General features: G+C 50.7%; 4 protein-coding genes across 10 annotated transcripts; 2 read left to right on the top strand and 2 right to left on the bottom strand.

The window, feature by feature from the left end:
* The first annotated feature begins 13,226 nt into the window (after positions 1-13,226).
* On the top strand, positions 13,227-32,273 carry LOC104328240 (derlin-2). Of its 5 annotated transcripts, none has more exons than XM_075434366.1 (8): positions 13,227-13,344; positions 13,485-13,550; positions 14,185-14,258; positions 14,764-14,857; positions 16,340-16,535; positions 17,029-17,119; positions 19,055-19,140; positions 32,147-32,273. In XM_075434366.1, exons 1-7 carry the CDS (start codon positions 13,252-13,254, stop codon positions 19,119-19,121), a joined length of 681 nt encoding a protein of 226 aa, XP_075290481.1. In that variant the 5' UTR covers positions 13,227-13,251; the 3' UTR covers positions 19,122-19,140; positions 32,147-32,273. The 5 variants fall into 5 exon arrangements, with proteins under 5 accessions (XP_075290481.1, XP_075290480.1, XP_075290479.1 ...); XM_075434365.1 differs by having other exon boundaries at positions 31,893-32,161; XM_075434364.1 differs by having other exon boundaries at positions 31,518-32,161.
* SMARCB1 (SWI/SNF related BAF chromatin remodeling complex subunit B1) lies at positions 20,870-33,017 on the bottom strand. The gene is made up of 10 exons (XM_075434361.1): positions 32,819-33,017; positions 31,053-31,164; positions 30,340-30,369; positions 28,176-28,305; positions 27,437-27,574; positions 26,667-26,794; positions 25,930-26,096; positions 25,299-25,489; positions 22,205-22,336; positions 20,870-21,250 (listed from the first exon to the last, which is right to left on the bottom strand). The coding sequence occupies exons 1-10, from the start codon at positions 32,909-32,911 to the stop codon at positions 21,211-21,213; spliced, it is 1,161 nt and encodes a 386-aa protein (XP_075290476.1). The 5' UTR covers positions 32,912-33,017; the 3' UTR covers positions 20,870-21,210.
* A 52-nt stretch (positions 33,018-33,069) lies between these two features.
* On the bottom strand, positions 33,070-52,945 carry MMP11 (matrix metallopeptidase 11). 3 transcript variants are annotated; one of them, XM_075434930.1, is made up of 8 exons: positions 52,646-52,945; positions 43,162-43,412; positions 41,772-41,915; positions 40,618-40,751; positions 37,309-37,556; positions 36,776-36,989; positions 35,150-35,407; positions 33,070-34,232 (listed from the first exon to the last, which is right to left on the bottom strand). In XM_075434930.1, the coding sequence occupies exons 1-8, from the start codon at positions 52,916-52,918 to the stop codon at positions 34,099-34,101; spliced, it is 1,656 nt and encodes a 551-aa protein (XP_075291045.1). In that variant the 5' UTR covers positions 52,919-52,945; the 3' UTR covers positions 33,070-34,098. The 3 variants fall into 3 exon arrangements, with proteins under 3 accessions (XP_075291045.1, XP_075291047.1, XP_075291046.1); XM_075434932.1 differs by lacking the exon at positions 36,776-36,989 and having other exon boundaries at positions 34,132-34,232; XM_075434931.1 differs by lacking the exons at positions 33,070-34,232; positions 36,776-36,989 and having other exon boundaries at positions 34,379-35,407.
* A 12,071-nt stretch (positions 52,946-65,016) lies between these two features.
* LOC104328242 (coiled-coil-helix-coiled-coil-helix domain-containing protein 2) lies at positions 65,017-66,478 on the top strand. The gene is made up of 3 exons (XM_075435003.1): positions 65,017-65,454; positions 65,644-65,794; positions 66,226-66,478. Exons 1-3 carry the CDS (start codon positions 65,017-65,019, stop codon positions 66,243-66,245), a joined length of 609 nt encoding a protein of 202 aa, XP_075291118.1. The 3' UTR covers positions 66,246-66,478.
* Positions 66,479-68,495: the final 2,017 nt, after the last annotated feature.

Below are 68,495 nucleotides of genomic sequence, written 5' to 3'. Positions count from 1 at the left end.
CAGTTAGTAGTCCTCGCTCCTTCCAAATTGTCCCATGAGCGTGGACAACTCCAAAGGCATATTTGGAATCTGTCCACATATTTATCTTTTTTCCTTTTGCTAACTCCAGAGCCCTAGTTAGGGCAATAGTTTCAGCCTTTTGAGCTGATGTTCCAGCAGGTAGTGACTGAGACTAAACTACTTTGTCTGCTGTTGTCACCACATACCTGGCCTTTCGAACACCTTGTCCGACAATCACAGAATCACAGAATCACAGAATGGTAGGGGTTGGACGGGACCTCTGTGGGTCATCTAGTCCAACCCTCCTGCTGAAGCAGGGTCACCTAGAGCAGGCTGCACAGGACCTTGTCCAGGTGAGTCTTGAATATCTCCAGAGAAGAAGACTCCACAACCTCCCTGGGCAGCCTGTTCCATCCATGAACCAGGAGTCCTGTGCATCTTCCAGGGGTTTCTCTTTCAAATCTGGTCTGCTGGAGTACACAGTCTCTATGGTTTCTAAGCAATCATGTACCGATGGTTCAGAGATTGATCCGCTGAGAAAAGAAGCTGGGTTCATAATATTAGCTACTACAATATTAATATACGCTGATTCAATTAGAATAGCCTGGCATCATGGACATCAGGATGGAGAAAGCCAGTAGTTCCCTTTTTGTTCCAGTACAGCTGATACTGTGTGTGAGATCAGTACTGTGATCTTTTGGCCCAAGGTGAATTTTTGGGCTTCCTGAATAGTCAAGACCACCGCCGCCACAGCTCCCAGACATCCTGGCCATCCTTTGCCTACTTCATCCAGTTGTTTAGAAAAGTAGGCTACAGCTCTTTTGTAGGGTCCCAGCCGTTGAGCTAGGATCCCCAGAGCTATGCCTTGTCTCTCATAAGAAAACAGCCAAAAGAGTTTAGTAACATCAGACAGGCCCAGAGCTGGGGCGTTGATCAGTTCTTTAAATCCATAACCGGCACCAATCTGTCAGTCCCAGAAAGGTCCTGAGCCCTTTTACCATCTGACAGAGCGGAGTCCTGCAGATGGCTGCTTTCCGTTCTGTTCCTAGTTCTCTCTGTCCTCCAGACAGCTTATATCCAAGGTAAGTTACCTGTTGCCGCACCATCTGAGTTTTCTGTTGAAAGACTTGATACCCACTTAGTCTCAAAAAGTTTAACAAACTGATGGTCCACTGTATGCAGTCAGGTTTTATTTCAGTTGCTATTAATAAATCATTGATGTACTGTAAAAGGGTTCCATCTCTGGAGGGAGGGTTCCATGCTTCAAGTTCTCATGCTAGTTGATTTCTAAAGATTGTTGGGCTATTCTTAAAACCTTGGGGTAACACTGTCCAGGCAAGCTGGGTTTTTCTACCCGTGGTAGCATTTTCCCACTCAAATGAAAATAAATTCAGACTTTCCTTGGCTAAAGGCAGGCAGAAGAATGCATCCTTTAAATCCAATATCGTAAACCATACTTGCTACCACAGGGTGTATGTCCCTAACAATCTTATTCACTTCGCTTAAATCCTGTACTACCCAGTAAGTTCCATCTGTTTTTGTTTTGGTGGTTTTTTTGTTTTGTTTTGTTTTTTATTTTACTGATATAACATGAGTATTGTATTCTGATTCACACTCCACTAGTAGTCCATACTGTAAAAAGTTACCTTGTTTCCCCTCTTTTTGATTTTGTTTTTCTGTTGCTTAACTTCTTAGAACTTTTTTGCTTTTTTTTTTCCTTTTTTTTTCCTTCATTTAGAGCAGCAGCTAGCAAAGCAGCTTGTAACTTGATACCTTTCTGTTCTAATCACTTTACATAACCCTTCATAAAATGTCTGGATTTCCTTTTTTTTTTTTATTTTCAGTACCGTGTTAAACTTTTCATCTGCTATACTTTTTACTTGTCTACAAAACCGCATCAATTCTAACAGCATATCATAATTCAATTAATTGTTTGTGAGGGCATCACCTCCCTCCGAAGATCATGTTACAATAAAATAACTTCTCCACCGATGGGTTAACACAACACACACACACACACATCCTAGCAGGGATCTTTTAAAATCCTTCTGTTTACAAACCGTATCACCTAAGTACAACAATATATACAGGCAAACGACTTCAGTTAACATGTTTTTATATATATACATAGAGCTCTTTCAAAACAATATATACAGTATATTTAATACGTACCCCAAAACCAGAGTCCCGAAATGATCTATCAATGCCAAATAACTAGAGAACTTGTAACCCCACAATATCTACCAACTTGTAAGTATTTTAAAACCAATCCCCAAATTCCCAAGTGAATTCCTAAATCATGCCGATTTTCTTTAAGCAAACCAAACCCCATACATTATTAAGATGTTGTTGAGTGAGGGGTCTCCCCCTGCTTTTCCCAGTGTTTCCATATAGATCCTGGGAGAGACTCTCAAAATCCTCCCCCCCCCGTGGGAAGACCCTGCACTGATACTTAAGAAATCATAAACCACGGCCCCGATGAATCAGAGTTCAAATACAACAGTCCCAAGTCAAAAAACGGAAATCAGCAGAACGTACAAAACGTACGTGGTGGTGGTTTTTTTTCTTTTTTTCAATTTTTCCTCTTTTGACTTATTTGTCATTCACACAGAGGCTTCATACACAGTCACACAATCTTTCCAATGTGCTAGAATACATCCTAAGGGGCTTTTCTTTAAAATGCCACTGCTTTGCTGTCCCCCATTTTACTGTGTTGATTCTATACTTCTGCAACAGAGACACAGTTACTAGGTATTTATGCTATGTTAACATACATATTAATTACATTTCCAATAAATGCTTATCATAGTAATGTTTTTTCCGAGAACTCATTGATAGGTGTTAGTCTTGAGATCATCTTGCAGCCTCCTTATCTCTGTAGTTTGCATACCTGTTCTCCCAAGGCCCAGCCGCCTAAAGGTATCCCTTATCTTGTAAGCATCCCAATTATTCACAAAGAACCAAGACCTATTTTGGTTGTGCAATGATTCTGACCACCTAACCTGATAACATCCCCTACATGTTACATTTGTTACATTCACAGTTATCAGTAGTGTTTGTCTGATTGAGTGTGATCAAAGCAGAAGTAAACTACAGCGCTTTTTTCTGACTGTATTTGTCCTGAAACCCAACCTAAGATCTGAGAGACAAACCAGACTATTTCCCTTGGTCCTGTCCCTTGGACAGGAATGAACAAATCCCCAGTCTTTCAAATCCCTTGTTATGCCAAGCCCTTTCGCCGTACTCCTGTCTGTGTCCTGGTGATATACAGGCAATCCAGCTGTTGCTGACAAGGGACTGTATGCTGATACACCAAAGGCTGCAGTCCTGTTCTCTCTCCATAGCCTGGCATAGAGCAAACAGCAACACTTAGAGCACTCGGTTTTGTCATGGAACAATCATCTCTTTGACTTTCATTTCAGAGGAGGCAGAGGGCTTTGCTTTTACATATGCTGTGTGACTTCTGCTTCTACAGTGCATAATACATAATACATATTGCATTATATATTAAAGTGTATATGCATAATATGTAATATATCTACATAATATGTAGTGTTGCAGGTAAACCTAGTCCTGAGGTGGGCATGGGAGAGTAGGCTGCTGGGGGAAGAACGAGTATCTGATCAAAACGTTCTCAGTTTGTTTTGAGTTGTCACACCCTCTTGCACAGCATTATCCTCCTGTTCTTTAAGCCTTGTTCTCCCTACGACCTCGGAGGGCAGACAGCAGAGCCCTTTGGAGGGCAACCTGGGCTGATTGTACTAAGGACTGTAACTGGTTTTGTGCTTAGGAGGTATTGATCAAGGAATTAACTGAGCTTTAACCATAGTTGTTCATAGAGGCATGGTGGAGGAGCCTTCGAACGATGGATTTATGTCACACCCTGGCAGTACAAAATTGAAACTCTAGGTTTTTTTAATATCTTGGTTAAAAATTAAATAACTTTATGCAGCACTACCCCTAGCCCTGAGAGGCTCCAACTAAATTCCATTGAGTCAAAAAGGGTTCATCCCACTGTAATAGTGGCTTCTTCAGTGAACTTTCATCTTTGTCTTTTGGCTTATCTTTCACTAGCGTGTGAGTTTTATACTCTTCCCTTGCTAACATCCATCACTTAATCAGAACAGAGTAGCTGACAGGCCTTGTGTAACGGGTTTGGCTCATGTGGTAGTTGCTTGTTGTTCCAGAAATAGTTCCCTTTGCCGTGTAAGCTACAGAAGACAGCAAGGTAGTAGTAACAGCAATGACAGTCTCTCTTCTTCCTGTAAAATAGAAAGGCACTCCCTGGCAACGAGAAATGGTGTATCCTTATGAATCCTAGAGGTGGGGCCCAGTGGAGATGGAGGCATATTACATTGCCAGCAATAATAGCAAAGCTGCTGTTTCACATAGTATCTGGCCTTTAAGAATAATCATGGTATTTTAACATACTTTCATCCTGCAGAGTGCAATTTGTGAGCGGCCTGACAAATTTCAAAGCACTCAAGTGAAACTTTTTTTTTTAAATGCCTCTTTCTCCTTAGTCAGGTTTGACTACACCCAGACAGAAACATAAACCTGTTCCACATGGCAGAACGATTCTCTTACGGATGTGTAAGCAAGGATGTGGTGCTGCATCAGCTGCAGCCACTAAGTGGCAGGAGAAGTAACAGGATTGCCTGTATTAGGCTCTGAATCCAACAGGCCGCAAGTTTGCTGCCTGTGGCGTGTGGCAGCGATCAGAACACTACTTCTTACAGCTTCCAAAACGGTAACTTGTTCACTGGGGAAACTGACACAACTGTGTGTAACTCTACAAGTTAGCAGCCACTGGTGTATAGTTTAGGTAGCATGTATCACGAACAGCAATGCATTCAAAAAGTAAACTCTAGTCTCTTCCTGCTGTCTATTCTGAATGAGACCAGGTTTGGGTAGATCTCTTCCAGGGAGAAAAACACATATTCCAAATTAGGCAAGAACTTTCTCCTTTTTCCTAGCATCTTATAAGCAGGGACCAACTAGTGCAGGTCTTTTTGCCCTCAGGTGATGGCGTACAGGAGCTTCAGCCTGTGGCTACCAGGTGGAGTGTCCCAGGTTGTTCTAGTCACTGAGATGTGTCATGGGAGCCTTTGAGGTAGATGGGGATTATTCCATTTCTAGATCCTTAGACAGAGGCCAACATGTCAAAGCGTATCTGTAGTTGGATAAGAGGCAAAACAATGCATCTCACCCAGGCAGTCTGGTCTCTATCCATTCCCTGGGCCTGATTACCATGCATCTGATGCACCTGTCTCATTTCTGTTGCAGTCAAACATAGAATATATCTTTCTGTAATGACCTGGCCAATGACTGCCTGATAAGACCATTGCATTGTCTTATTTATCCAAGGCAAATATGTGCACATTCTTCTGTTTAACAGAAGACAAAGGCAGTATGCATTACAGTCCAAAGAAAATCCTACAGGCACTGTACACCACTGCACATGTGCAGAACAAGAGAAAACTCATTCCTGGTTCTTTTATGTGGTGGTTAAACCAGAGAGCTTGCAAGCTGTACAATGAAGTGAAGCAACTGCCTATGGCAGTCTCTGGTCAGAGAAGGGAAATACTAGGTGAACTGATGGCAGCTCCAAGAGGTGGGTGAAGTTCTGCGGGTAAGCAGTGAAATGCTGTGGATAGCACAGGCTGTTCACAAGCCTCCCTGTTCCAGAAGGGGCATAAATTGGCTGTTGCTGTGGCTAGATCTGCGTGTGCAGCTGGCTAGCTGGAAGTGGGAGTTCCTAAAGCTTGTCCTCTGTCTTTTCTAGTAACAATCACCTCTTTGAGGAGAGGATGGATAGATTTTTTTTCTGCTACATAGCATCTATATGACTTGTGCTGTGGTGCTGACGGGTGTTCACATTGGTTGTTTCTAACAGGCTTCCTGCTGCACCTTAAAAAACCCAGCATTCCCAATGTTTGGTCCTTAGGATAAGTTCTCACAATTTCAGAGTTGCAGTTAGTGTAGATGAGAAATCTTCAGTCTCCAGCTCTGTCACCAGGGTACAACCACTGCACTGCAGTTACTCAAACTCCTGGCTTTGGGAGCCTTCACAGAAACCCGGCAGGCTTCCAGCACCCCCACGGGGACCTACCACTCTCCTCCCTCAAATACTTTTCCACTGAACCCAAACCTGTCATAATCAAGGTGAAATATGATGCCATGAGCATGGGAGAGTAGTTATTTGGAGTATGTGATGCCAGTCTTTGCCTGTAATTATCTGACTGCAGGAATAAGTAGTAATCCTGTCATTACGAAAGACCATCAACGCATGCTCTTTGATCTGCCAAGCACTAAGCAGTTCCTATGTTTTAGAGTGTTTTCACCCCAGGATCCTCTGGACCAACTGCAATTACACTGCAAGAGGAGAAAAGGGGCTCCATTTTCATCTACAAGGCTTGGATCTACAGGATGAAGTCTGCCTACAAACACTACACCGTAAATCATAGGAGAGGTCTGGAGCTGTACCCTGGCTGGTTGTTAGCTGTTTCCCAGGCTCTAGCCTGGTTATTTCTATAAACCCTTCTCTCTTGCCTGTAAGGACCATCACAGTAAAATACCAAATGCCTTGGTCTGCTTGTCCTGACTCTTGCAGGACTTGCTCAGAATACGTAACACAAATAACATAATCTACAAACAAGCAGCTTTCTCAAGAAACAGCCAGCAGTTCTGCTGTTTTTATGGTGAAAGCAATGTTTATGGAACTTAGATGCTAAAACAGATTTTCTTTGTAGGAAATCAGTGCCCTGTTGTGACACCATTATTCTATTCACTAATGTTCCTTAGAAAAAACCCACAATTTATGTAAGTTCAAAACACTGTATAAGATCTTCAGGAAATGAACTTCATTGCAGAGGTTTCTCAGGGCAGTGACCCAATGCTGACAGAGCTTCTGCTACCACACAGAGTCACTGGGATGCTTTCCAGACCAGTGGAGATACATGGGAGCTGAGGACACGAGCTCCGAGGACACAAGGGCTGATACTGTGAAGGGAACTAGCTGCTTTTCCTTGCCAACTAGAATTTTTGGATGTCAGAAGAATGGCTGTATGTTCTGTGCGTTGGATCAGCAGTCTGCATTTTCATCCTCCTGATAAGCAATAGAGTTTCTCTGGGAAAACTGAGAGCGCCTAAAATACTAAAAACAATTGAAACATCCTTTCCTTAGTCCATTGTGAGCTGTAGGTCATACTGTGGCTGAACCATTCCCTTCCCTTCCTTCTTTGTATCAGACGCTGATGCAGGCAGTTAGTTGAAACTGGGTGACCTGAAGGCCAGAGGGAATGAACTGCTTGGCTGAACAAAATCTCTGTTGCTGCGTGCAAGAGAAGAGCGTTTAGACTCTGCCAGACAGCAGTAAGTGTCGCTAAACGTTCCCGTCAGAGGACAGGAAAATACGTGCAGCCATGTTGGAATGTCAGACTCCTCCTGATTTCTTGTTTAACACTCCCTTCAGACAGAGCTTTTCATTGGAGCTGTCCCCTGGCTTATTGAGAAGCACCTGGACTAGGACACATATTCCTGCATCTGGTGAAAACCGAACTACAAATAACATTTCTGACTCCTTGTAGGGGTCTTCAACAGCTGATGGCATGCTCAGTTGTACGTGCTGAGCTATTGTGAGCTGAGCATAGACATCTTTTTATAAGAAACAAGCATTGTTTTTCATTTCTCTTGTTGATTTGGCCACAGTGCTTATGAAATGAACATTACAAAATAAAGGCCCTTGAAGGATATTCCCCACTGACAGCTGTGGGAGGTGACCTATGGTGTAGAGGACAGATCACAAGGCAGAAGAATTTAACAAGAATGATTAAGCACTGGAAAAAAATAACTGTGCAAAGAGACAGACATTTTCTCGCTTGATGTCTTCAACTCATGATCAGAAGCTGTTTTGGAAGAAATGCTTTATTTGGATATGTGATCAGGCTCTGCTCAAGGCGATTTAGGTGAGATGATCCTTCTCATGACATGCCACAGGCAAAGCTATATTTTTGAACTAAAATAATAGGAAATAAAAATAACATCAACTTGGATTTACAGCAAACCCTGTGCAAACCACATGTCCTTGGAGGGCTGAGCTCTAAGTGCTATCTTTAGTTTCTTCCTAACAAATAAATTCAAAAATCCATCCAATCCTGTATGATTTACTTTCTCCAGACTTTAGCCATCACACTGTAGAGTTAGCTGATTTGGGACAGTGTGGAGTCCTGGCTGGACGAGAGGGGACATAGTTTGGTGCGCTGAGCAACCCAGGTTCTGATCCGGAGGTGAGCCTTGGGAGCGGCTGACACGGAACCCTGCTGGGAAGGCAGAGCGACGAGCTCGGGACACTGGAGCAGGGGGAACATCACCGTTTCCTGCCACACTGTCACTTCCTTCCTGCCACATTGCTGTTTCCTGCCACAGTACTGTTTTCACTTCGAGATGCAGCTCTGCACCAATCACAACGAGTTGCAGTAGTTTTGCCTATATATGGGTTGGGGTTTTAACCATTCAGATGCTGTAATAGTTTTGCTATATAAACCTTGTTTTGCTGACTAATAAAGCTGTACGATCATACTCATATTGGGGTCACATCGTTACAACGGTCCGTTACCCACACCTACAGGACAGGAAATCCTTCAATGAGGAGAAAGAATTTATATATGGCCATAAAACATTGAAAAGCAAACATTTCAAATGCCTCTGGCAATTATGATTACACAGCTTATATATGCACAGTGAGTTCATGGAGTCTTGCTTCCAAAACCGGAGCAGAAACTCTTAGCGACTACTCTGTGGTGGATCTGGAGCTCTTGGCATCTGTTGTCCATGCCACCGAGGACAGAGTCTGAGAGACAAAATAACCTTCCAGTAAGGTCCCTCTGGCTGTTGTTGCTCACCTGTAGGGGAGCTCAGTGCTGCTCTTTCTGAATCTGCTCCTAGTGCCAGCGCATCATTCATGCAGCAATCTCTTCCGCACCGGGGCTAACAGGGACCTCAGCCATGGCATGTCCTGGGGAGCATGAGAGTGGGTGAGACCTTGTATAGAACCTGCATAGTCTCATACCCTGGTGAGGGAAGTCTCTCAGAGTGGGGGGGGGGGCGGTGGGTATCTTTGTTTTCAAATGAAGAACTGAGACCCTACTGCAGGGGGATGGAGCATTACTCCAGCCAAGGGGCCTGGGGTTAGGTGGCCAGGGAATGAACTTTCTCTGTTGTGTGCCCTACAGCCCAGCTGGAGGAGGTGCCTATGTATTGTCAGGACAGGTATGACTTGTCACAGTAGGACACATTGCAAAAACTCATCAGCTGAATTTACAAATAAAAAGCCAATGGCATTAAAGAGCAGAGGGCACTTGTCACCCGCTGGGCGCTCATCAAGTGCGTGACTGGGGCCTGGTTTCCTGCCCCACCAACTGCTCACAGGGGTGAGCACCCCCCCCTTCCCCCCCCCTCCCCCCCGGCAAAGGCGCCGATACTCATTAGGGCCCGTGCTGACATGACACACAGCTGCCTTCATCCCGCAACCCGGGAGGGGGCTGTGCTGGGCAAAATGGGAGCTGCTGCCTTTAAACAAAGCATCTGTTTATTCTTGAAACAATTAGTGAGGGCAGTTAGACCTTGAACTCGTTACTGAGCCCAAAACAATTGCAATAAAAACAACTTCCAGATGGGCTCAAAAGGAGCTGTTTTTGTCTTTACTAAATTAGAATGGATTCCATGTCTTCAAGTTCCTCTGGCATTTATGGACAGGAAACATGAATTACACACAATAATTTACTACAAATACTACAACAGCCCATTTATCTTTGCTTATGTGCATTCTTGAGGTTTATGTGGTGTTTAACTCATGGGGAGAGTTAATAGCTTTTTTTTGTTGTTTTCTAACTCTTTGCTATTTTGGTTTGCAGAAACTGAGACACGAAGCTGTTGAGTTTCTGTTGCAGGGTTAAGCTTACCTGCAACCCCAGGCAAATGCTTGCATGCTCCCTAAAATCACCCCAGAAATGTGGAAAACGAAACCAGAGGTAACAGGAGGGTCCAGGAGCGGCCTGTCACTGTGCATGTGCAAAACTATACCCCTTCAGGAAATGTGCTTTTAAATCAAAGGCCAAATGAATCCACAGTGGCAAGTGTGCAATACACACTAGTTCTTCTTTTCCAGGAATCTTTTCTTGTGAGTAACTTTGTGGATTGTAATCGTTTACAGTACAACAGGTTACTATCACTAAGCCTGCAGATGCAGAATGGGTAAATACTGTCTGGAAAAGAGTGCTGCCTCTGGTACCATTGTGTCTCAGTTCTTCCTCTGAGTGACTTGAGCAAAGGTTACAGATGGGAGTTCTTCCAGTTAGTTCCTCGGGCAGCTACAAGAGCCCCCCGACAGCCTTTATTCAAAGCTCATCCAGAATGGACCGAAATCTGGGCATCAGACATGTTTTTATGGAAACTCTGAGTTCCTGATATCTAGGGTTTTGAAACAGATGCTGCTCATTAACATGGATTCAGCTGCTTCCAAAAGGAAGGAGAACCCAGAAGATGGCAGGCAGCAACAGTACGTCATTGCTGCTCAGACGTGTGCTTACATCTGCTTTGGGTCCCTGGACAGGGGGACGACAATAGGATAAGGCATGAGGAAATAAGCAAAGAAACTCCTGAGCAGTGTTTCTGTTCTGGCAGTCCCTCATACCTTCTTGCAGCTGAGACAAAGAGTTTGGGTTTGCTTTTTTCAGGTTTTTAGTCTGAGTCCATGATTGTACAGAAGGTGGCATGTCGGCATCACTATAAAGGTGTAGAATGTGAACTCAGCTATGTGGCTAGGCTGATGTGAAGTTGTGGAAGGACATAAGTCCCAAAACCCATAAAATGTGACAAGGATTGTAATAAAGATTAAAGCTGCCCCTGTGTGTACTGAGGTGCATGAAGTCAGCTTACTGAGCTTGGAAGGGAGTGAGATCATGGGCAGAAAGCAGGCTGAGACTGGGGGTGTCACTGAGATTTGTTTGGCCTCCCAGTGCGAGATGGTGAGCTTCCCGATGCATTTGCTTCTCTCCCTTACCCCCATGAATCTTAGAAAAGAAGGGCTTAAACAGAAGTTTGGACAAGTAGAGTTCTCCAGTTTTGGCTGCCAAACAAGGGTAAAGGAGAAAAATGAGAAACTGATAACTTTTTTTATTTCACGCAACATCTTGATTTGCACATAGCCATCCACAGGGAGTAAGTGGGATTGATCATTTGGATTCTCATCTCTGTGGAGTTATTGACACTGAGCTCCAGGATGATGAACTCCGTTCAGCAGAGAGGCTCCCAATGTCCACCTCCAGCCTTGGTTCAAACAAGGAAGGGGCAGGAATCACAGTGTTTGAATTCAGCTTCTGGGTGGCATTGCCCACAGGCAGAGAGGAGAGGTAAGAAACCACTAATTCCCCATCCAAAGGAGCAGGATATTTATTCATTTATTTCATTCCTTGTTCATTTATTCACTCTCAGTTCTTCAACTCTGTTGCCCCTTCTGCTGGTGCTGTGAGCTCCGTGGCATGCTGAAGAACCGAGCTGCAGCAGTGGGGCATTTGGGCCGAAACAGCCACATGCATAGGGGCAGCCCTTTGCAGAGCTCCCGGCCCTGATGAGGAACTGTCTTTCCAGGTAAGCTCAGCTCTTCTCACCTGCCAGAGCTCTGGCATTCACTTTAGCTCCCACCAAAAGCCAGTAACACCAAAAGCCAAGATTATTGACACTGCTGCAGTTTAAGGCCCAAGTTCCCCCCTTGGCTCCATTCCCAGGATCCCTCACACAGCTCTGACCTGGAGTGGTTTCTTCTTCCACTGCGAGCAGCTGGGTCAGAGACTGCGGTCAGCACCACCGCGACCGGGGTGCTCAGGAACCTGTCCCCTGGTCTCAGAGGTGCCCACCTGTCTCTTGTCCTCTCCCCACTCTCCCCCAATATGTTCCTTTCACCTTCCGTCCCCTCATCTTCCACCCGGGTTTTGTTCGTCATCCAAGGGCAGGCAGAGCAGAGCTGGTGGAGACGCAGAGACTGAGCTGGTGGAAGACACAAAGACTCCTTTCCCCGTCGGTGATTTAATTTCCCATTAACTGAGGGTTTAAAGGGAAATCTCAGTGCTCATTAAGGCTCTGATGACAGCTTAACCTTCCCCTGCAGTAACCCTACACCAGGCTCGTTCCGCTCTCTGAAACCAGGGTGGCTGCAGCGTCAGACCCGACTCCTGCGCACAGCAGACGGCTCTGGAGAGTGCAACCGGCACCAAATTAGAGGACGTCAGCGAACGCAGCCCTTTAGCAGACCCGCCCGTCCCAGCCTTTCACAACGCATTCTGTGACACAGTCGCAGGGGGAGCAGGGACACCTCGCTCTGCTCCAGAGCTGAACGCAAATGCTGTCACCAGTCCCCGGGGCGGCCCAGAGCCGGCACCCGACGCCCTGCGGCCGGTGGAACCGGGCCGTCTCCGTGCTCCTTCCAGCAACCTTGCGCTGCCTGGGCCATCGCACACCGCCCCGGAGAAGCGCGTCCTTGCTCCGGCCAAGAGGAGGCGGAGGTGTCAGCACGAACTGCTGAGACCCCCAAAGCCCTCTGTGCGTTACTGAAGGCGGGACCCTGCCGGCCAGCGAGGCACCCGGCACACCAGCCGCGGCGCTCGCACGGCCGCGTGTCCCTCCCGCTCCCAGTGGCCGCAGGGCTCAGGCCGCCGGGCCAGCGGCCCGGGCACCTGCGGGAGCCCCGCCGCTGCCCGCCGCTGCCCGCCGCTGCCCGCCGCTGCCCGCCGCTGCCCGCCGCTGCCCGCCGCTGCCCGCCGCTGCCCGCCGCTGCCCGCCGCTGCCCGCCGCTGCCCGCCGCTGCCCGCCGCTGCCCGCCGTGTCACCCTGCTCTCCCTCTGATTGGCCTGCTCCTGCGAGGCACGTGACCTGCTTTTTCCCTTCCCCGACTTCCCTCAACCACCTGTCACTAGGACTGCCCGCTGCCATTGGCAACGGAGGCTCGCCCCACCTTCAAGGGGCGGCACCGCAGGGGCTCTCCCTCTCCCAGCCCGTCACCTGCTGCAGCGGGTCCGTCCCGGGTTGGCGGCGGGTGGAGGCCGAGAGCATGAGGCGCACTCCGATTGGCCAGCTCGCGCCGCCTGTCGCGTCGTGATTGGCCGGGTACGGCCCGCGGGGGCGTGGCGGCTGCGGCGGCGCGTTGGGGGGGCGTTAAAGGGTCCGCGGCGCAGACGGGTGCTGTCCCCGTGTAGCATGGCCTACCAGGGCTTCGCGCAGGAGTACCTGGGCATGCCGGCCGTGACGCGGGCCTACACCACCGCCTGCGTGCTCACCACCGCCGCCGTGGTGAGGGCGCACGGGGCCCGGGGGGGTGCGGCGGGGAGGTCGGGGTCCCTGTGGGGGTGCTGTGGTGGGGGAGCCGGGGACTGGCTGAGGGCAGTGGGTGGCCGTCAGCGGGTGGCAGCTGCTCTGCCTGTCTCTCACAGCAGCTGGAGTTCATCACCCCCTTCCAGCTGTACTTCAACCCCGACCTCATCTTCAGGAAGTTCCAGGTGAGGCCTTGCCTGGGCTTTGGGGCTCCTCTTGCCTGTCCCTAGCCAGGGGTGGGTGTGACAAGCTGGGCCCTGGATGTCCCATGCCCCGGGGCAGTCAGGGAGTGCCGTGTGACCCCAAGGGGCTTCCTTCCCACTACTCCAACCTCCTCTGTTTGGCGGGAGCTGGGTCATCAGCGTGGTGTCCCCTCTTAGATGGCAGGGCGGAGATAACTTCTTCCAGCCTTCCCCTGCCACACACCATCTTGACATTTCCTTTTTTCCTTTGCTCAAAACCTGCCTCTTCTGTGACACTGAGATGTTTGGGCCAATGTGGGTGGGCAAGGCTTTATTGTGGAGAGGCATGAATGGTGATTTGCTTTGGCTCTGGGTGCTGAATTGTGGCTGTTTGTCCCTTCCAGGAAAGTAGAGAAATCTTTCCCACACCTGGAATGGCAAGATACTCTGATGTGGGCAATGGAGGGAGGTCCCACGTGAAGTCGGTGCAGCTCTCTGGTGTCCTGGGGTAGTTCTGAGGGGATGGGTGCACGACTGGGCATCCCCAGTGGATAGGGTGATGGGTTGCTGTACATGTGATGGGGAGAGACCTGTCCGTCCGCCTCCTTTGCTCTCTCTTCTCTCTCTTCTCTTTCAGATATGGAGGCTGATCACCAACTTCCTCTTTTTTGGGCCCCTGGGATTCAGTTTCTTTTTCAACATGATATTTCTGTATCCTTTGGTCTCAGTGAAGCTCTCTCCTCCCTTTTTGGCTTTGAGATGCAATTTCCCCCTGTCCATTTTCCTCCCCAGGCTGACTTGTCTTGGCAGCAGTCTAGGGCTGTGGATTCTTCCCTTGGCTGTTTTGGTGTGAATTGAAGCCACTCCCCTGACAACTGTGGCCACCTTCTGCGCCTCCATCTCTGCTGCAGGGCAGCCCCTGCCAAAAGGCTGAAGAAGCTGGCAGTGCTGCTGCAGCTCACACTGGAGAGCAGTGCCCGTTCCTGGGGTGAGCTCTGGCTGGAGCGCAGCAGATGCCGCTTTCTTTTCCTGGGGTCAGTGATATGAGATGAAGTTTGCACTGTTCTGCTTGAGGGCTTGGAGACCTGGCTGACAGCTTCCTGTGATGAAATAGCTTGCAGCTGGCTTATTCGCTGTAAAGTCGTGCTGTGGGGACATAGGGTGGCCAGCTGTTAATTTCCTATACTGCAACCCCTCCCTTCTCTCCTGCTCTCAGGTACAGGTACTGCCGCATGTTAGAAGAAGGCTCCTTCCGTGGAAGGACAGCTGACTTTGTCTTCATGTTCCTCTTTGGAGGGTTTCTCATGACAGTATCCTTTGGAGTTGGCTGGGGCTCTTTAGCATCTTCTGAGATGTTATGGGTAGTGTGGGCTTGTCTGCTAGCTCTCTGTCCCAGCTGTGTTGTGTAGTCTGTAGCAGGTACCTGCCCACTGACCAGGACAGCTGCCTTGAGAGTCTTCTTGGTGCCATGGGGCAGAGCCTTGTTGTGCTCCAGGGCCTGCCAGGCTCATGCCCTGAGGCTTTGGAGAGCTCTGCTGAGCATGTGGTGGAGTGGCAACTTCTGGCTGTATGGCACAGCTGGTGCTCCTTTCTTGCCCACCGCTGTCTCCTGGCCTGTGCCTCACCTAGTATGCTTAGAGCAGAAGCAAAATGCAGGAAAAGTTGTCTGTACTTCTGTTGGTGTCTGCAGAAGCACTGATGCACCTGGCAAGGGATGGGCTGCCTGATCCCAAAAGAGGACATGTGGCAGCGTGCTCAGGAAGCTCAGCCTGAAAGGAAGCCCCTTGTTATGCTCTGTGAGAAACCGTCCAGCTGCGGCATGGACATGGTGTCTGGGCTTTGGTGGGTGGAGCACGCTGCAGCGCTGCTACGACTGGCATGAGGCTGGCTCAGAAAACTGAGCTGCAGCTGAAGGGAAGAACATGGAAACATAGGGACAAGGAGTAGGGTGCCCACATACTGTCTGCCATCAGTATGTCGGGCAGCATGAGCCCAGCACTCTGTGCTTGCAGCCTGTCAGTGGCTGGAGATACTGTCACACATCTTAAGAAGTTCTTTTGTTGTAGGACAAAATAGTCAGATGGGGAGAAATCTCCCTCACAAGCATAAAACTTTTTCTGTCTTGCTGCCATCTTATGCAGGTGGCTCAGAGCACTGCTTTCCCCACAGAGCTCTGCGTGAAGCTGTGTGAGCTTTCATGTCTGTTGGCTGTCCTCAGGTGTTTGGCCAGTGAGTGTCCAGCTGCCTACAGCAGTCACATACTTGGCAGTGGGTGGATTTTGACTCCAGCTAGAAGGGCAGGGAAATTTTTTGCCTCTGGCTGTCTCCTTGTATCCTGGAGAAGAGGGCTGTGAATAGCAAGAGCCATCTTACTGCTGAAATTCTTCTGTAGAAGACAGATACTGGATGTGAGCTAGTTGTTAGTATTTGCCACATGTCCCAAGTGCTGTAAGAATGTGAAGGCCTTTCTCTGAAGGTCACTTTTGATGGTCACTTTGCAGAGGTGACCATATGAGCTCCCTGGTCTCTGGTGGTTATAGACAACGGCTTAAGGAGTGACCAGTCTGTGCCACTCCAGAGTGCCTCGTTCTGGGGTGGCAGGGAGGCAAATGTGGGGGGGGGAGTGGGGGGTGGTGTCAGTACATCTCATCTAGCCCAGGAAAGGTTTGGTGGCATGGGCAATGTCTTGTACACTGTGATCAGCTCAGAGTTTCCTAGTCACAAGGCACCCTGTGCTGCCTGGAGGTGGTGCACAGGGTTGGTGGGTTTTCCCTTGACTCAGTAATTCCTAGCTATTTGGACTCTTTGCCAGCCTGTTTTTCCTGGGCCAGGCTTTCACCATCATGCTGGTGTATGTGTGGAGTCGCAGGAACCCATATATCCGCATGAACTTCTTTGGGCTTCTTAACTTCCAGGCCCCCTTTTTGCCCTGGGTCCTGATGGGATTCTCTCTGCTTCTAGGCAACTCCATCATCATCGACTTACTGGGTAAGTCAAAGCTGGCAGGTGCTGGGAACAAGGGAACTTGGCAGCCACAGCGTGCTCTGTTCTTGTAGATGCTGCTGGGGCGCTAGCACTGTCTCTTGGTTTCATCTTATTTCAGATGGTGGGTTTCCCAAAGTGAAGCTGGCTGAGGTTGCTGGGTGGTCAGCCTCATGCCTGAGCTCTTGCTTGTGACCTGCAATTTGCTGTTCTTCCCCAGGGGAAGAAGTTGGGTGTGGTGAGCTCTGCCTGACACTTGTTTTGTGTCTGGTCTCCTGGGTGCCTGGTGCTGCCTTCAGGCTGACAGGCTCCCTGCATGGTTCTGTGCTGATCACAGCTAACAGCCTGGCCCTCTAGCACTGCAGCATGGGTGGCTCTGGTGGGAGCTGGGGCATGGGTACACAGCTGAGGGATTCTTGGAGCTTCACCCTGCTTAAGCTCTGGTTCAGCTGGCAAACGAGTCACAGCTGGGCCTGACCTTGCTGACATCTCTCCCCAGGGATTGCCGTGGGTCACATCTATTATTTCTTGGAAGATGTCTTCCCCAACCAGCCTGGAGGAAAGAAATTGCTGTTAACACCTGGTATCCTGTAAGTAAAGCTGATTCTTTCTGGGCTTTGCTGTGTTGATTCCCAGGCTGGGTCACTTTCATAGAAAACTGTGGTCTGTGAAAGCATGGGGTGACCATAGGACACAATTGCATGCTGATACCACCTCAGCTGAACCGTTTATGCCTCTGCTGCAGAAAGCACTGGCACTTTGCACATTATGTACATATATATGTACCCTGTACACAGGGTCTGTTAAGCAACTGCTGGTACCTTAAACTTTGCTAAACTGGAGCATTCTTACTGCTTGTGGAAATGCTAGCTGCAGGCAGGACTTTTTCTGATGTACTTCTGTAGTTTAAGAAAACAGAGTATGTTCGGCTTCAGGCTGAGGATCAAAGCTGACCTAGAGATGAAGCAAGCAGGTACTGTCATTGTTATATGTTGAGCTGAGGGAAAGAAGTTAGTGCTGGTGCAGTAGGCAGCTGGCTGTGGCATGTAGCCAAGCCCTGTGAAGGGCAGGGTGTTCCTAGGAGGGCTAGGGTTTTTATTTGTCCTCAGCTCACTTTCCTAACCTGCCTGCTTGGTGGGGATGGTCATGTCCCTTGCCAGGAAGCTAGTATTTGACACACCTGAAGAGGATCCCAACTATAACCGTCTCCCTGAGGATCATCCAGAAAACCAGCCTAGAGACCAAGACCATAATCACCAGCAGCATCCACAGTAACACAGAGGACTTCATGTGGCCAGATTCCTCTCTTCCACCTGGACTTACGCTATGGCCCAGAGATCCTACTGGAGTAACACCAGTTGCCATTCCGATGTGTAATGTTTCACTGTTTGTATGGGTAACCCATCTTCTCCTTATACCAAGTGGTTCCGCAGAGCTTTGCACGCAAGAACTACTGAATGCTTACAGAAGTGTTTTAGGGACAGGGGCTTGAAGCTGTGATGGCTCCTCAGTTACCCAGTGGGGAACAAGAATCAAATGGAGCGTTAAACCAGTTCCTCCTTCTCTTGCTGTTAGTGACTTGCTGTGTGCCAGGTCACTTTTGCCCTCTGTACAAAGACCAATGCTCTCAGCTCTCACTGTTCTGAGACCTCTTTGTGAGCTTTCAATGAAATAGTACTCCCTAATCTACCATGGTAGAATGCAGCTCAGCTTCTTCCTTTCATCTAAGTCCCCCACTCCATTTTTGGTTGTTGTTTCCAAAGAGTCTTTACATTAAAGTCTTTATTTTTCAGTTGTGTGTCCATTTCTGCCAAGGGCAGAGGCGCCAATTCACCAGTACTCATCTGGACTTAGCTTGCTTGGGCTTTTCTTTGTTGGTGGGCAAGGAGAAGTTCAGTCTAGCTGGAATATACCCTTCCTCTCTACTGTCAGCAGGACTGCAGAGCATGGGGCGGGGGCGGGTGTGTCTAGCTGGAGAAAGCAATGCCTGGGAAAGGACAGGGGACAGAGCTGGGCACTTGATCCAGGCAGTGACTGGCAGTAGCACTTGACACTAGTAATAAAGGCTGTCTGCACATGCAATGTAATTCCACTCTTGTTGAATTTTTTAGTTCTGAAATGTAAACATCTGAATTTTAGGGGAAAACTAAACCACCTGTTCCCTGCCATGAACAGCTGTACTAAATGGATTTGATCATTCTTGCTAATGCAGTACATGTGTGCTTGTACCAGACCTCAAAGCCTTTGGAGTAAATCTGCAAACGATGTATCTTGGGACAGCTCATTTGGTAATGTTGCTGTCTGCTCTGCTAGACAAGCTTGCAAACCACCACTAAAACTACTGAGAGAAATTTGAGTAAACCAGCATCCAGTTATGAAGAATGATATAGAAGTGTTGTGGTGAAGGAAGACTGAACCATGCACACCCCCCCCCCTTTCTGTTGTCTTCCCATGAAAACACCTTTTTTTATCAAAAATCACACTTCATTTGAACAAGCTATTTTGCTGCACTTGTTTTCCTCTAGGAAGAGAATGAAAGACCCATACAGATGGCAATATTGTTCTAGAAGACAGAGCAATACGAAGGGCTAAACAGCCTCAGACTCAACAGGTACTTGCTGTGTGCTTTTGCTCATGACCTACTAACACAGAGCCGGTGTTTCACTGCCTGGAGTTTGCCTTTAAAGTCTGCCGACATTCAGTTTTAAATTGCTGCCAAGATGGGACTTTGAAATGCAAAAGCTGGGCTACACTTTTAGCTAGTGTACTAGTTTAACCTAAGGAACTGTGATTATAGAGCAAAAAAGCTGCTCCCTAGTAGTCCTAATGCATGAAGAAAGCTGGCTGCAGTTCTCATCTTTCTAGGACTTAGCACCCTGGACTGGCCCACCTTGCACCTGGCTGCTTGGAGGGACAATTCTTACAGCCTCTCTGGGACTTGAGAAGCAAAGGGAGGTACTTGTAAACCTGCTACAGAAGCTGTAGTCCTTGTGTGTCCATACCTTGTTGTGAACTTTAGGATTAGGTAACAACAAGCTTCACAGCAATTCAAAAATTGCACCACAGATGCTAGTGTAACAGCAGTTTCATGCTTGTTTTGGTGAAATTCCTTGAAGAGGCTGCTTGCAGAAGTACATGATCATAACAAAGAGGCTGAAGTGTTCTCAGGAAGAGTTGGAGTTTTATGTCCATGAGGCAAAATATGTGTTCTACATTGGAGGCTAAGATGCAGCAGGAGCCCCACATTTTGTCTTTCGCTAAAATAACCTTTCAACCTCTCTAATGAGGAATAATGGATAGAGTACCACTCTGAAGCAGGAGCCTAGGATAAGACTGCAATATTGTTGCTAAATTGCAAGTTTTTGGTTTCTGCAGGCTAACATCTGGAAAAAGTTCCCTCCCACCCAGGAATGAGAACTGGATCTGTTATTACTCAAGTCTAAACATGATAAATTAAGGCCGGAAAGTGTTTTTCGACTGTGCTAGCAGTGTGGGTGGATCAGCAAGGATCATAAAAGCTATTGGCTTTACCATAAAGGCCTCAACATAACTGTCCAGCTGCCAGCAAAATCTGCCTTGCTTGCAAAACTTGTCAATTCTGGCAGTGAATGGCAGGAACTCTATCAAAGAGCTAGTGTACCTCAACAGCAAGGTAGATTCTAATTCATTTTTAAGCAAGCTTGGTTTTTTTTTTTCACCTCAGTTTGATGGATGTTCTGTTTTTAAACTCCCCAGGGAAAGACAGGTTGTTTTTCAGGTTGCAAAATCCTAACACTGCAGTGCTAGGGCTATTTAAGACCCTCGCTTCACTTCGGGTGCTGTGTAACTGGCAGCTATAGGGGCTGACAATGACCACAGCAAAGCCACTCACTGAAGAGAAGCTGTAGTCTCAGTGATTGCAGGCTTCAACTTTTGCACCAGTTCAGAGACTTCATTTTCCAGATGCAGTCTTCACAGGCAAAAGGGTTCACCACACACTAGGTTGACACCTGACAGAAATGAGTGTTAAGTTTGTGACTTCAGTTAAACTGTTGCATACTTGTCAAGTAAGCCAGCTGAACACCTGAGTTCACCACAGACTGCACCAAGGGTGGTAACAGACCAGTCCTTTAGAGAGTTGTTTGCTGCTTCAAGTCTCATTCTCACTTTCCCCTGCAGCAAACGGTTTGGGGCTGCTTTATCTGTTGAAGTAAAGCACTCAGTTTTCCACCATGCTTCAGGAAAACTGAATGCATGTGAGCGTTCAGCTTTATACCCAAGAGCATTAAGATTAGGCCCCAGGACTGCCCAGTTACCAGAACAGCACAGAAATGCTGAGATTCACTACTCATTCAAACTTACTGAACTCAACTTAAGTAGTACGCATTCCTTTTATTTAAAAAGTTTTCCTAATAGTGCATGTTGCACCTATACAAAAGAATCTTTATACTGTCCACACACAGGTATATCAGGGCTCCAACAGCTGCCACAGGTCTCAGCTAGTCCATGAGCTAATGCAGCGTTCTTGGTACGTGGCATTTAGGTGGACGGGGTGGGGGCAGAAGTCAGCAGTACTGGGTACTCTTGGCAAGTGGAATGTGTGTCCCCTTCAGGGACACAGAGACCCCTGCCAATCCTAGATCCATCTGGGGAGACGAGTAGGGATAGAGTCCGTAGGAAGAGCACCAGTGTCACAACAAGATTACCAGGCTGGAGCAGTATTGGCCAAACGTCTCATGCGCCTAGGAGAGAGAGAAAGAGGTGCAGTTAAGTGCTATACTACAGTCATGTGAAGTCTTACCAAAAACCAACACTTCTGGGGAGGCTGCCACAGCTTTGTGAACTCTGTAGACAGGTTTATTGCCTACACAGACTTCCTTGGTCACCTGAAAAGGCCCCTGTTGATAAGGCTAAGACACTATTTTCAGTTACAGCTTTTAGGGCACTTCTGCTCATTAACTTGGATTGAACTGATCACTACTGAAAACTATTCAGCCAGCCATAACCAAGAAGCAAAATAATTGTGAAACTGTTAATCAGCATTAAAAAAAAAAATCCTGGGAAAGAGCTGAGCCAGCATATTTACTGTTCCCACAATGTATCTTTTGGAGAGATTCTAGCAGTTCATTTATATCTGCCAGGAGCAACTTCACCAAGTAGGATCAAGTGCTCTCAACTGCTTGTCAAATGCTGCTCAGTGGGTCTCTGTGGTGGGCAGAGCTCCTCCTGGAATCACAACGGTGCTCCCATGCTGGCAAACAGGTCAGCATCAGTCAGTCTGGAGCTGGGAGCTTGCCCATTCCTACACCAAATAGTACTTTACCCTACATAAAAGGAAGCCTTGTGGCAGGATTCTAGGTAGCATGGCAGCGCGTGAAACTCCAATATTTTTGATGAAGCCTTCATATAGAACCAAATCCCCCTGCACAAGCAGAGAGCCCAGGGAAAAGAAAAAAGAAATAAAAAAGAATACTTTGCTTCAAGCAGGAGATGGTTAAAGTAGAGATTTAAATGTTTGTGGAGCAAGGTGATAACAGTTTGATGTCCTGAAGCTAAAGGTATATGAGTTTCTGTTGTGGCCTGTAAGTTTGAAATCCTGCCAGTTGGCTCTCAGCAGAGAAAGACAAACATCAAAACTTTTAACTTCTGTCTTAGAGACAGGCCAGAAGAAGAACTGTCTGAACAAATGGCAGCACCTTGTATTTCTGTCCTGGTCTCTGATTTTCTTCTCCATCTCGGCATCTGTGAGGGTTTCCAGAAGAGGGCACCACTGGTCAGCATCCCCCGTGTTGCGAATAGCAATTTCCACAGTCGGCAAAGGGTTCTCGCTGCACGGCAGGGCAGAAAGCAACATCCATCAGTGGTCCCAGAGCACTCCTCTGGGTTAGCAGCCCAGATGCAAGACACAAGGACCACAGCGCATCATTCACAGTGTTTCAGGCTTAAGTATTCATTCTTAGCTCCACTTAGGATAGTCTGGTTCCCAGAAGTACACCAAGGGCTGATGGTTACAATCTTGTTGAGCCTAAAGTTTCTGGGAGACCATCTCCTTTCACCACTGGAGAGGGGTTTGTCAAAGCAACTGTGGCTGGCACAGCTGTCTCCCACAAAGGCCGTTACTTAACAGGCTGACAGCGTTCAAACCCAATAAGCACAGGCAGAGTTCACACCAGTTTATCAGTGCTGGGAGCACTTCTCCCAGAGCAGCAGCTAAGCAGAGACTGTTAACAGGGCTCTATGTCCAGCTTTGCCGTTCTGCAACTCTGACTTCCTAGCTGTAGTTTGCCTAGCACACCTCCAACAGCTCTTCCCTGGCAAAAGTCTGCCTTGATGAGAGCCCGATAGTGGAACAAGCATTGTTCTCCCAATTGCCATGGAAAGGGTAGTCTTTTAGGACCTGCTGTTGAAACCAGAGGATGTGGCTACTCATTGCATAAGCAACAGAACACCAGGCCCTGTCCCGGAACACAGCATCTGCTCCTCAGGAGATCGGTCTGCCCTGACCAGCTGCATTATCACACGCACAAAAATATTTACTGCTTCACTAGCCACTTTTCAGTAAAAGTCAACAGGAACTGACCAAGAGTAGCTTCCCAAATATTGACAGTGGAGCTGGAAGCCCAGCATAAATAGAGAGGAGCCTCAGAATGTAAATGTTTGCTTTGAATTCTAGAAAGCGGCTCAGCCCGAGCTGCAGGAAGCATGTGTGTGTGTGAGAGGAGCCCTCGGGCAGGTGTACACACACATGCGGCCCCCTCCCCAGGGACAGGCTCGGCACAGGATTTCAGCACTCAGGGGCAGCCTTCTCATGCAGCCCTCTCATTTGCCTAGGGAGGAAGTCAAATGCTAATCGCCATGGGAACACACAATGTCTGCATCAAAGCTATCGATCTAGAATAATAAGTATTCAAAGTAATGATATAATGAAAAATTCATCCAGGGCCTTTGGTCTCTGATCCTGGGAGGAAGCCTTAGTCAAATCTACTTTCAGCACTGCTGACATCCACTAAGCAACACTGAAACCCACGAATTTCATCCCAGCCCCAGACTGCTACACATTCCTGGCTAACTGCTAGATCTTAACTGGCTTTTTTGACTTGATAGCATAGTCTCCACCTCATTTACTATGCTTAACATGGAACACCCTCTAAGAACTAGATGCAGGTTGGAGAGCCGGCCTCACAGGCATAGCATAATTGCAAGCCAACTCAGATATGACACTTCTTTAGCAAAGAATCAGAGATAAACTGAAAAAATCCTCCCTCATCTCTCAAACTCCAAAGACAGCTCCCCCTCCCCTGTTCTTTTCTGATGAAGAGGACAGTGCTGCTGGCAGAATGACTGAAATGCACTGTCAGCTGCAGGATTCACAGTAGAACAAGACACTCCCCCTGCTAGGGTCCAGGCCTCTGGCAGTAGTGGCATGGTCATGCCAAGAGGGCAGGGAAACATCTTCTTTTGGAAAAGTGATGGACCTCAGGCATGTGGTGTGGGAGAGAACCTGTGCCACCATTCAGGTCTCAAAGGCAAAACTCTGGCTATGAAGTGCTGTGTGCTGCCACTAGAAACACTAGGTGGGAAAACATCGTAGTACCAAAGTGGAAAACATCATAGCAGACCAACCCCCTGAAAATCCCTGATGCATCAGTTACCTGTCTGTGTCCAGTCCTGCCCTTTCCGCTGAGCTTTCAGGCTCTCCCTGTTTTGCACAGAGCAGGCCAGCTGAACAAACTGCCCTGGCTTTCATCAACTAGAAGACAGCTCCCTCAGATGATTAACAGGCACATGACTTCTCAAACCCCCAGTCCCTTGAGATGTTAAGGTTCTTTTCATACATCTAAAACAGACCCTATCCTTACATCAGTGGGATGACTTTGGAGCAACCATCAGTCCTGTGGTTTGGGAATTCAGGAACTAACCAACCACAGAACCCAAATATCATTAATCACCCTAAGGTTTCAAAAGTACTCCTTTGCTGGAAGAAAAAAGGGAAGAGAAGGACATGCTTGTACTGTGACACAAAACAAGGTTTAAATTAGATGTTTTTTCCTCCCTGAACTCTACAAAACTGGTGTCAACAGTACCATTCTCTCACCTGTGCAATACATCATTTGCTGAACTCTCAAACTTCCTCAACTGTCGCCGTGACCTGAAGTCAAAAAATCTCCCAGCACATGTTAAGGGATACTTACAGTCTGCAGACTCAGCAACACGCTGAGGATAACATCAGTACAGTAACTCACCACAGAACACTGCACAGCACAACTGGTAACGATTATCATTAGGATACAAGTTACAAAGCTGACTAATCAAACCTGACACTGCTGCATTCCAGTTGTGAGAATGGCTGATGATCAAGCCAATGTTAACATCAGCCAGGATAGGGAGCTACAGTTTCAATTAGTTTTAGTTCAAAACACCAAAGCTTGAGACACTGGATGGCCCAAGTCAGGCAAAGCCAACAGAACAGAAATGTATCCAGGGCTCACTGTCAGCATACATTAGAAGAAGGGGACACAAGGTATTCAGTCACTGTTAATTACAACAGCCTTTCATTCTATGGCAAAAGCTAACATTTCATCAATATTTGGTCCTGGAGTATATTACACCCAGAAGGAAAAAATACTGGAGGACAAGCAATCTTAAGGACAAAATGAGTGCAAGCCGTAAGGACCAATTTCAGATGAAACTTTCTGCATCAGGTCAGCTGTTCTAAGATTCACTGATGCAAACGCCCATGAAGTACGAACACACCCCCACACCCGTACTAGGCAGATGACAGTTCTGTACCTGAAGGCATATGTCTTCTGATGCCAACTCAGCTGTCCCCGGATGCTGTAGGCAATAGTAGTGACAAACTCCCCACCTAGGCCAAGCTCTGAACACAGCTTCAAGGCAAACTTCTCTGGCGAATTCTCCTTCTCTGACATGTCCCATTCAAACTGGTCTACAAGGGAGATGTTCCCTACATGGATGTTTAGCTGGAGATAAGGGAAGAAACAGGTCACTCATTTCTATCTCTTGCAATAGTACATCAAACGTAATTTAACTGAGGAGGCAGAGGCTGGGGAAGAGAACTGGAGAGGTAACTCCTAGTTCATAGCATCTGCAGAGCTCTTAACAGAATTTTTATAGTAGCATCAAGACGACTCAGCTTTGCTCACCAAGGTGCAGTTCTTCCAAAAGGACTCAACAATGCTTTAACTGAACTATTTCATCATCTCAGGGAATGGCACATGAATGTTTAGTGATCTGCCACCTTGGTTCTGTTCTCAATACAGACGACGAAATGCAATCTGGACGCAGGACTGGAATTAAATGCTCCTTTGCTCTGAGGGGGACTTTGTATTCTTCCTCCCCCACAACCTATCCAGAGAAACCCAAATGGTTCAGCTCTCGTTCTACTGCCTTCCTTTATTACCTTAATAATAACTCGTTGGTCTGACTGATCTTCTAGGATACTGTCAGTTGGGTATGACTCGATCTGTTGTCGGATGGCAGAGGCAATAGCAGGGACAAAGGTCAGAGGATTCAAATCCAGGTCATCGCAAAGAATCTCAGAGAACATTTCTGGGGTCATTAGCTTTTCTGATACAGAACAAGAATGAAGAGACACTGTTAACTTTCTCAGAAATCAGTGTCTGCCACTTACAGAATGCACAAAATTAATCCCACCGCATGTCAAAGGGAATCCCAAATGCATCACCTTTTGCTTTTACAATGGTGTTTTGTATCAGGTTTGTAAGGACGTGCACACTGACATAGGGACTTACAGCCTTCTGTACTTGCTCCATGGAGACAACATAGCTATGGTCTAATAATCCACGTACATAAAGAAGCCATGCACATTAACTGTTTTGCATTCAAGGTACCCCAGCTAACAGAATAGTCTCATATTGCTGGGCTGATGAACTGGGTCAGGAGAGTAGGCCAGTTACACTCTTCAGATTACATGTGTCCAGGAAGGACTGCAACCCATGGAAGTGGCAGAGCATCTGCTAAGAGACATGAGAGCTGAACACAGTCCAAAGTGGGAGAGCTTTAAAGCTCTGTGTATACGGGGCAAGGACATGCACACTCATGCTTGTTCTCTCTTCATATTTGGTAATGGATACAACTCTACCTCTCCAGCTTCCGGAAACTCTCCTTCCTACATACCGTTCATGTTCCACGTAAATGCATCTCTGAGTTTCTGCCCATCAATTTCCATATCAAGTCTGATTGGAACCAGAACCTCTGGCTGGGATGCATTCTCATGGATCACTGCTGGGTCATGGTCATCAAAGCTAATACAAAGAGCAACAAAACATTATATGCAACTAGCACTGACACGTCTGGCATCCACAGAGGGAAGATAATATTGGTTGGAAGCAATCCCCGCACTCCAGCTCTCCTCCACACAAGCTTACAGGGATATGGCAACCAATACCAGTTTATCACCTTTTATTACATCTATCATAATACATTCCAGCAAATAAAACAAGGAAGTTTTCCAGGATTACATTTTATCTTCCTCAACTTTTAGAATGGAAAACAAAAGTAAGTCACGAGCCACAGCAGCATTTTCCATTGAATAAATTACATCAAAGTTACTGGAATATGTCAGTGGGAGGAAACCTGTCCTTCGCGGAGAGGGTTTGCAGGCTCCTCGTATTACAGCTGCTCAGCAAATCAGCAGAAAGTAGGAGGAACTCATCAGGAGAAGAATGAACCATTTTCCTGATAAAAGGAAAGCCTCCTCTCTGAGCCATGGCTGGCCGCTCTAAGGAAGAGCTTCAAGACACACAATTTCACTAAGAACCTCCAAATTAGCATCCTGTAGGTCTTTTGAGATTAATCACAACATTATAACAACACATCAGCACTACCTTGGCAGTGCATCACGATGGTAACCGTTTCCACTTTTTGGAAGCAGGAAGCTGTCTTACCACAGAGGGAACGTCCTCTTCTTATCCCTGCCCATGCGATTTCTGTTAATTGTTGTTGAGCATGGCACTGCATCCAGGTGATGAGAGCTGTTGGGCAGGGTTGGCACCCACTGGTTGTTCCTCTTTGCCTTCTGTTCTCTGAAGAAGGAGACTGTATGTTAAACTGTAGCCCTTGAGCACCACTCCTACTACTTCAGGAATGATATAATTTTAAACTTTAAGTCCTATCATGAGTTCCTGCTATTTAATTCTGGAACCCTCAACTATATTGTTCCACTGAGAACTTATGTTCCATAGTAGCCTCTAGGAAGCCCATTCTCCAGCTCACAATTATTCATCAGATATGAATCCAGGTGCACTTCTAAATACTAAGTTCATATTTGGGTTTTCTGTCTACACTTTACAAAAAGGACTGCTGCGGAATATGAGGTCTCCAGAAGGCAGTACGTGCAGACAGCATGCTCTGCAAAACATCTGTTACAGCTGGAATGCAGTAATTGCAAAAAGAGTTGTATTATCAAACACTTATGCTTTTCTTCCTGTTGTACGTGGGCAGTAAACCAAATCCTTATGCTCTGAGATCTTCATTTGCCCAATACTGCAAACAACTGTTAGCACAGACTGGCAAGCACCCTGCTGCACAATGGCCTGAGTTTATGCAACTTCTTGTGCTTCCTGCCCAAGCTGACATCTTCTAAGCAGCTCCACTCTGACCTTGGCCCTCACCAGTGCTGGTTACCTGAGGTAGGTAGGAGGTTCTGTGCTGATAGACACTGCCTTATACTTCTCATCGTTTCCATCCAAGATCTCTTCCACTTCAGAAGCCTTTAACAGCGTCACGCTAGTGGCTAATGTTGTATAGCCATGATCTATTACCAGGAAAGATGCCAATAATTAACATGGAAAAGAACGACAAAGCAATGTAGCATTAATAGGCTGCATAGTGAAAAGCCCTCCCTGCCACTGCAGCAGGGACTAAAATAGGTTACCAAGTAGTTTGAATGTGAGCCCCAAAAGTCCTTTGGGCTTCATTTTTCTTCTCATAGGCATTTAATTTTCAAGAAAGGCTTGGACATGGCATTTTGTACACATGGGATAAACAGAGAAGACAAAACTTTCCCCTGTCATTTCTGAGTTGCCAGAAAGCTCCACTCTCCCTCACACACCAGGATGCTCTGCTATTGGGGTAGATTACTTGCACTGCAGTGACCAGAAGCCCAGCCACAGTGCCTGGCACTACAGAAATATAATCAGGTTTTGAACTCCATCTCAACAGCAGGAATAAACGTGACTTTCTTGGGAGCAGGGATCACAGAATCATAGAATGCTTTGGGTTGGAAGGGACCTTTAGATGTCATCTAGCCCACCCCCCCTGCAGCGAGTAGGGATATCTTCAACTAGATCAGGCTGCTCAGAGTGCCATCAAACCTGGCCTTGAATGTTTCCAGCGATGGGGCCTCCACTACTTCTCTGGGCAGTCTGTTCCAGTGTTTCACCACCCTTATGGTAAAAAATTTCTTCTTTATATCCAATCTAAATCTAGCCTCCCTTAGTTTAAAGCCATTGCTCTTTGTCCTATGGCAACAAGCCCTGCTGAAAATATTTTCCCCATCTTTCCTATAGGCCCCCTTCTGGTACTGAAAGGCTGCAATAAGGTCTCCCTGCAGCCTTCTCCAGGCTGAACAGCCCCAACTCTCTCAGCCTGTCCTCAGAGCAGCGGTGCTCCAGCCCTCTGATCATCTTCATGGCCCTGGGATGCAATGCCTTAGTTGATACATAGCAATCCCCACCACAAAGCCCAGAGAAGAAGTACAATTTGAAAGACAAAAGCAGTATGACACCTTGGAATAGCTGCATAGTGACAGAGCCAAGATTTGCAAAAGGCATCAGTATCTCTTTACACTGTATAGCTATCCTGTTCGTACTCTACTAAAAACATCTTTCATTTGGACTAGGAGTCAAGACACAGGGAGGGTTAGAATCACAGAATCACAGGTTGGAAGGGACCTCTGTGGATCATTTAGTCCAACCCCCCTGCCGAAGCAGGGTCACCCAGAGCAGGCTGCGCAGGACTTCATCCAGGCCGGTTTTGAGTATCTCCAGAGAAGGAGAATCCACCACCTCTCTGGGCAGCCTGTTCCAGTGCTGCGTCATCCTCAGAGTGAAGAAGTTCTTCCTCACATTCAGCTGGAACTTCCTGTGCTTCAATTTGTGCCCATTGCCCCTTGTCCTGTTGCTTGACACCACTGAAAAGAGCTTCATTACATGAGCTTCCCTCAGGTACTACCACTGGATGAACCTCATTCTTTCAGGGTGCAACTTATTTATAGATTCAAGTAAATTTCATAACAGAAATGACCAAAGATGGAAGTGAATGCTACAAAAACAAAACTTCAGAAAAAAAAAGTCCTTAAATCCTCATAATTATTACATAAACTTTAATGCGCTTCTACTTAAGAAAAGGAAGAGAAAAACAATTCTTTCCCACCCCAAATTGCCCTTTGCAATCACATGGTTTAGCTCTGCTCACCTACATCTGCCAAAATGATGTGAAATCTCTTCCACAGCCTTCTGGGAGGAAAAACCCAGAAAACAATACATCCTCAGTGGCCTTAACGGTTGGAAATAGAGAGGCAATGATCAACAGAAAACCTGATAAGACTTGGGAAAGAGGGAGAAACCTCAGGACAGCTCTTGCCAAATTACAGAGACCATCTGCCTTCGACATTCCCACTAACATTCTGAGGAAGAAGAGTTAAGCATGTGATCAGGATGCACCATTAGGGCGACCGCAGTGAGAGATCAGAGGATTAGACATTAATATATATTGTAGTTAACACCAAAGGTCACAGTGGAGATTCTTCCTCTAGCACAGCTACGAATAACACACAGATAAGACTTACATCTTCTGGGACTGTGAGACCGCTGATTTTCTATTGAGGGAAAAAAAAAAAAAAAAGAAAAGAAAGCAACAGGTCAGCAGGATACTTGGAGGAAGGAGACATAAGTCTAGAATGAACCATTTATTTTTATTATGCTTTAGTCTAAAGAGTGTACAACAGGTCATATTGCTAAGAAATTTAACTGCTTGTTATTCGTCTCCCACCAAAAAGAATACTGAGGCAGCTATATTCTCACTGTGGCAGTCACATCAGTAGCAACACACCACAACAAATTCTGGGAGGCATAAAAATTCAGTCCCTGCAAGAAGCAAAGCTAAGCAAAGATGCACATTTTCAGTGGGGCATCCTTGCAACATTCCTGCCTATTTGACAAAAGAGACAAACCCACCCCTCTTTGTCTACAGAAGTCTCTTCTGGAATATGGTATTGATTTTGAGATGTGGCTTTTGCTTTGTGATGAATGCAGCCAACCCCAGGAAAGCCATGATGGATGTTTCAATTTTAGAACATTTTTGATCAGTTGATGTTTGTTGCCAGATGGAACCAGGAGCCACCAGTGCCACCACTGCAGAGCGCTCCGTCACTGGGGCAATCGGAAGTGATTTGTCCAGCCCTAAAGGTGCACAAGCTTCTCCACTGCCAGAGACAGTTTCTCAAGGCAAAATTTCAGATTTCAGATAAGGATTACTGGGAATGTTTGCTCAATTTCTCACCATGTGAAGAGGCCACTATCTTCTTCCTTTCTTCCACTGTGGCTAGTCGCCTCCAGAGCGAGGGATATCTCTTGTACAGGGAACCCCGAAACATACGCAAGTAGTTCCCCACCTACAAGAAGAAAAGTGGAGACGTGGCCTGGTGTTCCAGTATGGCCTGGTATTCCATTTAAGAGATTTTTAGCAGAAGCTGAAACAAATTCAGCCCTTTGTAATGATAAGAGGAACCTCTCAGGGGTTTTTTTGTTTGTTTTCCATGATACACTGACTGCACTGGGTTTGATATCATATGGCATCACCATTTTTTCAGCAATACAGAATAGAACACTTTTATCGGCGCTTATTTCAGTAGCCCAATAAGAAAAATCTCCCATCCATTGACAATAATCAATTTAATAGGAAAAAACTCCACTTCCATTTATTTTTTAACAACCTAACCTTTCTTTACTTCAATTTATGTTTCAGTGCACAATGTTTAGTAGGAATTAAATCAAACCAGATACCCAGCTCTCCAACAATTACCATCTTTACTTTGAACCTCTATGCCATCCAGACATTGCTTGAATACAGCAAATGAAGAGTTGAATCCTTTGAACAAGTGTGATCATTGCCAATAATCCTCTTCCAAATCTACTGAACGTCTGTAAAGCAGTACCATTCTTCCTGGCACAAGATCCTCACCTGTGCTGAAGGCTACAGCAGGATTTGCTGAACAACAGAACTATTTCTAGACTCTGAAATCAAAATTTTAGACTGGTAGTACACTGGCAGACTGCCACACAATAAGGTTTTTAATGTTTGTTTGACAAGACTCATTTTGATCTTAACATCTATTTTCAGGTAATTCTGAATCATATCTGTTGCTCTACAGTGCTCATCAATGGACAGAAATTAATGGCAGATAAAAAAGACAACCCTTTTCCCCCTTCCACCTGTCTGGCCTGGTAAGGCAATCTCGCAGATCAGCAGACTGCAATTACAGGTCTTTCAAACTTTACATTTCACATGAGAGAGCAAAGGCCCTTTAGTCCCTGCTCAACCTATACAGCTGGAAATGTAACTTAACCAGTATTTCCTTTTTTGCACCAATACAGGGGGCTGAAACATTCTTTTGCTGTCTCCAGCTGCGATCATTTCCCTGGTGCTGAAGCACCCATGTTTCTCGCTTCAGCCAGTCCAGTCTCCAGGAAGGCAGAAAAGCCTCTCGGCATGAGGGAATACAGCATCAGCACATACACTGGGGTGCTGCAGTGCTGCACCCTGGCATCTGTCAGCAAGACCAATTTGCACAAGGCTGAAAAGCTGAGCCTGCTGATTTTCGTCGTGTTACTAAGCACAAAGGCCTAGGTGGGGACTTAATTACCTCATGCCACGTCAAATAACCCGAAATTCTGAACTACTGTGCTACAAAAATTCGTAAGTGGGAGTATCAGGGAGCAGGCCCTCGAACGGGGGCCTCAGGCAGCGACCGCTGAGGATCCGGTCTCCACCTACTCGTGCGTGTCGCCAAGAGCCACCCTTAATGGGAGCACTGGTCCCAGCACGGCCGAAGTGCTCGGACAGAGCCCACCGCCCGGCCCGGCGCCGCCCCCGGCAGCGCCCGCAAACGGGGCCGCGGAAGGGACCCGCAGGGGCTGGGAGGCCGCTGCCCCCCCTCAGCCCCTTCCCGACCCCGAGCCCAGGCCCCTCGCCAGCTCCCCCGACCCGGCCCGGCGCCCCGCTGCCCCGGCAGCCCCCCCGGGCCCGGTTCGCGCCCGGGGCCACACCTCGGAGCCGATCATGTAGAACTCGCCGTCCTCCTCCAGTTGGAACTTGACGGGCTTCTGCCCGAAGGTCTTGCTCAGCGCCATCATCATCATCGCGGCGGCGGGAGCGCCCGGCGTCTTGAGCGGGAGACCGAGGGGGGGCCAGCAGCAGCGGCGGCAGCGACACGAACCACGACAGACGGCGCCGCGGCCTACTCCAGCCGCCGCCCCGCGCATGCGCCGGCGCGCCCCGCCTCCCCCGGCGCCGCGCGGTGGTCGCTGAGGGCGGGGCCCGGCGGAAGGCAGAAACGAGGCGCCGCGGGCGGCATGCTCTCCGCGAGCGTTTCCAGCTGCACTCGTGAGGAGGGGCCGGCGCTGAGACACCTCCCCTCCTCCCCCCCCCGTCCCGGGGCTGTGGTACCGGTCACCCTCCGGGGCCCCGGGCTGGGGAATGGCGCGGGTGGGCCGACAGGTGAGAAGGGGGGGAAGCGGCCGCAGCCCCTTCGGGTGTGCTGGCCCGAGGTCGGCAGCAGCGAGGGGCGTGCAGAGAGCCGGAGCGGGGCTGCGCGGAGCCGCCGGTGCAGTCACGGGGAGCCCGGCTCGGTGGGAGCTCGGGGAGCAGCGGAGCAGCGTCCAGCGCTGGCACCCAGCACCGCGGAGGGAAGGGGGCCCCTTGTCTACACACAGATCAGTATAAACTCCTAAGGCGTCCTAGTGATACAACAGGACAGGAGGAGCGGGGCTGTGGCACGGTCACGGCGGTCACCGCTGCAGCCCTGGCAAAGTGACCCTGGCAGCAGCCACACATCCGCGCTGCTCCGCGGACAGTCAGTGTCCTCCACAGCCCCCCACCAAGGCTGAGGGTCTCCCAGTGGAAGCCCTCCTCCTCCCAGGCCAACGTCTGGAGCAGCAAAGGGCCGCTGCTGTGAGCTATGTAAACACAGGAAATGCTGTCAGAGCAGTTCTACGTGATGGGGTCCAGGTTAATTAGGAGAGCGTGATCCTGTTCCAGGCTGGCTTGATGGCTTTTGGGATGCTACTGCTGGAAGAGCGTGGCCACGTTAAGAGTTTAGTGGCTGCTCTTGCCTGCAAAGAACATGGCAGGTGCTTTTATATTGATAGCAACTGAAGCTGGGGCTGCTGGAACTTGAGAGGAGCAAACTTTGTCACTTGTTGTGACAGGCATGTGTTGTGTCAGATGCTGAGCCTGGAAGGAAGCCAGGAATGGCAGAGGGAACCCTCTGTGTGGCTGCTGGAGGTAAGGGTGATGAAAGGGGAGCATGGAGGACACAAGCAGCCCCTCATCTGAAGGAATTTGAAGCAGGTGTACAGCTGAAGAAGTGCTGGCTGATCTGGCGTGGGTAGCCCTCCAGCACTTTCACCTGGACTGGATCGAACTTCCAGTAATCTCGGCCTCTCAGGAAATAGGCAAAACCTGTGGGTGAGACAGGATGGGTTAGGAGAGACCTGGCACAGCTCACAGCTCTTTCCTAGCATAACACTCTGCAGCACATGCAGTACAAAAAGAGAGCCTGGAAGAGGCAGGAGATGCTGGTAGCTTTAACTCACTTAAACCCAGGTTTTCAGCTTACACTGTTTCAGTTTTGATGGGAGAATAAGCAGGATTTTATTTTATATTCCTGGTGGGTTTAAATTTGCTCTACCCAGGTAGTGGCCTGGCCCTGAGATGGCAGAAGGCATTTAGGACCTGAACAGGGCCTATGACAGGGAGCTTGCTGTAGAGCATCTGTTACTGCGGGGAAGCTGTTCTGGGATTTAGGCTCTGGAAACAGTGGGGAGCCATTTCACCCCATTCTTTTTGGGGAGAGAGGCAGTTGCCGCACCTGCCATTCCAAGCACCCTGGCTGTCCCCAGTGTTTCTGTGGCACTGCCACGCTGTCTTCAGCATGGGGCACATCTGGTAGGACTAGGAAATACCAAAAGCAGACTGTTCATTCAGGACAGCTGCCTGGACTGAAGTGTGGGCAGTGTTTCTGCTGTCTGAAGCGTGGGAAGCATTTCTGCTGTCTTCTCATCACTTTGTTGGGAGCATTAACAGCTCGGTAGGACTCTGTGACCATTTCTTCGTCAGAAGTTTGAATTCTCTCTGTCAGACACTTAACTGTTGATTGGTGAAATAAATAATGATAAAACTTCTCACTTTTATGGGAGCAGCCTCCGTTCCCTACCCACTGGAGGGAGCTGCCCCTCTGTATACACTATATAGCATGTGCTATGGCTGGGAAATGTCCACTACTGCCAAGTGTCTAAATCTGCCCAGTTCTTCCAGCTGGGCAGTAGTATCAGCCTGAGCGGCCACCCCAGAGCAAGCCATGTCCCTGCTGTGCTGACCAAACTCATCCTGAAAAGCCGCGTCAATCTCCTGAGGGACACCACGCCAGTCAGCCATGGCCCGGGGGTAGATGTTGTCCACCTGGCGGGTGTGAGGGTTGAAGCGCCAGTAGTTGCCTCCACTGAAGATGTAGATCTTGTTCTTCTCAGCACCCCACACAAGAGCTGCCTGCACAGGGGATGCAGGGAGGCCCAGCTCCACAATTGGGGTGGGACCAGATACCCGTCTCTCGCCATCGTAAATCCAGTACTGAGAATCTGGTGAGGAGACAGAAAAGGCAGACAAGGGTTCAGAAGCTCTTTGGTGTCTGAAAATTTGGCAGTGAACTGCGCAACTGGAGCTTGTGCCTTGGCAGAGCTCCCAGGGAAAGCTGTATCTGAGAGGCAAAAACCCTACCAGTGTCAGGGACACTGTCACTGACGGGTGCGCAAAGTCCTGGCAGTGCAAGGAGTTGACTTCCCGCCTTGGTCCAACCTGGAGGGTGTCAGTGGTGGGACGAAGAGACCATTTTAGCAGCTGTCTTTTCTCTGTTTGTGGAAGTTATAATGATAGGCTTGGCTGGAGGGACCAGCCTCTACCTTGCAAACTCCGCGCGTGGAGGAGAATGTATGTGGGCATGCACAGGCATAAAGGGCGCGTGCAGCTGTGAAGGAGTAAGCTACAGAAACCAGGAAGAAGTTGCCAACCTGAAATAGAGACTGGAAGCATATTTCCAGATTAGATTAAAATGGGAATCTCTGTAATTAGCCTACGGCATGTAATACTTTCCCCTTATCTCATTCTAACTCATGGCAGGAGCCTGCCAATTTTAGCACTGTAAGTCCTTGTGTGCAGGTCAGGTACTAAGTAATCTGTTTATGCAGGAACACTGCCTGCAGAGCCGTGTGGTGTGCTTTCTGGTGCTCGGTCTCACGCTACGCAGACAGGGCGTGCGCACCCAGGGAAGCTGGGCACCAACGCCATTCTGCATCCCTGCTATTAAATTTACACTTGTAAAGAACATTAAGGAAAACAGTGGTTGTTGCTGGTCTTGAACTCCAGAGACAGCCAGGAGGAGGTTTGTCCCCCATGGGCGATTGGTTTTTAATCCCTGTGGTGGCAGGAGGTTGGCTCTGCACACACAGGCACCCTGTAGGCTCATTCATTCTGGGGTACTACAGAATCTCTGCATCCAGGTCTCTGAGGAGCAGAAAAGAGTCTGTCCATTCCCTGAGCAGGGCCTCAGGGGCACAGGCTCAGGAGTTTCACAACCTGTGAAAGCGTCTGGGGCTCTCTTCTGGCACAGTGCTTCCAATGACAGCTGGGGAGACAGAGCAAGTGTTTCCTTCCTGCTCCTCTGCCAACAGTATTGCCAGGGCAGAAGCTCAAAACAAATGTTTGTGTTCCAGAGAAGGAGAATGGGATAGCATGCATGTGTCTAAATTAAAAGTGACCCCTCCTTCTCTCTTTCCCCCTCAATATCTGCTAAAAAGTTTAAACTAAACAGAGAAGGAAACAAATAACAAGGATCACTGGATTGCTGAGGATGCCCAGAGTGTTTTTTCTGCCAGGAACTTGCTGGGTCCTAATACCCCTCAGTAAAGAAGATGCTTTTCTGAGCTGTCTGATCTCAGTCCAGCTCTTACCTTGGAAAAACCAGATATTGCCCAGAGGGTCCTCGAAGGTGGCATCGACAGAGCTGGGGATCCCCTGCCAGTGGCGGGAGGCCAGAGCTGGGTAGCCATCCTGCAGCTTTCCAGCTCGGAGCCGCCACACATATCGCGACTTGAAGAAGAACAGCTCCCCTCGGATGGTGGAGGCGGCGTCGAAAGCTGTGTCACAGGCGTCGGGCTGCACAGACTGCCAAAGCATGGCCGGTCAGGTGCTTGGACTCACGGGAAGTCCCCTCACCCAGGCTGGGTTAAATGGATGGGAAGTCCCTGTGTCCAGGCAACTGTCCTGCTTTCATGGGCACTTGCAGCCCAAAGATCCCCTCCCTGCACATCCCAGGCTGGCTGTCAGTGCCAGCCGCAGGGTCCCGACCTGCACTCAGCAGCATAGGTGGAAGACACAGACACCAAACCACATGTAAGCCTGCTGCTGGCCTCACGGTGAGGACAGTCCCTGCAGCTGGGAACAAGCTGTGGTGTTAGAGGAGGACGCAAAGCTGTTGACTCACCTCCATGTTGGTGATCTCATTTGTTTCAAGGTCCGGCTGGGGCAGCTCTGCTGGCTGAGTTGGGGTTGGGTCAGGATCCATTTTGGGTTTCCCGTAGAGGTATTGGATACCCTGCTTGTCATCCTCACTCAGACTTAGCGGGTAGCGGAAGATGTAGAAAGGAGACATCAGTGACTTGGAGACAGCTGTGTGCTGCAGGCCCAGGACGTGGCCAAACTCATGAGCAGCCACTTGCAGGAGGTCAGTGCCTGCGAAGGGAAAAGATGGGAGATGATTTTGCCTGCTTGTGTGGAGGATGCCTGCCTCATAGGCTCACTTCTAGCAATTATCAGCCACTGACAATGCACTGAGGCGTGTTGTATGAGCCTAACGCGAGGAAAGAGAAATCTGCCTCGACTACAGCACTCGCAGTTTGTTGTTCCCAGGGTTTTCCTGGAGCACTGTGAGTGAATTCATACACTCAGCTGTATGAATGCCCATGCCTGGGCATGCTGGTAATTTGTAATTCTGTCACCAGGGGCTTCTGTACCCCATCACTTATCAGAAAGAAAAGGGTTTTTCTGTGTGATTTTGGATAGAAGAAATTTGTACAGAGAAAGCAGTCTGGCCCAGAGAAGTAGGTGTCGGGGTGGTAAGGTTGCTTTTTTGTTGACCTAGCCTTGCAGCAGTTGTTGGCTACAGCTGTAGCGCATCAGGTCCCATTTAGATCATGTTCACTGTGGAAGGTACCTGCATCAGTGAGGATTAAAACTTGCTAATGACCCTTGTCACACAGACAGCAGAGGGAGATCATTTATTGCTTGTGTGTGGACTGTAGCAAAGAGGTGACATTTAGAAATAAATCCATTAAAAAATATGCAGTGTCAAGGCCTGGGCTTGCTTCACCAGACTCAAGTAGATTTATAGGAGATCATGTTTTAGGAATACATGACGTTAGAGCTTCTAGAAAAGAAGAGGTGGAAAGGTGGAATTCAGTATGCAAAAATGTGTGATTTGGTAGGGGTTGTTTAGCTTCCAGTGGATCTGTTTTGAAGTTCATACACTTCAGGGAAAGCTGGAAGAGGCACATTAAGCCACAAAGCTTGTGAGTTGGTCTTCTTGTTGACAAGTCCCAATGTATTCATTCACTCGCCTTCAGCCAGAAATCCTCTGAGTTGCAGCCCAAGTGACGAGAAAGGCAGGGATGTGAGTCAGCCAGCCTCACTGCTCCAAACAGGATTTCCCTGCTGGCTCCAGGCGAATGGGTCACTTCTCAGCACCAGGATGGGATGCAACAGCGGGGACACAGCTAGGAGGAATGCCTGGGAAGGGCGGAGGGGAAGGTGAGCCCTTGTCTTCCTCCGCTGGTCAGCTTTAGGTAGAAATGATGAATTTGCACGGCACTGACCCAATTAAATGAACACATCTAGGTCAGCTGAGAAAGTGGGATTTCTGTGTCAGTGATTTATTACAAACTTTCAGACACTTCTGATTAGTTTGGCAGGCTCCTCACTTGATGCTTTCCAGTGTTGGCAGATCGGTTGTGCCGTTGTCAGATTCTCCAGGGGAGGTGAACAACAGCCCTCTTGAAGGAGCTGTGCTGGGGAGCATCACTGTGTTCCTCGCAGAAGGTGCTCCACGTGGAGTCCTGCTTCCTCCATGGCTCTGGGGTGACCCCAGGGCACACCTTAGCCCTCCTCGTACTTCTGCTCTCCTGTCTGTAAAATGAGGCTAAGGATTTCCCCGTCTCGCTACGAGATGAGACAAGGATTTATCCATGTTTGTATCATAAAGCTCTTTTCAGCATATTAAATGGCAATTGGCTGCCAAGAGCCTTTATGACATTTACTTATGGAAGACGTAGACGGGAAAACAAGGCCATGGAATAGGGCTGGATTCCAATGGGAACTGGCATCCGTTTTCAGTTCCTCATTTTCCTCCAATACTGTCTTTGTCGGAGAATGTAGGAAATTCTTCAACAATACAGGCAGCCCAACAGAGGGTTAAAAACGGCAGAGCTCACCCTTCCCTAAGGAGCAGAAATGCTTCTGCAGAAAGATCTGGTGCTCCGTGGTTCTTGTTTTGGGTCAGCATGAACAGGGTCAGAGACATAGCAGTCCTATGCCCCACGCAGAGACTCAAGCTGGCATACAACTGGCAATAAAGTCGACTTTGGGGGACCCCATCTGAGCCCTGAACACCGATGTGGACAAAAAGTTTGTGAAGCCCCAGAGAGGCAGGTGTTTAACTTGGACTTTGTGATTGTGTCTTTGTCTCTGTAGGTACACTGGGAAGGAGGAGGAGGGGTTGACCTGGGTTAATTTTGGTGGGTCTTGTAGAAACTGGTGCTTTGGGCACTGATCCAGATGGTCCCAGGCGGTACTGCAGTATCTCATGAGATACTGTGACACTAGACCCTGACTGCCCAAGCAGAGAGCTACCCGATTGGATCTATTTTTATTAGACCAAAAAAAAAAAAAAAAAGAAAGAAAGAAGAAAAAGAGTCTTGACTCGATGTGATGTTGTTTATGGTCAGAGCATTCCCAGGCCACAGGGGCAGAGCTGGAGCCTGGGTGGTTTCCCTTTATGGAGTTGTTCAAAGAGAAAATACTTTGCGGGCAGGCGGTGAACAGTGCATGCAGCAACTGAGGCTGAGGCTGTCCTTTCGAAGGCAGCTGTGTCCGCCGGTGCCTGAGCCTCAGTTTTCCTTCATCCCTTCCCTGTTTTATTTCTAATGGCTTCTGCCAATGCTGGGTGCAGTTCCCAAGTGGCAGGGCGCGTGGCTGGGCAGAGGAGCCATCTCTCAGATGTGTCCCTCTTGCTCCCCCCACACGGGGGAAGCCCACTGGGAAACCAGGCTCCTGGTGCTGGACACAGGCTTTGCTGTGGTTGAAGGGTGACGAGAAAAGTGGTAGGAGATAACAATGCACACCATAAAAATCACAGAATGGTAGAATCATAGAATGGTTTGGGTTGGAAGGGACCTTAAAGATCATGTAGTTCCAACCCCCTGCCATGGGCAGGGACACCTTCCACCAGACCAGGTTGCTCAAAGCCCCGTCCAACCTGGCCTTGAACACTTTCAGGGAGGGGGCAGCCACAGCTTCTCTGAGCAACCAGTGCCTCACCACCCTCATAGTAAAGAATTTCTTTCTTATATCTAATCTAAATCTACCCTCTTTTAGTTTAACGCCATTACCTCGTCATATGGAAAATGATTGCTGCCTCCGAGTTTTACAGGGTCCCTGTGCACACCACAATCAAACCATTTCGAAGTGCCCTGAAAAGCACCCTGGAGCGTCCACAGCTCCCCCTGAAACAGTACCATACCCAGGTTGTTCCCAATTGTCCAGGTCTCATCATAGTCAAAATGGACATCTCCCTCCCGGTGTGTCTTGGGGAAGAACGCGTGCGCGAGGATCCCTCCAGGCCCATCGAAAGGCAAGTTATCTCCATGCCAGTACCTGGAGGGAAGACACATTGCACATCAGACAAACGGCCATGTACCTCCAGTGAACAGCAACATAAGGCCAAAGGCAGGGAGCCACTACAAGGGGACAGCAGCTCTCCCATCCCAAGTTCATCCCACCAGTCCAGATCAACTGTTTTGAGCCCTTCAGATTGCCACAAACTCAGTTCTGCGCTGGGCCACTGAGGAAGTAGAGCTTGGTCACACCAAGCCCTGGGGAGCTCATATGCTTTCTCAGGGATGTTTCTCTCCTCCCCCTCTTCAGCTTCCAGCCCAAAGCTGACCATGGAGCCTAAAGTATTAAGGCAGTGACTGCTCGAGCCAAGATTAAGATGATATAGCTGAGTGGCGGGGGGATGCAGCAGGGCAGCCAGCAGCACACCCAGCCAAACCCTCAGGTTCTCACTCAAGCCAAGCCCCCTGTTGACTAGTGAAGGAAACCCATGAGAGATGTGGCCACTTTAGAAAGCTGAGGGAGGCACAGGCAAATACACAGCATTTACATCGCATCACTGCTTGGATGGTTTCCACTGCCTTTCTTAGTTTTGTGCAAACATGCAACAGAGGGAAGTCTTTGCCCCTGTGCGTATTTTGCCAAAAGTGAATTTCAGGCCAGGAGCCAAGATTCATTTAACGCAGAAAGTATATTTGTCTTTGGGCAGACAGTTACATCGTTCAGTCAAGGGACAGAATGGAGGACCTGAAGATGGAAAGTCAAAACAAACGCTTAGGAAAACAGCCTGTGGGCAGAGAAATGTAAACCTACCAGGGAAATTAATGAACAATCAGTAACGGAACTGTGCACAGCCAGCATGGAACAGCTGCACTTACACCAAGCAGCCCACAACTGACAAAAAAAAAAAAAATCCCAGTGTCTGAAAGCAGACATATGAGCCTCCACTTAACTGCCTGAGTTGTATATTTGTAGCTCTCTGCTCTGGTTAGAGGCTTAGGGTCTTGCCTGCAAGGCTGCTGCTCTGTCTGGGAGGAGGGTGCTGCTGCCCACCCTGCTCACCTTGTGAAATCGATGACAATGTCAGCCCGGCCCTCCTGCACCTCAGTGAAGGTCAGCGGGGTCACGTCGCTCCAGACTTTCAAAGCTTCCTCGATGGTCCTTCTCACTTTATCTTTTACAAGTTGCCACGGGAACCTGATAATTCTGAAAAGCAACAGACACTGGGTGAGGAGAGCATCAGCCGCTGTCTCATCGACACTGCTGTCATGAAGACACTGGCTATAGGATTAACGTCACTAGGACTGCGGCTCTCTCTCAACACCAGAACATCTCCAATTCCTACAAGCACGGCCCTGGCACCTTCTTCCAAAGGCGTGGGCAGGAGGTAAAAGCCATCAGTGTTGAAACCCTCTGGCTGATGGGCCCAGACAGAGGTAAGCTCTCCAGAGAGCTTTGCAGATCTGTGTTTTTCTGCAGTGAAGTGATGTGGCATTTCCTAGGTCTGTCCCCCGTGAGTCCAACCCCACAGCGGTGCCTGGGAGTGGTGTGATGTGATTTCTCCACCTCGATCTCTGTATTTTTTGCTCCTGGAAAGCTGGGCTCGCTCATAGCTGCTGCTGCCTCTTCTGCTCTCCTATAACATAAGCAGACTGTAAGGTCTGCCACAGAGTGAGCTTTCTTTCCCTTCCGTTAACAGTGTTGGTGTGTGTTTGTCTGTGCTGTGTTTCTTTTTAACAAAAAAAAAAAAAAGAAGCCTTTCTGTCGTCTATCACCTCCTAATGCTGTAAGGAACTGTCTCCTGCACTTAACTAAACAAAAGATGATTTACGTGCTGTCTAAATCTATATGAGTGTGCTCACCTCTCCACCCGTGCCCCTGTGGGCAGCTGGGGAGGCAGCACAACCCTCCCGCAACCCTGCTGAGCAGAGTTGCAATTGAGAATGTGTGGGGTGACTTGGGCAAAACTTCACACTGAAGTCATGTTTATGGGAACATCAATAACAGCTGAGTAAAAAGGTCTTTTCAAAATAAACTGTGAAGTGAGCCTGCAGCAGGGTGGCTGGGGAGGAGCAAAGGCATAGCAGGGGAGGGCTGGTGGTAGAGGCTCGGCTTGGCATGTGTCAGGGGTTTGATGTAAGGAAGTGGATGTGTGCACATGGGGGTGTTGATGCGGGACTGACTGAGGGGCGACACAACAGCTGGGCAGAATGTGTTTGGGCAGGGCAGCTATGTTCATGGCAGCGTGTGCGTGAGGGGATGTGGAGGTGCTGGGTATGACCCTGCGGGTGGTTCAGCATGTGGCTCCCCTGTCCCCAGCTGCCCCTACCCAGGGCTGGCCTCTAGCTTCTGTGATCACGTCACAGCATGCCGCGCTCCAGGGAACATCAGACTGAAAGGTCTGGGGAGGGAGAAGCAAAGCAGTCTGACTCCCATTTCGGGCCTCTCTTACTTGTAGGTGAGATCAGTCTTGTCCCAGCGTCCACCGGAGAGGACAAACCGCTTCTGCCGGTTCCGCCCGTTCTGGCCGTCTGGCGACGCCGGGAGGTCCGGCACACCGCACCGGGGTGGGTTCCAGCGTGTTGCCTGCTCATCCGCGCCCATGGGGAAGCCCTTGGCAGGCATGCCAGTCCCCACAGCATTCACCAAGGAAGACAGCCAAGGACTCTGCTCCTTCCAGGTGTGATGCTTTCGAGACATGTCCTAAAAGGGAAAAGCAAAGCCATGACTTCAGGGTCTGGGAAGAGAGATCCTGCTGCAGAGTGGTGAACATCTGCCCACAGCAGCACTTCAGCGGTGAGTTCCATCTCTGCCTGGGGCTGTTCCCCAGCTGCTAGAGCACAAACCACTCCCCACAAACATCCTCCATTCCCTGGACTCTGCTGCTGCCAGGCCGGGGCACACCTGGGAGGCACCGTGTCATGCCATGGCACCTCCTAAGCGCTGGGCTATTTTTGTTCCATTTTTCCTTGGCAGCTGGCCGGCAGGAAACACTTTTGCAAACTGTGGATGAGAACCAGACCCTTCAAGAACAAAACAAATCACTAGGGAGTAAATTCTCCTCCTTTGCCCTGCATCCTTTATTCCTTCCTGGCCCCGGGTAGAGGTGATCTTCATGGGAGGAAGCCTTTAGTCCCTGACACACAGTTGTGCTCCCCATTGTTTCTACCATGGTGTCCCCTTGCTGTCCTGGCTTGGTGAACAGGCTCTCAGCATGGCTAGGGGATAGTGCAAGCTCGAGAGGAGGACACAAGGATCTGGGGGATGACTTAGAGCCCAGCCCATGAGGCAGAGAGCAGCAGTGACTGTCCCTGCAGCACCTGTCACTGCCTGAGGTCACTGATTCTGCAGAGGGATGGACAGGACCATACCCCCTTGCCTCACTGTGCCTGTGACTCTGGGGATGAGATCACCTGGGCTTTTCCACACTTAGTTGGAATAGCATGGTTCCTCTTGGCAACATTAATTAGTGCTAATTAGCTGACTTCCACTGGTTTCCCACCTGACAGCAGGACTATGGGGCCACCATGAAACATGACCCAAGCGTAATCCCCAGCCTACTGTGAGGCATGTGGGGTGAGAGGCACTCGGTCCCTGCATCACCCGTGCTGTGCAAGCCAGAGGTCCAAACACAGAACGTTTTGCCTGATTGCATGCAGGAAAATTTAAAGGTGTTTGAGCAGCAGGAGGAGCTGAGATGCAGCAGTGATGCATCTCTACTCAGACAGGCAGGCTCTGTCCCACAGGGCTCCAGAGTGAAGACCTGGAGGTCCCCTTCCTTCCCCTGCAAAGAGCTGCCTTCTTCCAGGCCAGCTCTCCTGGCTGCCCTGCCAGGGACACGAAGGTCAGGCGGGCATGATGCCAGGGCTGCCATGATGCCGTGTGATCCGCGTGCTGCCGCCGCTCTGTTCCCTACAATGAGCCCATTCATGTGGGCTGGAATGAAGCGTGAAGCCCTTGGCATTAATTCCACTACCGAGCTCCAAACTCTGTAATGGCCCTGTGCCTGTGAGCGATGCACAGATGGACACAGGAGCCTGGGAGGTCACACAAGGTGCTGTTTAGGTGTCCAGCTCTTCATGTGTCTGTCACCGCTCCAGTTTGCTGGCTTGTACGCCCCAGCCAGCGAGACACCGTTGGTGGCTTGGCACCTGACAGCCTTTGCCTTAGAAGCCATCAACCCAATCCTGGTGTCCCACGCACTTTCACACACCACAGGAACTGCACCATCAACACAGGCAAACAGAGAAAGACATTTTACATCCTGAACAGCAAAGCCTACCCAATCCACCAGCGTGGCACTGGGAATCCATCCAGTGCTTTAGTGGAAGGAGGGTGTACAGGCTGGCCTGTCCCAGGGGAGTCTGCACGGGTCTGCTCCTGCCGAACGCTGGAGCCCTGCCAGGTTGGAGCTACCTGTCTCTCTAAGGGGAGCTCTCTAAAAGCTGCCTGGCACCCTGCCTGGGCTGGCAGCTAGTGCCTGCAAAGGACAGCTGGCAGAAGGAGCTGATAAGTTTCGTATCCTGGCCAACATCTTACTTCCAGCCCCGATGAGATCCTCTGCCAAGCACATAATGGCAGCTGTGTCACCAAAGCCCAGCCTGGAGAGCCACTCGGCTCCTTGCTCCTGAGTGCATGCAAGAGCACCCACTGCCACCAGAGACAGGTCCTGCTGCCCAAGGACATGGGGTGATGAATGTGTCTGGTTCCCCAGGATGAGGAGCTGCAGGACAGCTCCAAGGCACATGGGGAGAGTGGAGATGGACCCTGGGGAGCACCGTCACTGTAGAGCTGGGAGCACTGGGAAGCCCTCAGGAATTGCCCAGGTAAGTGAGAAGGCTGAGGCTGACACAGATGGGCTTACTCCTGTTTTTTTTTTGCTTGGCTATGCTAAGCACATCCACCCAGTGTCCCAGGAAGGCTGGTCATTTTCTTCCTGGCTGGGGGCACTGACATAAACTGAAGATTATCACTCTCATCAGAGCAGGAGCAGAGAGGAGGAACTGCCTGCTCACTTCTTCCTCCGAGGGATCCCATGTTCAGAGGAGGCAGACCAGAGGTAGGTTTTCTCTCTCCTCTTTGGTTAGCTCAAAACCACTGCCACAAATCCTAGCTTCCAGCCATCGAAACCTCACCTTGCCTAAGGCAGAACCCTCCCTGCTCCTGCCTGCCTGTCCTCTGCAGTGACCCAGCCCTGGGAGGGGACACAGCCTGGCCCTGTGAACAGCTCTGAGTGGAGGCAGGAGGCGAGACCTGCCCTGCTGCCCCGTGTGCTCGCTGTGCCCCTAAACAAACAGTGAGTCTCTCCCTGTCATCACTGCACCAACATTAGCACCACGGCAGGAAAGGGCTGGAAAATGCCACTGCAGGCGCAGCCAGCAAGGGGAAATGTGATGGGCAGAAACCACTTACCAAACAATGCTCAGGAGACACGTCAGGCTGGAGATTTTGGTCTCCTTGGCTGGACACACCTCGCTCAAGGCACTTCCCAAGGCTTAGATAATGCATCCTCTCGCTTAAGGTTGCATCTTTCCCACCCAGCGCTGAAGCCACCTTCTCCTGTAGAGATCCTGCTTTACTCTCCTAAGCTGTGGTATAATGCCCCAAGTGTAACCTTAGGGGTTTGCTTAGGGCTGTGCTGCTGCTGAAGCTAGTGCAAAGCTGTGCAGAGAGGATGAGGGCACTGGCTGCTAGGTAACTGCCAAAGCATCCCCACTCCTCCCATCCCACCACTGGAGGGGAAAGGATTACCGAAGACCAAATGCAAAGGAAAGTCCCTACAACCTGAAGCAGGCGTCCAGACCACCTGAGTGCAGAGATGGATCTGAGCCTCTGGCTAAGGCTGTGTGCAGCCACTTGCAAGGCCCATCACACTATAACCCTCAGCTGGGGTGGCCGCTGTGCATTGGAACAGACAGCTTTTAGCCAAGGGAAGAGGCCAGGGCTTTGCAATAGAGACTGAGCAGCAAAATGTCTGCACAACATGAGCACAGACGGGTGCCAGGCCTGAAACCAATGGTCAAGGACAGCAGAGGAGCAAAGCTATATACAAAGAGGGCTGTGCTGAAGTCTGGTCCATTGCAAAGAAAGTGCCTCTTCCTAGAAGCCTTGTGACCAAAAGGCTGAGAGGGAACAGGAGGGAAAGGACAGAAACCACAGCAGAGGTATGGACTGCCCACCTGGTTCCTCACAGCTTTATCAGCCCTCAAGTGCTGCGATACAACAGCCATCACCTCTGGGTCTGCTGGGGCCAGATGAACACCAGCCAAGCTTCCCAGGAAGCGTCCCAGCCATCCCGAGGAGCCAAGAACATCTTTAACCTCATTGCGTTGGGCAGCACTCGCCCTCCAGAGCCTCCCAGGAGGAGAAGCAGCTGGAGCAGCACAGCTACAGTGGAGTATCAGCAACACTGTGTATAAAGAACCCCAAGAGTGAGACCAGTGCCTGGTATTGCCTGGGTCCATCCTCTGCTGCCTGCCCTGAACTTAAACTTGTCTTGTCAGTCATGTATCTAATTACCTGGGCTCCTGCTTGCTCCTCAGCATGGACATGAAAGGAGAGCCCCCTCCCCGTCAGATGGGAGTGACTGGACAAGTTACAACACAAATCCCATCAGTCTTGGATACCTGCCCTGTCATTGGGGGCTGTTTCCTCTTCTGCTAGGAGATGAGCTCATGGATTTTCTCCCCACCTCCCTGTCCCTTCTGCTGCTGCTTTTCCGTTTCTCCCTGCTTCCTCCTTCTGTTACTCAGAGTGTTTGGTGAGGCTCTGGTGGTTGCTGCCTCTTTGGCTAGTAGCGTGATCCTCCTCCCAGCTATAAGCCTGCATCTTGGAGCAATCCTGCCCCCAGTTCAGCGCATGGGGAAGGAGAGCAGAGATGTTTTCTCCTACAATTCTCATGTATGACAGTTCTCTCACCCCATTTCTATCCACTGTTGGGTGGCTGTGCCCCCAAGGGGCTCTGCACCCCCTTAACAGGCTGCAGCAATGTTCCTGCCTGAGATCAGCATTGTTGTCCTGATTCACAGAGTACCATGGCCAGCCTGCATGATTTCCAGGGGTCGGATTTGAAAGTGCAGCTGCAGCTGATGGTTAGTGGCAAAACTGGAGCCAGCTCCACTCTAGTCAGGTTGTGTCCCAGAAGCAGACTGGCCTCAGAAGGTGCTAATGCTGCAGCCAAAATTTCATAGCAGAAACAGATCATGTTTGTGGTCTCGTCAGACCCTGAGCTAACTGTGCTCCTGGTTGACGCGCTCTTAGTGGAAACAATGGAAACTCGGTGGAAACAATGGCTAGGCAAAGCCACAAGATTTAGTGATCCTACCTTCCCCAGAACAAGGCAGAGTCTCCCAACCCCTCTAACTAACAATTCTTTGCTTATATAAAATACTTCTGGTACAGGACTAGGTCCTTCATGCTGGGCTGCAGCTCGGTCCTGCTGCAGACAGAGCCAGGGGGAACGCAAAGGCTGAGGCCAATCTTTGGCCAAATGAAGCCAAACGGGAGGTGCCACAGTGCCTGGCCATGCATACACAGTTGGAGGTTCCTCTCCGCTCACTTCCCATACTCCGTGGCACCATCAAGCACTACCTCCTGGGGCCTGACAGTTTGTTTCCGGATTATTTGGTGGTAGTTGTTGTTGGCAACGAAGAAAGGACAATGTTTATTTTTCCTAAGCAACACGGAACATGAAACATTATGGACTGCAAATGTTTATGCCCACAGACAGAATGAGGAGACCCAGGCTCTGGTGTAACAAGAGAAAGCAAATGAATAAACACTGCAGGACTATTTTTATTATCAGACACTTCAATTATGTGACAGTTTGTGAGTCTAGTCCATCAACAACACTGCAGCCAAGCTGCTGGTGTCACCCAAGCAACAGTTTGCCAGAAACAGGAGTACTCACAAAGCAAACAAGCCCCAGGATGCTGGGATAGCAAAAGGTTTCGAGAGCCCTTAATCTGATGACCTAGAAATCCCCTTGAAGCCAAGAAGCGGGTCTAGGATGCAGCACACTCCAGGCAGAGGAGGAAAGCAGTTGAGATGTTTTGTTCACTGTGCAATTACATCGAAGTTAAGGTGAGCAATAAGCTATCAGTGCCAAGCCCCGGGACAACAGCCAGGACGTCTCCCACTGGGCACAGCCCCGTGGCACAATGCAGCCCTCTCCAGAGCTCCGGGGGGGGGGGGGGGAATATGTTCTACCCTTAGGGAGTGTATGCTGCTCAGATGTGCAGGGATTTCCAAACCCCCAAGACAACCATTGTGCCTCTGCCTAATCTCCTGGAGATGTAGGGGGGGGTGGGGGGGGTGGGGGGGGGTGGTGTAGGTCTGCTGTGCTAATTTTCACAGAGCCACTTTTGTGAGCTGGTGATGCCGCTCTCCTGCCCAAATCCCACTAAGAAGAGGAGGTCTGGTTGCCTGTCTCTTCTTGTGGGTCTCATCTGCATCAGGATCTCAGTGAACCTCTAAAAACATGTCTGCAGCCCTCAGTGAACCCCTGAAGCGCTCCACTTCTCATTTTGCCTGACAACTATGTGCAGACTCAGCAGTGCTTCCATTCACATTACAGGCTGAGCCATTTCCCGTGTAAGAACATCCAGGAACCCTTCATTTACCTGTCTGTGTATCTGAGATTAGTAGGAAATTGCTGACACCATCTCTGGTGTGAAACCTCTCTGCAGGACAATTTTTCCACGCTTTTTTAAACAAGACCTGCGCAGTGCACCCTGCATCTGCGGAGCCCCCGGGGTTATGGTGCCAGGGCAGGATATGCACGGGGAAAGCAGGCAAAGTGCAGGCTGAGCTGGAGCGGGGGATCCTCCTCAAAGTGCTTCTCTCCTCCCTGTTCCCTTCTCCCTCCCCAGTCCGCTTTGTCAGCTGCACACCCCAAGTCTTGCCACACTGCCGGGCGTGCATTTGTGTTGCATGTGAAAGCACAAACACAACAAACGCTGGAGAATAACTGCTTACCTGTGTCTTGAGTCTCTCCCAGAGCAGAGGATAAACATGCCTAAAATTACCCCAGCAGTCACTGCAGTATTTAAATACCAAACCAAACAGTGCAAATCAAACCCTTCCTGCGGCAGCTGCCTGAGCCCTGACCGAGGCAGCAGCCTCCCCAGCTCCTGGGCTGCGGGGAAGACAGCACCATGCTTCCAGGGGGGAACCTGCTGGGTTCGGGGCGAGAGCTGCAAGATACAGCTCTGGAGAGATTACGCTGGGAGCTGAGAGAGTGCCCGCCACTTCTCCACGGAGAGAGACTTTCCCAGCAAATGGACTGACTTTGATTTCCCAGGGGAGCCAGAAGCAATGCAGGAATTCAGTGTCTGCGTGTGCACTGCCCCGAGGACTGCAGATCTTTTGTTCTCAAGTTTTACAGTGGACACCAGACACAGCCTATATTCTGCTCTCAGTTTTCTCTTTCTTTCTTTAGGTGCTAATGCAAAAGTGAAGGAGATCTGCAAGGTTTGCTACAAAGGACACAGCTCCTTCTGCAACTCGCCCAGTGTAGCCTGCTTTAAAATGAATCTGAGCACTTGATGCCCTCCCCCCTCAGTTACTGTTGTTGTGACTTGTTACTGGAGCACCGAATAGCCATGGTGCAGCATCCTGCGGTGCCTAGCACAGTCCTTGCCCACCCATCTACTGGCACTGCTTGAGGAAGTCACCATCATCTGTCTGGTAGGAGTGTGAGTCTCTTTTCTCAGCTCAGCCCCTTGGCTCCTTCCTCATTCATCATCCAACAGCAAAAGGTGCCCAAACAAGAAATTAGCTGCTGTTAGACACAGGGAAACGTCTCTTTGTGCGGAGAGACTCAAAGTAGCTAGAGAAGTGAACATGCAAGGGCATGGTAGAGCTCTCTAGTAAGAGAGGGTATAGAAGGGCCGAGGCCAGAAATGCATGCATGGGCCACTGTCAGCCCAGCAATCCCACTTCAGCTGTTCTGCACTGACATGCACACCTCAGCTGGGAGAGGAATGGGGTGCACTGCTGTCAATTTACGTTGTACATAAGAGCAACCACCATGATGCTGGCTTTACCTGAAAGGCCGTAGAAATGGTGCACTGCTGTCAATTTACATTGTACATAAGAGCAACCACCATGATGCTGGCTTTACCTGAAAGGCCGTAGAATAATCTTCAGAAGCCTTGATACCAGACGAAGAGCCCAAAAGGGCAGCTATTTGGGACAGAGGACTGCTATTTGAAAGGATAGGAAATCATCTGTCTGTTTCCAACCCCAAACCAATGCAGCCACCATCTCTGCAAAGACTGAGTGAAATACATTGATCTGAAACCCCGAGCTCCGTGTGGCTGGTCAAACACACAAGCATGAGTTGTTCCTGAACAAAACATACATGTAGGAGCATTGCCTGGAGTTACTCCAGCCAAGAGGCAAGTATTAGCACTCACGACGCAAAGCATTAGCCCGCGATGAGGAAGAAACTGTCTCTGGGCAGCAGCCTGGCAACTGGAGGGACCTCCTTCAGGAGTGCAGTGGTGGATGAGATGGACCAGAAGTCTGAGCAGACCCAGGACCCTGCATTAACTCAGTGGTCCCCCAGCAGTTTGGTGTATTGCCTCTGTGGAAGGGGTACTGCCCAAGGCAGATGAGCCCCAACAACCTCTGCAGTCAGTCAGCAGCTGCGAGCACCAGTAAAAGGAGATGAACAGTGCACATCGCAGCTGGACCAGACCCAAGTTCAAACGGTGTGAAACCCAGGCTGGCACTCCCTTCCCGCACAGGTCCTTGCTGGCAGCAAGACCAGGACCAGAGGCTGTGCAGGTCCCTCCAGGAGCAGCAGCTTCACAGCTTGCACACGGCAGAGTGTGAGGCACTCACCAGCCCAGCCAACATCCTCGCAGGAACCAGCGGTCTCCAGCTTTAGGCAGGTCCCTCCCAGCCCACCATCTGCTGCATTGAGATGGAGATAAAACCCGTGGAGTGGTGTCATAACTTGGGTGCAGAGTGCCACTGCCCAAGTGCTTGGCCTCACCTTCCTCAGAGGCAGAGCAGAGCCAAGCGCAGTGACATTTTGTTTGGAATAATATAAGCACTTTGGGGGCCAAGGCTGCTCTGTGCCAAGTCCCAGCCCACAGCATATTTAGCAGCCAAGTTAGAAAGTACTCAGATGACAGAGCTGATAATAAAACCATCGACAGAACCTGAACTAATCCCCTTGGGCTGCTACCGGGCATTTGCTCTGTCGTTATTTCGTGGCACACTAGCGAAGCGCATGTATATAATAACCCAACTGCACACACACAGATTCCCAGCACAAATAGCTCTCTGTCTTCTCCCATCCCACGAACCCCTCGCACGCCGTTGCTCTTCTCTGGCAGCGGCAATCTCTGCTGCTCGCAGCTCCATCCCAGGTGCTGGGATCTGGCAGGCATGTGCAGGAAGAAAGAGCCTTGCTGCTCCCCTCCTGCCTGCGCGTTTGATCCATCTCTTTAGTCTCGTCTCCCGGTAACACTTCTCAGAGTTGGCAGCGCAGCACGCGGGGGGTGTTATTAGCAGGCAGCGAGTGCTCTGCTGCCTTTAAAGGCAGGGGGGGATCCCGCGTCCTCTGGTAAACCTCCCTTGTCCCGTGCCTTGTTTCTCTGTGCTCGCTCCGCAGCAGGGAGCGCGCCTCTGGCAACTCCCCTGACACGCCAAGAGCAGCCCGCGGAGCTGGGGTGCCCACCCAGGGGGCACCGCTGGAGCATCGCCGGGGCTGGAGCAGCCCTTCCCCTGCCCGGGGACTCCCGGCAGCGCATCCCGGGGACCGCTCGAGTGGATGAACGGGGGCGGGAGGGGGAACACACGACACCGGCTCATCCCGCTCAGCAGAGGGTCTGCCGGGGAGATGCTCCACTCGGGGCAGCACCGGAGAGCCGCGGGGCGAGGGGCGTCTGGGATCTGGGAAGAAACGGGTGGTCGCGACTCACCGGCTTGGGTCGGCGGGCGGGCGCGGCGGGCGCGCAGTGCAGCAAGGCGGCGGCCAGCAGCGCGGCGGCGGGCAGCGGCGGACGGGCCATGCCGGGCGGCGGAGCGGGCTCGGACATGGGGCGGAGAGGATGGGGCCGGCGGGGTGGGGGGGGGAGGTTGTCCCCACTGAGCTTTTTATCCCCCCCCGGGGCCGCCTGCCCTCCTCCTGCACCTCCTCCTGCCTTTTGTTCTTTCCAAGCTTTACGGGCCGTGGGGACACGGCCCGGCGGCATCGCGGAAGGGGGTGTCCCCCCCGGCCCGGCCCGCCCCGCCCCGACGGGGGCGGTGAGGCGGAGCGGGGCGGGGCGGGCCGGGCCGGGCCGGGCGGGACCCCCCCTCCTGCGCTTGCCCGGCCCCTAGCCTCTGTACAGCGGGTCCCCCCGCCGGAGCCGGCTGCGGAGGGCTCTGGGGCCATGCAGGGCTCCCCGGGGGTGGTGGTCTGCCTCGCCGCCCCGGGTTTTGGCATCTGCAGGTTTAGGAGCAGCTGCTGGAGTCACCTCGGCTCGGTGTCAATGCTTCCAGTCCTGCAACTGGTTTCTGTCTGAATTGGGATCAGTTTAAAGGTGGCTTTCACCTCTCCTGCTTAGCAGTACCGCAGTCCTCTTAGACCCTCAGCGCACGCCGAGACCTCTCGGTCCCCGCTGATCTCTGGGTTTGACGCACAAAATGTGTCTGCATTCCTGCTTTGCCTGTGCAGAGCTCTGCCGAAGCCATCTGTGTGCGCGTAGTCCTTCACTTAACCGTTTGCAACAAGGCTTTCTCTGTGCGGGATGCTGCGGGAGGGGAAGGAAGGGAAAAGCCCTCATTTTGGAGATGCCAAAGACTCCATCCTCTCAGCCACCTGGAGACGGAGACAGCAATGTGCAGATCTGGTTTCTTGTTTTCTGTTTCTATGGGAGAAGCCCTGGACTGTGTCAGCATCCTCTCTGTAGATTGAGTTTAGCTGCAAATTGTTTCAAGAAATGCATGCAAATAAGAAAACTTTGATCTCCAGCTGCTTGGGCTGGTGTGCAGGGAGTGGGTAAGGCTTCCTGATGTCCCAGACTGTATTACTGTTTTATTGTTCTGTGATCAGTTGTTCATGTTTTGTTTTATGGGAACCATACTGAGGATGTAAATACTGGGTACGGTAAGCAGATGTGAGAAGAAAGAGCCTGTTCATGGCCATGCTTAGAAGGTGTTGCCATGCTTAGCTAGCAGGCTGTTAGCTAGATGTCCCCGTGCTAGAGCAGTGTTTGGCATATCCTCGAGACCCTAATTGTGAGAGTGGAGAGGGAAGGAGGGAAGAGGCAAACTGGAATAAGCAAGGAGCTGGTATTCAAAGGGCTCGGACTTTACACTGTGGAACTTACTTTTCTCCTGCTTTTCTGGCTGTGCTGCGGGAATGCGGAGCAGATCCTACTTGCTTGCCTTGCTCTGAGCCAGACAGCTGGGTCTCGGTGAGAAAGGCTTTCCTGCCTTTGTCTCTTTTCTTTAGTGTCTTGTCTTTGAATGCTGGTGTCTCTGGGAGCTTGGTGCCTTCCAGCCCATAGCAGTGGAGCCTGTTGGTGCCCTGCGTAAGTGGGGAGAGGCGTGGGAGCAGCCTGTGAGGCAGCGACAGGCAGTGTGGCTCTTCTTAATAACGGGAGATTTTTGAAGGGGGTGTTCTGGGAAACATGGTCCTTGCAGAGATGGGACCGTGTGTGTGAACTGCTGGCTCCTGGCAAGGCACTTAACACAAAAGAAAGTGCATGGTGTGTTTGGGTTTACAAATATTTTCCAGCCAACCAAGCAGATGTTTAGCAGCAGGAAAATGGCCCATTGGGTGTTCTGGGGGCTTGTGTGCTCACCTTCTGCAGAGGGCCCTATGTGCAGCCTGCAGAAGAACTTCTTGCTAGTGTTTCTGTGCTGGGAGCTCTCCCAGCCACTGTCTGTCCATATAGCCCTTATCCCTACCTCAGTTTGCAGCTTGCTGAATGTAGACAGGCTTCTGGCAGATGAGCACACGGCTCTCATCTCAGCCCCAGCGCACCGACAACCTGACATATCTCAGTGCAGGCACTGTCTGCTTGCTTTCCTGCAGCTCCTGCCAGACTGGAGCCAAACTTGGGGTTCAAGGATCTTGTGGTGGCTGCAGGAGCTCAGTGGAAGCCTTCATGATTGCAAGGTCCCACCAGTCACTGATGCTGCTGATACAGCATCCCCACGCGGGGCTCTTCTTGCTTGGCACCTGCTTCAATGCCTTCCAGTCCTAGCAAGCAGCAGAGCTGTGATGGGTTCTCCAAGTCCTTCTGGCCACAAGCGTTAACTCTTGTTCCACTCCCCTAAGTCTTTCCAGCAAGGAGGGATCTTGTGAACGCCTGGGTAAGCAAAGTGGCAGCATGACATGAGTCTCGACAGGAACCACCAACTGGGGCTAACCTTTCTCAGCAGCCCCCTTCCCGGTGGGTGTTTGGTAGAAAGACACTGTGCAAGAGGGAGGAAGGGAACAGTGGGTCCAATTCTGCTCTGTTGTGAGCAGCAAGAAGGTGGATTAACTCTTTCACCCACTTGGGTGTGAAACTGCTGTCAGGCACTTCAGACTGTGAGGAGGTGGGGGAAGAGCTCTCTAATGAGAGCTAAGGGGAAAGTGGGGAAGTGAGAGAGAAACTGAATTTAAATGGATTAAGCCTGACTGTCCAAAGTCCTTTGTTTCCTGCCACCTCGCTGGCAACTTTCACAGCTGTATTCTGTGTGACTGGGGACCTGTTTTTAGGTTCCCTGCACAATCAGCTTTACACCTCCTGGGCATTTCCCTGAGCTGGAGCCAAATCCCCAGGACAGAGAAACCCCTTTGATTTTTCTTCTCTAATGTCTTTCCTGTCCTCTCTGTAGGTGATGGCCTCATGAACTGGTGTCTCCAGCATCACTGATCAGTGGGTGACAAACGGGGATGCATCCCCATCAGGAAAGTCTCTGTTCTCACCCTCTCGCTTTTGGGATTCCGCTTTTTTTTGGCCCTGGCATCTTGTTTTCTCATGGGCAGCCAAAGTAGGTGTTTGTACAGGTGGTGGTAGGTGCAAACAAGGCTGGGGGTCATGCACAGTGAACTGCCCTTGTAAACACCAGGAATTGCAAGTATTTCTTGAACAGGCCTTGAATTCCTTGGTTCTCCTTCTCAGCTGGCAGCCTAAAGCATGGGCATGGGGAAGGGGCAAAGGGACGACATGGAGTTAGGGCAAATTTGGCCTTTGGGCCTGGACTCACAAGTGGAAAGGTAAAGTAATATGTAAAAATGTCTATTAGCCAGCAAAGTGCTTTGCTTCAAAGCTCTTTTTAGCTTTTTAAAATCTTTTGAATGAAAATGGCTGGAATTGTGCAGGCTGTCCTGGATCCAAAGAGTGCACCTTGAAAATGCCAAAGTAAAATGTTTTGATTTTTTCCCAGACTTCAGCTTAACTAGGCCAATGTAACAGTCTCAGTATGAACTTCCAGGAAGTTTTGCTTGATCCGCTACTACTTATTTTGCGTTTATTTCCTTGACCTTAATTCTGGGTTGAACCCAGCGGTTTAGAGTCTGCCGAGGTTGGGATCAGTCTGGTGTACTGCCCTCATGAAAGCAAGGGGCACGTGTGGAGCAGAGCCCCTGGGCTGAGTGCACGACTCCCTGCAGGGCTGCTGGGCTGGCACCGCTGCCTCCTCCAGACTAGGAGTAAGCAAGGTGATGGCAGGACTGCCCTGCCCTTCACCTTGCACAGCTGCACTGGCTCTGCGCTGCCAAAGTGGCTCGTTTTGGGCAGGGGTCCAGTCCGGGAGCAGGTCCCTGGGCGAGCAGCTAAGGCAGCCGCAGCCCTGTCCCTGCATAGCTCACACTGCAGTTCAGCAGTGCCCGAGCAGCTGTGGAGTCCTGCAGCTCTTCCTCTCCTGTCTTCTCCTGCAGTCCTGGTGCAGCTGCAGCCAGCCCTGGGATTTGGCCCCCGGGTAGCAACTCCTTGCCGAGCCGTGGTCTCGGCAGGGCCAGGGCAGGCTGCAGGCCTGGGAGAGGTACGCCACAGTGTTTGTTGTCTAATCATCGCCGGCGCCCGTGCCAGGAGCCGAGCACACACAAACAGTGCCGGGCTCCGGTGAGAAGCACTGCCTGCGAGATAAGCCAGGCAGGGAAAACATATCCATCTTCATGTCTTTTGGCCTGAGATGGAGTTTCATCTGCTGGCGTTTTCCTGGCGTAGGCTCGGGGCACACCACAATTCACCTGAGGAGCCAGACGCCCGGGAGCCAGCTCTCATTCCTGGCAAGAGGTGTCAGCCCTGACTGGCACAGAGCACGACGGCTGCGAGGAGCTGGCAGTTGAGGCCCTGTTGGTGCACGGGGAAGAGTGCTGACCCCGGGCTGAGCCCCTGCAGCAGCCTGGACCTGGCTGCACGTCACCAGCAGTTGTGTTCATTGCCTGAGCAGAAGGGCGAGACTCCCTGCCCAGGGTCCCTGTGCCCAGCCGTGCACCCGGCACTTGGCAGAACCCAGGTTAAGAACTTCCAGCCCACAACCTGGGCAGAGCAGAAATAGCTGGTCTTTGGGATATACAAAGCCAGAGTGTGAGAGCAGACAAGAGACTCAAATCCAGCCTGCGGCTGCTCAGTGTCTGATAAGGAGGCTGCTAGTGCTGTCTTGCAGTGCTCCCAACCTGCCAGCTCTCCGCAAATGAAACGTCCTGGTGAAACGCCCCCCACCCTTGGCTCCCTCTGATCCCCTCCTAAGCTAAGCGAGACTGGAATGTCTCCTGGGATGTGATTCCCTCTAGCCTAAGGGTGACTGCATTAATAAAACCCAGCGTACGATGATGGGGGAGGAGGCAGGCAGGGCTGGTGAAATGAGACTCTTACAAACAAGTCGTGGGTCTGCTGGAAATGTCCCATCCTGTCCTCTCTCCCTCCCCCTGTCCCCTGAGCAGAGCTGTGGAATTCAGGGTGTGGGCTGAGGCTTTTCTTCACGCAGGTTTCTTCTTAGGGCAGACAAACCCCTCACCTCCCTCCCTCTCCCCCCACATCAGCACCTCCCTGGAACAGGTACCACTCCCCCAGCCCCTCTCAGCTCAGCCTCGCTGCTCCTGGGACCCTCCTCCCCCTCCACATTGCTGAGGCATCATCCCAGGGTGTTCTTTTCCCATGATGAGTGGAAGATGTCCATCCCTGGGAGGTGCAGGACAGCTTGGCAAGCCAGGGCCAGCAGTAGCAAGGAGCGAGTGCTCCCCGCATCTTGGTAGGACCGGGGGGCGGCTGTGCTCATGGCAAGGAAGCTGCTGGGCTGGTTAGTGCTGGGTGAGCAGAAACAGGTATCCTTGGGGCATCTGCCCAGCATCAGGGCAGTGCTGTGGGCTCTGACTGAATGAAGCCATGTGAAAGCAGTGAGGATGTAAGCCAGGAGGGAAGAATGAGAGGAGAGCAAGTAAACTCAGTCCAGAGGAGATATCCAGGAAAACAGATTGCAGATGCATGGGTTTTGGTTGGTGTGAGTGCTCTCTTGGCTCCCATTGGGATGCAAAGTGGCTCTCACAGCTGTTAGTTTATGCAGCAGTGATGCAGTGCCCTGCAATTCAGAGCTCATGCTACCCTAGCTGCTGTGGGGAAGGATGTGTCTGTGACCCACATTGTGTTGCCACTAACAAATATCATTACAATAAACTGGCTGCGAGATCGTGGCAGAGCTCAGTTCCCAAAACGTTTTTACACTTTTTCTTGGATAGCTATTGCTGACCTCTGAGACTACATTATCACAAACTCAGTGTAGAAGCCTCAGATCCAGGGAAGCACCCAGAGACCAAACTGAAGACTCTGAAGAGCAGTCTGAAAGGAGCACCATGAGAGCTCACACACGGCTGGGAGTGAATCCAGCATGGCATACACAGTGCCCAGCCTTTGCAAAGAGCTGCAGTGTTTGCTCACGCTACCGACTGTACGAAGGCTAGAAAAAAAGCGTGCACTGTTCCTACAGAGGAACCTGTGGATGGTCCCTGCGTTGAGCTCAGCACTCTATGGCAGAGGCTGCAGCTGAAAGAACAGCATTTCAGCAGAAATCTTGACAAACCAGAGTGCATGACCGGGCCTGCATGTGCTTTTGCAGGGGAAGCAAGAGTCCAATACCACTGGCTGCTTCTACAGAGGAAAGAAAAGATGGGCTCCAGTATTTAGTTTCCAGCTGAGAGGAGAAGCTGATGGCTGGACAGCCTCAGGAGGGCAGGGAGAACAATGTGTTGATTAAAACTCATGAGACGTTTTGGAGAGCTGAGACAGAGGACACCAAATCACAAGTATCTGTGAACTGTTTGTGTAAAGGCTACAGCATTGCACAAGATCTCTCCAGCTGCCGTATGGGCTATGTCTTTGCTTGGGAAGTGGAAGATGAGGGGAGGTAGTTACCATAATAATCTAGTTCAAAGCAGTAGCTGTTCATGGGTTGGTGCTAACAGCCTCCTAAAAGGTCATGGGTGCCTGTGACTTACACACAGACCCCATTCTTGCTTCCATAGTTGCTCACAGGCTGTTTTACTACAGAGATCTCTGAGTTGTCACCCCCCCTGCCGGAGCTGTGCTTAGGGAACCACCAAGCGCAGCTCTCCAGAGACGTTTGCTGTGGGTCTGCAACAGAGGGGGGAAACCAGAGCAGCCAAGGAGCAGCTGTGCAAGAGTGGAGGAAAACAGTTGCTGGGTAGACATTTGGGTGAGGAGGAAATTGCAGGCCCATCAACTGGGACAGGCAGGTAAAGCAGGGAGCCTGTAAAGGTGTGAGATCCCCCCACGGCCCGCACAGCACTGTCATCTCCTACAAGAGGTGTGAGTTCACTGCCTGGGGCTGCCTGAAGCCGGCCGGCAGACCCCAGCCAGAGGAAAGGCAGCGAAGGGCACTGTCTCATTGCTTAGATCATTCGGACACACACCACATAAAACCTGCACTGGCTTTTTAGCTGGACTGCTTGTGGGGTGCTCTGTGGCCATGAAGAAAACAAAACAAAATCTCCGGGCTCAGGTTTGGCATCTTGTCCTGTATTTAGCACGTGAATTCAGAGCTTACAGTAATTGTCATCTTCATGATCTGAGGGTACACTGGAGGTGTTTTGGAAGAGGTAATTTCTTGACTAAGGCTGACTTTTGGGACACAACTTTATGTTACAACTACTGGCATCAGCCTTCAGTTGGCATCAGAATGATGCCATGGAAATTTTACATCTACGGGTATCAAGAACACGCTTCCAAGTGCACAAGCCCTGCTTCTGGAAATGTGGATACAAAGGAGATTGAACTTCTGAGATGGATCTGCCACTGGGGAATAGGAGATCTGGGGAACTTCTCTTTCTACTGCCTCCTGTTTCGCCATCAGGAGATGAGGGCATCCACATTGCACGTCTGGTACCTTCTTTCACCTGCGGGTCACCAGGGTGGGTTTAAGTGGCACAGGTAAATGCAGAGATGTACCTACGCCTCCTAGGACTCATGGGCATGGCTGAGAGAAGCCTCTTCTGATGGGGAAGAGCTCTCCAGAAACCCAGCACAGAGCAGTCTAGCTCAGGTGTGCTCCAGCAGTCAGGCCCTGGGGTTCAAACAGGAAACACTTCTGATGTGAATGGATTCAGGTCTGGAAGAGCCTTCAGACCAAAAGTGGGCTAACATGAATGAGTTAAAATCCTTTCATTTGCGTGGTGAAATTTATTGAAAACTACATCGTTCATCTGCTGAAACTTCACAGCTGTTGAGATTGCCCTCAGGGCAAACCACATCCAAGAAATGGCATGTAGATCCTGGGAGCACAAGACTTGAAAGCTGAAACGGCACTCTGTAGTGCTGCCTTCCCTTCCCTTGCAGTCACGTCTAGCCATCTGCAGCTCCTCCGCTTAGACGCCGTGTTTGTTTTTTTCTTCCTCCCTTTTCTCATCTTTGACTCTTGCAGTGCAGTCACTTCATTTCACAGCACTGCATTTTGGCTAATAAGAAAGTGAGGAAGGATGCAGAGAGCAAGAGGTCTGTGTGGGGAGAGTGTGCTTAAAGCCCGTGGCATCCAGTGTGAGATAGGGCTGTGGGCCACACTGCGGTGACGATACCATCAAGTGTCACCTACCTGTGACACTACCGCTTTGTTATCCCTTGGGGGAATGGCGGTGAGGCAGGACTGTGGGAAATGTGCCCCTTTGCTTATGAAAAATCTGTGTATTCCTTTTAGTGGTAGCAAATTGCTTGATTTTTCTTTTTATATTTGTCAGTTGCAACTTCTGCTTGGAAAAAACTTCATAGGATAAAAAAGTCATGCTTGCATAGTTACATCTGACCTGAAAGTTCTGTATGGGCTTGGGAAACTGGAATCACCCACTAGGCACAAGCAAAATCAGGACTAGCCAGAGCTCAAAGATCAAAATAAAAGCAGGACAGGGGAAATCCACTGACTGCAATACATTCAGTCATAAGGGATTCATGGAGTAATTTTGAGTTGCAAACACATCGGTAAGAACTGGAGGTTTTGTTTCTTTCTTTTTTTTTTTTGGGGGGGGGAATTGTCCACAAACAAAAATATTGGCTAATTCATCAGACACTTTCTTCTGCTTTGAATAGTTTGCCCAGATCCCCAAGCAACCATCCCGTGCAATTTGCTGTTAACCTAAATAACTTAAATTCAGGTACACCCAGAGCACTGCCCAGATCTGCCCCTGCATGCAATAATTAGGGTTCTCCAAGCGCAAACCTGCAGCTCGGGAGGCAGGAGGCTCCGCCAGCATCTCCAGATGGCTACCTGCCGGCGGTGGCCCATGGCAGGGACAGGGCAGAGATGCGCCTCAGTGTGGCATGGCTGCGTGGAGAAGGTCTCTGTGGAAACATGCCACTTGCAGGTGGCACCGTTCCCCTAAGCAAACGCCCTGTGGAACTGCAGCCTGGTAAAGACAGACCTGCTCTGTCGCACGACAGAGGGGCAGAGACAGGCAGGAGACCGAGACAGGCCGGGTATTGCATTCCTTACCTGTGAAATAACCCCTTACAATCCAAATGCTTGGGGAATTCCTAGATCTCTTTGTAGCCACATTTCGGCGGTGACAGCACGAGGATTTAAGTGAGGCAGACTCTGAAGGGGGAGATTATTATCTGCTTTTAGAGCAATGGGGAGAAAGCAGTTGAAAAAAACAGACCTGCTTGTTACAAACCTCATCTTACCTGATCCTGCTGCTAAGAGGAGGGAACGTACAAGCCGTCCAGTGCACCGAGTTACTCAGAAATGACTGGTTTTGAGTAAATCTTTCCAGCACTATTCAGGAATTAGCTACTGTCTTTCAGATTTATATGTCCATTAATCCAGAATTAACCTTCAAGTGTAGGCAAGCCCTAACACTTGAACTATGTAAGGAAGGATCTTCTGGAGCAGAAGAAGCAGGCAAAGACAAGCTACTTGATTGAATCAAAGATCCAGTTTAGGCTGAAAAATAGGGTAATTAGAAAGTTTGTCCAGGGCAGCGGTGAAAACTGTTGCAGGGATATTTAGACACAAACAGGGCCCTGCTGCACAAGTCCCCAAGGGCAGGATGGCTCCTCGGCACAGCTCTGCGCTGGGAGACTGACCACAGCACTTCCACCACTGGTGCTGAGGACTCTCCAGCTGGGAGCAGGGGGTTTGGAGTGGGTGGTGTGTGTGCGCGGGTGGAGTTGTGTACACTCAGCCTTCTCAGACAGCCACAATAAATTATCTCATTAGTAAACCCAGGGTAGCTGTGCTCCTCAGCACATACCCGGCCTCCCACAGCAGAGAAAAACTTTGTGTCTAATTAACCAAATCAAAGGGTCCATCAGACACAGCTTAAAGCGACGTGCTCAGCTTGAAACCCTGGCTTCCTCAGCAAGTTGTTCTGCACATAGTGGAACTAATGAGCCTCGATTTCCCATGGCTGGAGGTCTGGCATTTGCTATGTCCCCTGCAACTCTGTCCTCTCCTCCCCGTGGCACAGGCCCAGCCAAGGGCCAGGGACAACCAAGGAGGGAAGAGGAGCCCATGGTCCAGTACCCCCAGCCCCATGTGTTGACAGGCTCGACTGTGCTCACATGCTGGCGGCAAAGACCTGAGCTCTCACCTGGGGGGTTTCTTCATAGCAAGGGGCCCCTTGAGCTCACCCTTTTCTTCCCTCCTGCCTTTTTTCCTCATGTCCTTAACACCTATTTCCCCATAGGTGCTCGTGGCTCAGCTCGGCAGGACAGGGCTACCAGGGAGAGACAGACCAGCTGCACAGGGAAGGGAACCCCGCTCCCTCAGGACGCATGACTGGGAAAAGGAAAAATGCAGTGCTGCTGGTGCAGGGGCTTTCCAGTTACATTGCTCTGGTTTTACAACTGCTTGCCCTCCTCTCCTCCTTATTAGTGGGCAAAAGACAGGCAAATGCTGAATGTCAAATGCTGCTGCTCCAGTTGTCAGCAGAATCGCACAGCACAGCTGCCGGGGCAGGTGAGCTCCCTGGTGCTGTGGGAGTGAGGATTTGGGGGTGTTACACCTTGGAAGAGGAGACCCAAGTCATGTTTATTTGAGGCACAATCCCTCTCCTCCCAAGTGTAGCAGCTGCAGTTTTCCCCCTGCCCACCCAGCTCCTGTGCTAAGGAGGTGGCTTCCTTTACAAACGCTTTTTTCTTCTCCTCGTGCTGGAGATTTGATTCTACAAAAACACTTACACAGCAGCTAATTGGCAACCCTGCAGTGACTTAGCTCCCTAATTCCTTCCAGCCAATGAACCAGCCCAAAGAGCTGGTTTTCATAACTTGATAAATGTACAAACACAGCCTTGGGGACATAAGATAGCTGCGATTTTTTTTTTCCTGGAAAACTTCTGGATCCTTCTCAATTTTGGAAATTTCTTGCACCCCATAGGGCATAAGGAACATCCAAAGGCAGAGTGAGCAACCAGGCCCATCCCAGGGAGACATCAAGCAGACATGGACCCACAGAGGCACCGGAGACCAGCTGGGGTGCCAGGGAAGAGATGATTGTCAAGAAATTGGTTTGAAGGTAAAACTGGCGTCGTCCAGCCTGTCTGTTTGTGATTTGAGGACTCATCATCATCTCTCTATGGATTCCTACCTCCCAACAATGTCCACGCCTTGCAAATGTTTCCTTGATCTGCTGGTTTGTATCCAGAGGGGTGCTGCAAAAATTGTTGTGCTGGCCGATGGCTTAGACCACATCATTCCTCCCCACGCTCCTCCCTGGCACCTTCTTTTCTTTGCCCCAATTGTGGACTGTTCATTTTCCCCCTCCCAACCCTTCATTATCCACGTCTCCTCCACCCATCATCTCCCATGCACCAGAGGCCAACTCCGTTGCCCATTTCCAACAAGCCCCTTCATGCTCTCCCCTGCCCTGCTCCACACCTGGGAGAAGACACCCTCTGAGCATTTGCAAAGCCACCACACTGCCCTCCTTGAAGCTCTCCTCTGTCCCAACATCTGCAGAAACCCTCACAGCAGAGCCGCCTTGCACCCTGCACGCAGCCGTTGCTCCTTCACTCCTGCCCGGGCTGTGCAGAGCTTTGTCACTTGTCGTAGGCTCTGTGGCTCTGCAGCACTCAGCGGAACATGGTCCTCACGCCGTGGCGGGAGCCCAACACCGAGCCAAGCCACGCTTGGGCCAGTGACTCCAGAGATAGGATGGTGCTTCACCCACAGCCGCTGAACTTGGGCACAGCGAGGTAGCCGCTCCCCCACCACAAGACAAACCCTTCCAGCTCCGCTGCGGCCCCTCCCGCCACCCGGGGACTGCGCGGCCCCTCCCGTGGCCTCTCCCAGCGGGGCCGTCGAACACTGGCGGGGCTCAGGCCGCTCGGGGGCCCTGGCCCGCTCCCCCTGGGCTGGAGGAGTGCCCCTGCCGCCAGCTCCGCCCCGGAGGAGCTCGTTCCGCGCTCGGGCAGCTACCGGCGCCGGGCCCCTTCATTTCAGCGGGGTGGCCAGGCCGGGCCCCGCCACGTCAGGGCGCAGCCGCGGCTCCGTTTCCGTAGAGGCGACACCGCGGGCGGAAGGCCTGGCGCCGAGCGCGTGTCCGTGCCAGCCGGGCAGGGGGCGGGAGGCGGCCGGGCCGCCTCGCTCACACTCCGCCGCAGCCCCGGCTCAGCCCAACGGGCCGTCTCCGCCCCGCGGACAGACCACGGAGACCCTCACTGCTTCGACCCGCCCCGCGCCCCGTCCCCGCCGCCCGACCCGGACCGGGCCCGCATCCGGACCCGCGCGGCGGGCGCGCCCCCTGGCGGGGCGCGCGTCGCAGGGCCGGGACACTGACGTCACGGGGGGCTGAGCGGGTCCGAGCACCTCCCTCCGCCGCCTCGCCCCTCTCCGCGCATGCGCCGACGGAAGGCCCCGCCTTCCCTCAGATGGGCGGGGCGGCTTCGGCCGCGGCGACCGAGCATGCGCGCGGCGTCACGTGGCGGCGGCGGTGCCTCTTAAGACGGCGCGCGGGGTGGGGGTGGGAGAGTTTGCGAGCCGATGGCGCGTGGAGGGCGGAGCGCGCGGCGGGCTGCGGCGGCCCCCCCGGCCCCTGCCAGGTGCCGGGAGCAGCGGCGGCGGCGGGGGGGGGGGGCGGCTGTGTGTGCCCGCCCGCCGCCCCTCGACTCGCTCTTCTCCGCAGCGCGGCCCCAGCCGCCCCGGTGCCGGCGGCGCAGCCGGCGCAGCCCGGGCTGATGGCGCAGATGGCGAGCACGGCGGCCGGCGTGGCCGTGGGCTCCGCCGTGGGACACGTCGTGGGCAGCGCCCTCACCGGCGCCTTCAGCGGCGGCTCCTCCGATTCGGCCAAGGCGGCGGCTCCCGCCCAGGTGCGAGCGGGCTCGGGGTGGGCGGAGCCGGCGGTTCCGAGGGAGGCTGGGCGCGGGCAGTGAAGGGCGGCTGTCCGCAGCCCAAGGTGACCGGGCTACTCTGCCGAGGGCTGGCAGGGAGCCGCCGCGCTTACCGGCGGAGGGGCCTCTGCCCGCGGACCCCATCCCTAAGGAGGTCCTTGCCGGCAGGAGCCTGGGCAGCAGCCCCTGCACCAGCAGTCGCCCTACGGACCCTGCCACTATGAGATGAAGCAGTTCCTGGAATGTGCTACCAACCAGAGGGACCTGACCTTGTGTGAGGGCTTCAACGAGGCTCTGAAGCAGTGCAAGTACAGCAATGGTGAGTCTGTGCCCTGACCCAGGAGGGCTGACCTGTGAGGGAACTGCTGCCAGGAGAACACCTGAGAGGGTTCAGAGGTTGCAGAAGCAATCTGCAGAGGTTATAGTGCCCTTCAAGGCTTTAAATAAGAAACAGTTCTGCCTTTCCTGTGTCCTGGAAAGCAGAAGGGAATGGGAAAGGGCAGGAGAAATGATCCTGGCCACCTCTCTGTGAAAGCAAGGAGGCTGTAAGTGCACTCTTAGAGGTTCCTCTCTTGCTGCCCTGAGAAGCCTGCTGCTTTCCATGCTTGATTCCCGAGTTCCTGCTGCATCTGTTCAAAGCATATGTCAGTAGTTGTGCCTTGATGTGGTCACCTGAGGTAAGAGAGCTTTTATTAACTCCAGCTGCTGGAACATGCACATAATGCTGAACCTGTGCTTTCTCCCCTGTAGGTGTTTCTTCTCTCTTGTGAAGAATCTGCCCCTGTGTAGGGAAGAGGAGCCTGATGTAGTGTCCCACTGCCCACAGGGAGTGGAAGGATGGATGGGGGATGAGCTGGAGGGAACAGACTGACCAGCTTGGGAGTCTTCTAGTGATAATTCACCTCACTAGTAGAAAAGGAAAGGAATGGTTGGACCTGTGGGAACTTGAAATTCAGGTAGTGCTGTATTTATTACAGAGAAATAAAGGAGTTTATCACTTGTGCATGTTCTTTATTTAATTCTCAAGCTAATATTAAGCTACCAAAATGTTAACTATCCCATCCACTTGATGGGACAAGGCACAATCGCGTATTTCCTGTAAACAGGAGGTGCAGCCTAGCAAGGACTGTGGCTGCATGACTTGGCAAAAGTGGATCCACAACAGAGCTGAGACTGGATTTGCTGTAGTCCACGCAGAGGAGGAGCTGGAGAGATGTAATCTGAGATGTGTCCTGGGGTATTTTCAGTAACAAATTCTTTTTCCATTGATATCCTCTTCCTGAAGAGCTGTTCTGACCCTGAGGCTAAGAAAATACGACCTGTCTGCCTGTGACTTGGGTGCAGTTGGCTGATCTTACTTAAAAACCTTAGTGGGTTATGTAATGTTCTCAAGGTCACTAGCATCAAGGTTAAGTTTGGAGCTGCTTTCTTCTTACAGTCACTATAGCAGAATAGTCTCATGAGTGCTGCCTGCAGACTGGCCTCTAGCAGGAGACCCTGCTCTGCATGTTGGTGTGAAAGAAAATTTTGAGGCTTCAGCTAGAGCTTTAGTGGTACAGCAGCGAAACCATGACACTTTCAGATGCTTAACTGCTGAATTTTCATGGCAGAATTAATCTGTTAACTGCTGACCACCAGCTGTTGAATATTGGGCAAGATCCAAGCCCCTTGCCTGGATCTGTGAGGAAATCCAGGTCTTGATGGCAAAAGCTGGCAGCAGATACTGGAGGCTGGTGTTGGAAGTCCTGCTGCTTCTAAATGTCAAGACCTAAATTCTTGGTGGTAGATAATGCCCTGAGCTGTGCCTGGCCTTATCTGTGGTGCCTTGTGCTCCCCTGAGAGACAGCCAAGGAAAAAAGTCGGTGCCAGAGACTGAAAGCCTGAGGGCTGTGTGTGCTGAGCTGCCCCAGAGTGAGCAGGTAGGAACCACTGTAACTAAGCTGTTTTAACTAACTCCTTTTAAGAAATAAATATTGGACTGATGTTAGTGTGTGCTGGTCTGGTTGGAGAAGCCTCAGGAGCACCTACAGCAGGTGTGTGCTGTCTTCTGACCCATCTTGGCAAAGTGTTGGCAATGCTGTTTCAGGAGTTGTGGAGACTCTGGATCTCTTCAGTGACTTTTCCTGGTGACTGCAGTGGACAGTCTGTAGAAGGCCTCTGCCAGCATGGTGATGGTGTTGAAGGCAGACCCATCCAGTGATGCGGGTGCATGTTCCTCCAGTTGCCAGTGCAGGTGGCTTGAAAGGACGTGCAGTTTCTTGTGACTTGGGGTTGCAGGCCATGCTTCAGGCACATAAATTATCCTTTGAAGCAGGAGGCTGCTGCCTGTGCCTGGCTGTAGTTACCTGATTTGTGTGGCTTGTCAAGCTGTAGCTCTGGATGCAGTAGTGTGACCCTCTGAGCAGAGCAGGGGGATCCCAGGATGAGCAGTGAAGAAGCAGAGGATTCTTGCGAAGCAGGTGTGAGTGCTTGGGCCAGTACAGCATGGTGGTGGCTGCCCTGCATTTGTAACCAGTAAAGGATCTCTTCCCTTCGGGTCCATTCTTCATCTAGGGGTGCCCTTGAGCTCTGAGTTCTTGTTCTGTGGGGTGGGCCTGGCTGGGGTGGTGGTGAGGGGCTGAGCCCTTCTCTGCAAGGAGCCCCTTCTCCGCTGGTCTCTCCCCTGGCTGCTTGCTGAGAGCTGCTGCAGCTGATCTGTGGAGCGATTCACCCCAGAATTAGATGTTTTATTTCAGCATTGGTCAGTTGCCCCTTGGTGTTTTGAGCGAGGCTGTGCCAGCCTGTGAGACTACAGACTGGGAGATGGACTTCAGGGTTTCCTGATCTCTCCTGTTCTTCACCTTGTTTGTCCCAAGAAAATGTCCCCTCTTTGCTTTGGACCCCTCTCAGCTGGAGGGGCTTATGCCTGCTCTGGGGTGGGAGAGCAGCAGGTGCCTGATGTCACACTAACTAGGAGGGGTTCTGCAAACCAGCTCTGGCTTCTGCTTGTACCTTCTCTTGGTGCCAGAATTCACTTGCTA

This window comes from Opisthocomus hoazin, chromosome 13 (genome assembly GCF_030867145.1).
Source record: "Opisthocomus hoazin isolate bOpiHoa1 chromosome 13, bOpiHoa1.hap1, whole genome shotgun sequence".
Taxonomy (NCBI): Eukaryota; Metazoa; Chordata; class Aves; order Opisthocomiformes; family Opisthocomidae; genus Opisthocomus; species Opisthocomus hoazin.
Note: the sequence above shows the minus strand (reverse complement) of the source record. Positions and strands in the feature narration are given on the sequence as shown.

Bases quoted from the DNA above. Each gene is read 5' to 3' on its own strand.
- LOC104328240 (XM_075434362.1), top strand. From the start codon at position 13,252: ATGGCCTACCAGGGCTTCGCGCAGGAGTACCTGGGCATGCCGGCCGTG. The intron at 14,259-14,763 runs GTATCCTTTGGT...TCCTGCTCTCAG, and splicing joins TTTTTCAACATGATATTTCT to GTACAGGTACTGCCGCATGT. The intron at 14,858-16,339 runs GTATCCTTTGGA...AGTAATTCCTAG, and splicing joins TTGGAGGGTTTCTCATGACA to CTATTTGGACTCTTTGCCAG.
- SMARCB1 (XM_075434361.1), bottom strand. From the start codon at position 32,911: ATGATGATGATGGCGCTGAGCAAGACCTTCGGGCAGAAGCCCGTCAAG. The intron at 28,306-30,339 runs GTAAGTCTTATC...TCCTGGTAATAG, and splicing joins GTCTCACAGTCCCAGAAGAT to ATCATGGCTATACAACATTA. The intron at 21,251-22,204 runs GTGCTGCCATTT...TCTCTCTCCTAG, and splicing joins GACCAGGACAGAAATACAAG to GCGCATGAGACGTTTGGCCA.
- MMP11 (XM_075434930.1), bottom strand. From the start codon at position 52,918: ATGCCGCCGGGCCGTGTCCCCACGGCCCGTAAAGCTTGGAAAGAACAA. The intron at 41,916-43,161 runs GTAAGAGAGGCC...GTTGCTTTTCAG, and splicing joins AAGACTGATCTCACCTACAA to AATTATCAGGTTCCCGTGGC. The intron at 37,557-40,617 runs GTATGGTACTGT...TTCCCTTCGCAG, and splicing joins GACAATTGGGAACAACCTGG to GCACTGACCTCCTGCAAGTG.
- LOC104328242 (XM_075435003.1), top strand. From the start codon at position 65,017: ATGGGCGGGGCGGCTTCGGCCGCGGCGACCGAGCATGCGCGCGGCGTC. The intron at 65,455-65,643 runs GTGCGAGCGGGC...CCTTGCCGGCAG, and splicing joins AGGCGGCGGCTCCCGCCCAG to GAGCCTGGGCAGCAGCCCCT. The intron at 65,795-66,225 runs GTGAGTCTGTGC...TCTCCCCTGTAG, and splicing joins GCAGTGCAAGTACAGCAATG to GTGTTTCTTCTCTCTTGTGA.